A 69,858-nucleotide genomic window follows, 5' to 3' on the forward strand; every position below is an offset into this window, starting at 1 on the left:
AATAATAATAATAATAATAATAATAATAAAATATATAAAATATACAGAGTTGAATATGTGCAAAACAAGTGGCATTTATATACAGTGTGGAGTGCATAATGTTAAAGTTCCAGTAGTGAAGCTGAGGTGTCTATGACGTGTTCAGCAGTCTGATGGCCTGATGGAAGAAGCTGTCTCTCAGTCTGCTGGTACGGGACCGGATGCAGCAGAACCTCCTTCCTGATGGAAGCAGTCTGAACAGTTTATGGCTGGGGTGACTGGAGTCCTTGATGATCCTCCCCGCTTTCCTCAGGCAGCGCTTCCTGTAGATGTCTTGGAGGGAGAGAAGCTCACCTCCAATTATCCGTTCAGAGCACCGCACTACTCGCTGGAGAGCTTTGCAGTTGTAGGCGGTGCTGTTGCCATACCAGGTGGTGATGCATCCAGTGAGGATGCTCTCAATGGCACAGCGATAGAAGGTCCTGAGGATGCGGGGGCTCATGCCGAATCTTTTCAGTCTCCTGAGAAAGAAGAGGCGCTGCTGCGCCTTCTTCACTGTTTTGTTTGTGTGTACTGACCACGTAAGATCCTCAGCCAGGTGTACGCCAAGGAACCGGAAGCTGCTCACTCTCTCCACAGCAGCGCCGTTGATGGTGATGGGGGTGTGTACTTCTCTGCACCTCCGGAAGTCCACTATCAACTCCTTTGTCTTTGCGACGTTGAGGGTGAGATGGTTGTCTTGACACCAGTGGGTCAGGGCGCTGACCTCCTCCCTGTAAGCCGTCTCATCACCGTTGGTGATAAGACCCACCACTGTAGTGTCGTCCGCAAACTTCACAATGATGTTGGAGCTGTTAGTGGCCGTGCAGTCGTAGGTGTAGAGTGAGTACAGGAGAGGGCTCAGTACACACCCCTGTGGAGCACCAGTGTTCAGTGTAATGGGGGATGAGGTGATGCTGCCCAGTCTGACCACCTGGCGTCTGTCAGACAGGAAGCTAAGGATCCAGCTGCAGAGGGAGCTGCTCAGTCCTAGATCCTGCAGTTTCCTGTCCAGCTTCGAGGGAACGATGGTATTGAATGCTGAGCTGTAATCTACAAACAGCATCCTCACATACGTGTCTCTCTTCTCCAGGTGTGACAAACAATCTATCAATCGTTTGTTGTAAGACTCAGATAATTATTTTTTAAAAGCTAGAAATTTTAAATGAGAATAAGAAAGAAAAGTATTTCTTTGTGCCCCCCTCTCCCTGTTAATGTCCTACCTGCCCCCCTGGCAACACTTTGCTAGATCCGTTACCAGCTGTCAGCTACCTAAAAAAAGGATCTTGGTGTTATTTGTCTCTCAGAAACAGTTCATAATTTCAACTCATTCATGTCACCTAAAAGGTAAACCTGTTTCTCCATCACAGCTCTGATGATTCAGTAAGGACATCTCCTGGTTTCATCTTCATGTTTCCCTCTCACCAGACATACAAACCAACATCATAACCAGCAGCTTTTTTGCAGCTGTGGCTCCAGCAAACATCAGCTGATACTAGAAATTAATATTAAATAAATTCTAACAACAGCTGATCAAGCTTAAACGTGCTGCTGTTGTTTAGCGCGACATCCGCTGGTTTCCTCTTTCGGCGCAAAGTGGGCGATAAACAAACGAGAGAAAAGACGATCAGCTGATCATTGATCAGTTTTCATGATTGAAGTAGAAACGGGAGAGGGAGGGGGGAGAATGAAAGAAGAGGCAGCTGTGCAGCAAAGACACAGAATAACTCCAGCTTTGTGCCTTTTTCATTGTAGCTGAAGTCCGGGACAAACTGTTCCTTTTCGCCTCAATAAGAAATGCGTAATATTTTCTCTGAATACCAGACGGGACGGTTGACAACTCTACTAACTTATGAACAAAATAAAGTTCAACATCATTAACTTCATAGCACCCACCCAGCTGTATAGAAACTCCGTCATGCTAGCTAGCATGCAGTACGGAAAAAGTCAGAATAACGAAAATAAACTCCACCTAAACTTGGTTTATATCTGACCCAGAGAGACTGCAGGTCATAACTTCTTACCTGAAGTTCAGTTCACACTTGGACCTGCGGCCGCCTCGGGTCTCTTTTCCTTCTGCGTCCCCTTTCTCCAGCCCGAGAACGTGTTGCTTTCTCTCATCCACCTGCTGGCCTCCACCACTTGCTAATGTTACTGAATCTGTGGAAGCTCCGCGATAGCCACCACACGAAGTAACGAGTAACGACCCTATCTAAATCCCAGTAACGACTAACGCGTTCCTGATTTTGGCATAATAACTAGTTACCGTGCTCGTTACCACAATAATAACGTAGTTACTGTAACGCGTTACTTAATAACGCATTAGTCCCAACACTGACAACCACCAAACAGTTAAAACAGTAAATGAGAGCAGGAACACGGACTCTGCACAAAGACGTAAACACAAAGCGTTTACGGATCACGCATCAGAATCAGCGAGATGTTGCTTTCACCCCCGACAGCACGGACATGGTCGGGGCTGAAAGCCGACAGCTCACTGATTCTGATGTTTCGGCACATCCGTGCTTCGTGTTTACGCCCTGTTTGTGCTGATTCTGAAGCTGCAGGTTTTATCTCTCCAAACATTATTGACTGAACTGCGGTGTAATCTATATTGATGTACATGCATGCACCACTAGGTGGCAGTACTTACCCACGAACAGGAAATGTGTTGGCATGTGAACAGCCATGAGAAAAACTGTATTAAATGTAACCCGGGTTAAAAAGATGCATAAATAGTAAAAGATAAGTGAAGTCTGAGAATATAAATATCAAAGAGTTCATTTATTTAAATTTTCTTGTTTATTAAAAAGGTAAAAGTTCAAGTAAAATGATTAAAAACATGTTTGCATTGTTTAAAATAAGTTATCTTTCTTTTCTTGTGAATTGTTTGTGAAAACTGTAATTTCCTACGGGGATAAGGTCTGTGAAGGTAACACAGGGTGGAGAAGGAAAAGGAAAAAAGAGACGAGAGCGCGAGGAAGAGAGGGCCGGAGAAGTTAGCTTGTTTTTATGTACTAAGAGTAAGTGTGTTTTGACTTTTCGGACAGATAAGTCACAGTGTCGGTAAGCTAGTGACATAACACGTAAAGTTTCAGCGTGAGTCTGCTGGACTGTGTGCTTTGTTTCTTGCAGCCGTGCACGCATTAAGTTAAAGTGAGGCTAACCCAGCCATTCGCTAATAAGGACTACTGTAGGCTGCCGTTTCGCTAAAGTTGTGGAACGTAACAAGCTGCAGAGGATCGTTACCGAACTGGATAACGACGGACACACCCCAGATAGTCACTCTGAGTGCCCGCGTCACTCAGAGTACCTCTGGCAACGTGGGAAACTAAAACAGGTAGCTTGTGGAGCACGTGGAGATCACGGACCTTCCTCATCAGAATCAGAATCAGAATCAGAAAGGGGTTTATTGGCAAATGTTGAGCAGGTTTACAACATTAGGAAATTGCTGCGGTGCTTCAGTGCAAACATAGTGTCATAAATAGCACTTAAATAGACATGGAAAAAAATAAAAGTAGGGATAAGAATTAAAAGTGCTACGTGGGAAGATATGTGCATGAGATATACATGAGATGTATACATGAGAATAAGAATTAAGAGTGCTACGTTGAAAGATATATACATGAGTGCAGGTGGTGATCAGTGCCAAACATGGAATGATGCAGTGAACACAGCGTAGGGTCATGTGTTAGTGGTGGGAACAGTCATATGGTTATTGTTCATGTGTCCAACAGCAGAGGGGAAGAAACTGTTCTTATGGCGAGAGGTTCTGGTGCGAATGGACCGGAGCCTCCTGCCTGAGGGGAGCAGGTCAAACAGACTGTGTCCAGGGTGAGAAGGGTCAGCTGAGATCCGAGCTGCACGCCGCAATGTCCTGGAGGTGTACAGGTCCTGCAGAGATGGGAGTCTGCAGCCAATCACCTTCTCAGCAGAGCGCACAACACGCTGCAGTCTCTGTTTGTCCCTGATAGTGGCTCCAGCGTACCACACGGTGATGGAGGAGGTGAGGATGGACTCGATGATTGCAGTGTAGAACTGCATCATCGTCCGTGTTGGCAGGTTGAATTTCTTCAGCTGCCTCAGGAAGTACATCCTCTGCTGGGCTTTCTTGATGACGGAGGTGATGGTGGGCTCCCACTTCAGGTCCTGGGTGATGGTGGTACCCAGGAAGCGGAATGAGTCCACAGAGGTGATGGGGGTGTCAGTCAGGATGATGGGGGGGAGTGGGGCTGTGTGCTTCCTGAAGTCCACAATAATCTCCACTGTCTTCTGGGCATTCAGCACCAGGTTGTTGTGGCTGCACCAGGACACCAGACGTTCAACCTCCCTCCTGTAGGCAGACTCATCCCCGTCCGAGATGAGTCCAATAACGGTGGTGTCATCTGCAAACTTGATTAGCTTGACAGACTGGTGGGTGGAGGTGCAGCAGTTGGTGTACAGGGAGAGAGCAGAGGAGAAAGAACACAGCCCTGAGGGGAGCCGGTGCTGATGGTCCGGGAGTCCGAGACATTCTTTCCCAGCCTCACATGCTGCTTCCTGTCCGTCAGGAAGTCAGTGATCCACCGGCAGATGGGATCAGGCACATTCATCTGGGAAAGCTTGCCTCGGAGATGGTCTGGAAGGATGGTGTTGAAGGCAGAGCTGAAGTCCACAAACAGGATCCTGGCGTAGGTTCCTGGGGAGTCCAGATGCTGCAGGATGAAGTGTAGGGCCATGTTGATGGCGTCGTCTACAGACCTGTTGGCTCTATATGCAAACTGCAGGGGGTCCAGGAGGGGGGCCGTGAGGGTCCTGAGATGGGAGAGAACTAGGCGCTCAAAAGACTTCATGACCACAGATGTCAGAGCCACGGGTCTGTAGTCATTTAGTCCAGTAATCCTAGGTTTCTTGGGGACAGGGATTATGGTGGAGGACTTGAAGCAGGCAGGCACATGACATGCCTGCAGTGAGGAGTTGAAAATGCCATCTTTGTGCTACTGCATTCAGAGCGGAGTGTTTCTGAAGGAGCTGAAGGCAACTTGTTGCCTGGATTAATCTGGTGGGAATTGCACGTTTCACAAGGTACTGAGTTTATTTATTTATTTTTTGCTCGTTGAGTGAAGAACTTCCGGTTGGGAGATCGTTTTGGATTTATACTGGATCAATACAGGCCTGCAACGTAGGGTTTATCTCTGCCGGCTTTAGGTTTAGTTTGGGACTATAATTGTTTTATCACTGGTGGTTTACACTGTATGTGTGGAGATTCTGTGTACAGTGGGTAAATTGATGTGTGTGTTTTCTTGGTTTGCCTGCATACTGAAATCTGCCATTTTATTATTTTCTTGTTTTCATTGTTTGGTAAATTAAAGGAGGGTTGCAAGGCTCTACTTTACATGGTGTATGACATGATTTACTGCACTGTAGTCACTAGTGTTTATTTTCGCGTGTAGTGCTACTGTTAAGGAATAAGCTTCATTGATCCCAGAAACAAAAGAGAAGTTAGCTTAAAAATATCGTACGAGAGTACACTAGAAAAAGAACCCAAAGCCCATTTATTTAATGGTATTGAGTAAATGAGGGCTACATAAAGATTGTTATTGTTCCACGTTATCGCTTGAGCAGGAGTTTTATTCAAGAGCCCAAAACAACATGAACCAGCAGCAGAAGAAGATCCAAACTACGCTTCACATAAACATTATGGATTCACTCTGACTTTGCAGTGTACCCTTTCACAATAAGAGTCTGAACACATATTTTACCCATTTTACCTGAATTAACATGAAAACACAGTGTTTTTAAAATGGTGAAAGTCCCTCTTTTTACTCCTCCCCTCACCTGTGGATGGACGGTGCTGTTACTGTGGTAACAGCTGTGAGCTTGGATGTGTTTCAGTCCTGCCTGGTTATCACTGAAGGAATCTTTACTTTCACATTTATTACAGGTAATACCTCTGATTTTTCTGACTCGTGTATTATGAACTAAATGTATCCTGATCTACACAGAGATGGATGAGCAGAGGTCACATGATGAAAGAACAAACATGGAGTCTTTTATTTATTTTGATATTTATTGATGAATGCAAACAAACCCTGACACTGAACCATCGTCGAGCTTTCACAGAACAAACCTGATCACATGACCTGCTGACCCAAACAGTGAAAAGCTCCATGGCAACAACAACAAACAGCCTCACATATGTTAACAGAGGCTGTTAGAAGCCCAGAGTCTTTATAGTCTTTCTCCTGTTTGGACACAGATCTCTGCACATCTTCATCACAGTTGCTCACAGACGTGCAGAGTGAGTGGATATCAAAGCTAAGTTTCCACCATGTTTGTAGTCTGTACTGGGATGCATGGAGCATCTCTCTATGAGCACTCAGTGCTTTAAACAGTGAGTCCCAGTTTAACCAGCAGCCTTCCCACCACACATCACACAGACATGGAAACTTCAAACCCTCAGACTGAAGACACCATCAGAAATAAACAGATTGTGATGAAGATGAATAACTGGAACAGTTTGCTGTGGTTTCTTCCGTTCCTGTCAGAAATAAGAGTCTGGGAGCACTTTGCTCTCCTTCCACATGTTTAAGGAGGAAGTGAAGAAGAGTGAGTGAGTCGTCTTCCTCTGTGGGCCCAAGATCAGGCAGCAGCCACGTATTTTTAAAAGCCCAGCACACTGGTTAGAACTACATTCAAAACTATTGAGCCAATATTTTCAGCTTCTATGGCTGAAACATTTTCACATGATGAGCTTCCAACAATGAATGAAACCGTAAGAGCATGTGGAGAGTTTGGAAACATCTGATTAAGAAAGAGAAATCAAACATTTGGATTCATTTTAATGAGCTCAGACTTGTTGAAAATGCAGAGGAGCTGGTTGTGAACTGAGCTTCAGAGAAACACAACATACTACACAACAAACACAACATATTGAGATTCACTGTGACGTTTTGAGTGGAAAAAGACAGAAAACAACACATGGATCCTGGAATAACGGGAGCTTCCATCTTTAAAGGACTGAAGAGGAAGAAGTTTACAAGGAATCATTTAGAACCGTTTCAAACATCAACTGATTGAATCCATGAATCTGAAAACGTTTTTCTGAGTGAAAGAGACAGACATGTACAGACTGAACTATCTGTTCAACAGTCAGAGTGTTTCTCTAACAGGAGACACTCTTTACACTAAACTCAGCACAAGGACACTGAGGAACCAGTATAGAACCAAAACCCAGGATAAAGAGTTTGAGTGAATGTGGTGTTGAAGGTGTGGAGGTGGATCAGAGTGTCAGAGGAGACTCTGTAGAAGGACAGAGTGCCAGCAGGACAGTCCACATACACTGCTACTCTGTTAGAGACAGAGTAGGAGGAGGAGGAGGAGGAGATGGGTGTTTGTCTGTTATTGTGAAGGACAGAACGAGGAGCACCACTATAGCACCACAGACTCCAGGACTGATCATTCCATCCAAACAAACAGTCATCACTGTCTCCTTTCCTTCTGATTCTTCTGTAACTCACTGATATATAAACTCTTCCTCTCCACTCGACCTCCCAGTAACAGCGACCAGTCAGACCATTTCTACACAGCAGCTGATGATAATAATCAAATCTGTCTAGATGATCAGGATATGACTGAACCTCCTCCACACATGTCACCTTCCTGTTGTTGTCAGACAGTTGGAGCTTTGTGTTCACTGTGTTTGTGTCGATTGTGAGTTGACAGGAATCTGATGGAGAGAACAAACACAATCCAGCTGCAGTTATTGATCCATCATCTGTTCATTGATTGACACTTTGATGATGACTCCTGACATGATGAAGATGGTTGAATGTGTGCTGCTTTGTTTTCATGAATCACATTAAAAACACACTTACACTTCCTCAGACCTGGTCTCAACCATCGGACTCCAGCAGGCTCCACCCTGAAAGGAGGAGGGGGGTCAGACCAGCACAGTCAGCATGCACACATGGACATTTACATGGCTCTCATAAACATGAACATTCACAGTGTACATTAAAGTGAAAGCCCGGGGGAATGAATTGTCTGTGGTGTCTGTTTTTTTGTTAACAACACTCTGTATCGTCCACCTGAAGGAAGAAATGTGAACAGTTTATCTCCATGATGTGAAAGGTCTGTAGAGATGTGTTTGTCCCTCATTCTGGACCTTTACAGGTCCTGGATGGAGGAAAGACAGCACAGATGAGCCTCTCTAAAGACCTTATTGTCTGGCCCCATCATGCTTCATGACTGAGGTCAACCAGACCGTGATTGATGGAAACAGGACAGACTGAATGATGGCCATTTCTCCAGACTGCACAGGATTATATCTTTGGATTAGTTCGGACACATTCGTCAAGACCATATCTCCAGTCATTGGACAAAATATCAGAGGAGAAAAAAGTCACATTTTTACTGGAAAAAGGTTTCCGTTATTAACTAATGCAAATTTGATGTGAGTTAGCATTATCTGATAATTATAACGATGTAAGGAGTTAATGCCCAGTAGGTAGGCTGCCGTTACTAGCCAATGCTAATTTGACTTGAATTAGCATCATCTGTTATCGCTAACTCTTTTCCCTTGCATTATAATGATGTGAAGAGTTAATGCTAAGTAGGACGCCATTAGTGGGTAATTCTAATTTTAGGTGAATAAGCATTAGCAGCTAATGCTCATATCATTTTCCTTTGCTTTGTACGAATGACAGCAGCTAATGATACGAAGTCTTCCGTTATTAACTAATGCTAATTTGATGTGAATTAGCATTATCCAATAATGCTAACTCTTTTCCCCTGCATTATAACGATGTGAGGACTTAATGCTAAGTAGGCTGCCATTAGCGGCTAATTCTAATTAGGGGTGAATAATACCAGCTAATGCTAATACCGTTTTCTCTTTCCTTATAACAATGTGAGCAGCTAATGCTAATTTGATGTAAATTAACATTACGCGCTAATGTTTACACTGTTTTCCCTTACTTTGTAACAACGTGAGCGGCTAATGCTAAGTAGGCTGTTGTTAATAGCTAATTGTAATTAAATGTGAGTTGGGCGTAACACGACACCATTTTCCCTTGCATTATAAAAATGTGAGCACGTAATGCTAAGTAGGCCGCCATAAACAGTTATGTCTAATTTTAGGTATATAAGTATTAGCAACTAATGCTCATGTCGTTTTTCTTTCCCTTATAACGATGTGAACAACTAATACTAAGTAGGCTGTCATTATTAACTAATGCTAATTTAACGTGAATTAGCATTAGCCTATATGTAATGTAAACACTGTAACAATGTGAGCGGCTAATGCTAAGTAGGCTGTTGTTAATACCTAATGCTAATTTGATGTGAGTTAGCATTATTGGATAATGCTAGCACTGTTTTCTCTGACTTTTTAACAATGATAGCAGCTAATCATAATACTCTCTTCCCTTGGGTTACAACGATGTGAGGAGTTAATGCTAAGTAGGCTGCCATTAGCGGCTTATTCTAATTAGGGGTGAATAATTACTAGCAGCTAATGCTAATACCATTTTCTCTTTCCTTATAACAATGTGAGCAGCTAAAGTAATTTGAGGTAACTAAGCATTAGTAGCTAACGCTAATACCCTTTTCTCTTGTGTTATAATGATGTGAGAAGTTAATGGTAAATGGTAAATGGCCTGTATTTGTACAGCGCTTTACTAGTCCCTAAGGACCTCAAAGCGCTTTACACATTCAGTCAGCCACCCATTCACACACACATTCACACACTGGTGATGGCAAGCTACATTGTAGCCACAGCCGCCCTGGGGAGCACTGACAGAGGCGAGGCTACCTGGCACTGGCGCCGCCGGACACTGGCGCCACCGGACACTGGGACACTGGCGCCGCCGGACACTGGGACACTGGCACCGCTGGACACTGGCGCCGCCGGGCCCTCTGACCACCACCAGTAGGCAACGGGTGAAGTGTCTTGCCCAAGGACACAACGACCGAGACTGTCGGAGCTGGGGCTCGAACCGGCAACCTTCCGATTACAAGACGAACTGCCAACTCTTGAGCCACGATCGCCCGCGATCGGCCAAGTTAATGCTAAATAATGCTGCCATGAGTGACTCTTTTCCCTTGCGTTATAACGATGTGAAGAGTTTATGCTAAGTAGGCTGCAATTAGCAGCTAATGCTAATACTGTTTTCCCTCCCTTTCTACAACTTGAGCAGCTAATGCTAAGTAGGCCACTTTGCTCTGCTAGGGATTTGTGTGACCATGATGGAAACTTTGATAAGCTAATGCTGCTAAGCTAATGCTGTTTATGGGCCCTGTTAAAATCAATATTTCAATCTCATTCTGTTGTTTGAGAACAATAACAGAAAAATGTGCACTTGAGAATAAATTTATTGTGAATTCAGCTGTGAATATAGAGTTCGTCAGTATTTAAGCTTCCATTTCCAAATGTTAGCTGCTCCTGTCTGCCTCTTTGTCACACACACACACTGAAATGATTCACAGCCTTGTTTAATCCTTCTGTCAGTGTCACTGACTGGGTCTGTGTTTATAATAATGGATTGGATTTATATAGTTCTTTTCAAGGCACCCAAAGCGCTTTACAATGCCACTATTCATTCACTCTCGCATTCACACACTGGTGGAGGCAAGCTACAGTTGTAGCCACAGTTGCCCTGAGGCAGACTGACAGAAGCAAGGCTGCCATATCGCGCCATCGGCCACTCTGGCCAACACTAGTAGGCGGTAGGGTAAAGTGCCTTGCCCAAGGACACAACGACCAGGACAGAAAGCCCGGGGATCGAACTGGCGACCTTCCGGTTACAGATACGCTGTGACCTAGTCTATCTAGGTCACAGATGCAGAGTGTATCTAAAGTTACAAAATGTTGTTTCTGTCCAAATATTTATGGACCTAACTGTAGGTCTATTTTTAATGAAACTCTCAACATGACTTATCAATTATCATTAATGTTCCTGCAAACAGACTGCTTGGAGACCCCCTACATAAATATCCATGTACTATCCCAGTCAGACTAGTGTGTCCGTCCCTGAAAATATTCCTGCATGTGTGATTGTTCATGTGTTATCTGCAGGAAACAAACAGGAAGTGAGTGAAGGACACAGGAAATGTTTCCAGCTCTTCCTCCTCTATCATACATTCTCTCCATACCTGAGAGTGTCCAGTGTCCAGCCTGGATCCTTCAGTCCAGCCGACAGCAGCTTTATTCCTGACCCTCCTAGATGATTGTAGCTCAGGTCCAGCTCTCTCAGATGGGAGGGGTTGGAGCTCAGAGCTGAGGCCAGAGAAGTACAACCTTCCTCTGTGATCAGACAGCCTGACAGACTGCAGACACACAAAACAACAATCCATCTGTCAACAATCATTTTCTCTTTGTCACAATAACATCTATCCATTTACATCCATTCAATGTAACTTTATTTATGAGTGACAATTCCCAACAGACAACAACAGTCATCTCAAGCTGTTTAACAGTGTAATGTAACAGCCTCCAATATTAGAGAGAAAGCCCCAACCATCAGACAATCCACTGTGAGCAGCACTTGGTAAGTCAGAGATGATGAGTATCATCACAGTGATGATCATTTCTCTGTTAACCCAGGCTTTCTGCTTCAGGATCTGTGCATGCTCACAGAACAAGGAGACCTTTAAACATCCTTTCACTAAATGGATGGACTGAGCACGCCCTACAGATGAACTGGTGCTAGAGATCATAAAGACCATCAAACAGTCAAATTCAACACTTTAGATGGAAATATGAGATCCATGCTGCAGACAATCATGAACCTGCTGAATTCATGAACATCAAGAATGCAGCGAGTGGTAAAATAAAGATTTGACCTCAGTGTGCTCAGTGTTCCTGTCTATTCCTAACATGATAGCTGCACTTTAGAGCTCTAAAACTGGAACTGACACATATTTAAACACTAAATGTTACTCAGTACATTCAGTTCTGACACTCGCCCACAGTCCAACAAAGGAAACATGGAGATCACATCAGTTTGTCACCAAAGACAAATTATTAGGGCAAGTTAACCTGCTATTATCATATTAACTCATTAATTGATTAACACCAACAATTATCAATTCAATTCAATTTTATTTATATAGCACCAAATCACAACAGCAGTCGCCTCAAGGCGCTTTATATTGTACAGTAGATTGTACAGTAATAGATACAGAGAAAAACCCAACAATCATATGACCCCCTATGGGCAAGCACTTTGTTGACAGTGGGAAGGAAAAACTCCCTTTTAACAGGAAGAAACCTCCAGCAGAACCAGGCTCAGGGAGGGGCGGGGCCATCTGCTGCGACTGGTTGGGGTGAGAGAAGGAAAACAGGATGAAAGACATGCTGTGGAAGAGAGACAGAGATTAATAACAAGTATGATTCAATGCTGAGAGGTCTTTTAACACATAGTGAGTGTTAAAAGACAAGCTTTCCCAGATGAATGTGCCTGATCCCATCTGCCGGTGGATCACTGACTTCCTGACGGACAGGAAGCAGCACGTGAGGCTGGGAAAGAATGTCTCGGACTCCCGGACCATCAGCACCGGCTCCCCTCAGGGCTGTGTTCTTTCTCCTCTGCTTTTCTCCCTGTACACCAACTGCTGCACCTCCACCCACCAGTCTGTCAAGCTAATCAAGTTCGCAGATGACACCACCGTCATTGGGCTCATCTCGGACGGGGACGAGTCTGCCTACAGGAGAGAGGTTGAACGTCTGGTGTCTTGGTGCAGCCACAACAACCTGGTGCTGAATGCCCAGAAGACAGTGGAGATTATTGTGGACTTCAGGAAGCACACAGCCCCACTCCCCCCCATCATCCTGACTGACACCCCCATCACCTCTGTGGACTCATTCCGCTTCCTGGGTACCACCATCACCCAGGACCTGAAGTGGGAGCCCACCATCACCTCCGTCATCAAGAAAGCCCAGCAGAGGATGTACTTCCTGAGGCAGCTGAAGAAATTCAACCTGCCAACACGGACGATGATGCAATTCTACACTGCAATCATCGAGTCCATCCTCACCTCCTCCATCACCGTGTGGTACGCTGGAGCCACTATCAGGGACAAACAGAGACTGCAGCGTGTTGTGCGCTCTGCTGAGAAGGTGATTGGCTGCAGACTCCCATCTCTGCAGGACCTGTACACCTCCAGGACACTGCGGCGTGCAGCCCGGATCTCAGCTGACCCTTCTCACCCTGGACACAGTCTGTTTGACCTGCTCCCCTCAGGCAGGAGGCTCCGGTCCATTCGCACCAGAACCTCTCGCCACAAGAACAGTTTCTTCCCCTCTGCTGTTGGACACATGAACAATAACCACATGATTGTCCCCGCCACTAACATATGACCCTACGCTGTGTAACTGCATCATTTCATGTTTGGCACTGATCACCACCTGCACTCATGTATATATCTTTCTACGTAGCACTCATAATTCTTATTCTCATGTATATATCTCATGTATATCTCATGCACATATCTTTCTTTCTACATAGCACTTTAATTCTTATTGTCTGCACTGAAGCACCGCAGCAATTTCCTAATGTTGTAAACCTCAACATCTGGCAATAAACCCATTCTGATTTCTGATTTCTGATTTCTGATTTCTGAAAGGTGACTGGAAAGGAAAAACTCAAACTGGAAGGTGGTTCCACAGAAGAGGGGCTGGAAAACTGAAGGCTCTCCCTCCCATTCTAGTTTTAAATACTCTAGGAACAACAAGTAAGCCTGCAGAGCGAGAGCGAAGTGCTCTAATAGGGTGATATGGTACTACAAGGTCATTAAGATAAGATGGGGCCTGATTATTTAAGACCTTGTATGTGAGGAGCAGGATTTTGAATTCAATTCTGGATTTAACAGGAAGCCAATGAAGTGAAGCCAAAACAGGAGAAATCTGCTCTCTCTTTCTAGTCCCTGTCAGGAATCTTGCTGCAGCATTTTGGATTAGCTGAAGGCTTTTCAGCGAGTTTTTAGGACATCCTGATAATAATGAATTACAGTAGTCCAGCCTGGAAGTAATAAATGCGTGAACTAGTTTTTCAGCGTCACTCTGAGAAAGGATATTTCCAATTTTAGTGATGTTGCACAAATGGAAGAAAGCAGTCTTACATATTTGTTTAATATGAGCATTGAAGGACATATCCCGGTCAAAAATGACTCCAAGGTTCCTCACAGTGTTACTGGAGGCCAAGGTAATGCCATCCAGAGTAAGAATCTGCTTAGATACCTTATTTCTAAGATTTTCAGGGCTGAGTACAATAACCTCAGTTTTATCTGAATTAAGAAGCAGAAAGTTAGCGGCCATTCAGGTCTTTATGTCTTTAAGACATTCCTGTAGTTTAACTAATTGGTGTGTGTTATCTGGCTTCATGGAAAGATAGGGTTGGGTGTCATCAGCATAGCAGTGAAAATGTATCATCATCATCATCATCATCGTTTATTTGTATAGCACTTTAAGAACACACCAGGCAGACCAAAGTGCTGAACAACTCAGATCAAAACAAAAACCAAATTAAAATAATAAAATGAAATGTATACTATGTCTTCTAATGATACTGCTTAAGGGAAGCATGTATAATGTAAATAGAATTCGTCCTAGCACTGAACCTTGCGGAACACCATAATTAACCTTAGTGGGTGGAGAGGACTCTCCATTTACATGCACAAATTGGAGTCTATTAGATAGATATGATATAAACCACTGCAGCGCAGTACCTGAAATACCTACAGCATGTTCTAATTGCTCTAAAAGGATATTATGGTCGACAGTATCGAACGCTGCTCTGAGGTCTAGAAGGACAAGCACAGAGATGAGTCCACTGTCACAGGCCATAAGAAGATCATTTGTAACCTTCACTAAAGCTTTTTCTGTGCTGTGATGACCTCTGAAACCTGACTGAAACTCTTCAAATAAACCATTTCTCTGCAGATGATCTGTTAGCTGTTTGACAACTACTCTTTCAAGGATTTTTGATTTGAAAGGAAGGTTGGAGATTGGCCTATAATTAGCTAAGACTGCTGGGTCTAGAGATGGCTTTTTGAGTAAAGGTTTAACTACAGCCAGCTTGAAGGCCTGTGGTACATAGCCAATTATTAGAGATAGGTTGATCATATTTAAGATCGAAGAATTGATTAATGGCAGGACTTCTTTGAGCAGTTTTGTAGGAATGGGGTCTAAAAGACACGTTGATGGTTTGGAGGACGTAATTATTGAAGTTAACTTAGAAAGATCAATTGGAGAAAAAGAGTCCAACTTAACATCAATGGTACTAAAAGTAGCTGTATGTGTTGCTCTGTGTTGGTACAGGGCATTGAGTATGATAACAGTGGGTGGATTATATTCTTAAACTTAGTTACAGCACTTTCAGAAAGACATCTACTGTGATAAAGTCTACTCTCCACTGCTGTGTAATCAATTATTGTAAATGTAAATGTTATCAGGAAATGATCAGACAGGAGAGGGTTTTCAGGAAACACTGTTAAATGTTCAGTTTCTATGCCATATGTTAAAACAAGATCTAGAGTGTGATTAAAGTGGTGGATGGGTTCTTTTACATTTTGAGAGAAGCCAATTGAGTCTAATAACAGATTAAATGCCATGTTGAGGCTGTCAGTTTTAGCATCTACGTGGATGTTAAAATCACCTACAATAATTATTTTATCTGAGCTGAGAACTAAATTAGATATAAAGTCTGAGAAATCAGACAGAAACTCAATGTAAGGCCCAGGTGGACGATAGATGATAACAAGTAAGACTGAGTTTTACAGCTGGGGTGGACAAGGTTAGGCATCAGGCTTTCAAATGAATTAAAAGTCTGTCTTGGTCTTTGGTTTATTAATAGGCTGGTGTGAAAAATTGCTGCCACACCGCCCCCTCGACCTGTGGTTCGAGATTTCTGGTAGTTAGAATGACTCGGGGGTGTTGATTCATTTAAACTAACATAATCATCCTGCTGCAACTAGGTTTCTGTAAGGCAGAGTAAATCGATTTGCTGATCAATTATTAAGTCATGTACTAACAGAGACTTGGAGGAGAGAGACCTAATATTTAATAATCCACATTTCACTGTTTTACTCTTTGGTTCAGATGTGGATACCGTGTTGTTCACTCTTTGTGATTTTTTATGTTTACGTTGTTTATTGCTGGTTTTTAGTTTGTTTCTTGTCTGTTTGGGAGCTGACACAGTCTCTATGGAGAAGAGTTTCTTCTTTTTATTTGTGGGAGGGGGGGGGGGGGGTTGTAGCAGGAGGAGAGAAGCTGCAGAGAGGTGTGTAAAACTGCAACTCTGCTTCCTGGTCCCAACTCTGGATAGTCATATTTTGGGGGGTTTAATAAATTTGTCCATATTTCTAAAAATAAGAGCTGCTCCATCCAAAGTGGGATGGATGCTGTCTCTCCTAACAAGACCAGGTTTCCTCCAGAAGGTTTGCCAATTATCTATGAAGCCCACATTGTTTCTGGGACACCACTCAGACAGCCAGCAATTTAAGGAGAACATGCGGCTAAACATGTCACTCCTGGTCTGATTGGAGAGGGGACCAAAGAAAACTACAGAGTCTGACATTGTTTTGGCAAAGTTGCACACCGATTCAATATTGATTTTAGTGACCTCCGATTGGCGTAACCGGGTGTCATTACTGCAGACGTGAATTATGATCTTACTGTATTTACGTTTACCCTTAGCCAGCAGTTTTAAATTTCGTTCAATGTCGCCTGCTCTGGCCCCTGGAAGACAATTGACTATGGTTGCCGGATTCTCTAGCTTCACATGTCTGAGAACAGAATCACCAATTACCAGAGTTTGACCCCCGGCGGGTGTGTCACCAAGTGGGGAAAGACAGTTAGACACATGAACAGGTTGGTGGTGTACCTGGGGCTTCTGTTTAAGACTATGCTTCCTCCTCACCGTCACCCAGCCGCCCTCTTTCCCCAGCTGCTTGGGGTCTGCCGAGGATCAGCTAGCGGGGCCTACGCTGTCTTCGGCTGCACCATCTACAGGGGCCTGGCTAGCTACGGGTAAATGAAGCCGAGTCTCCAATTCAGTAATCCTGGCCTCCAGAGCTGCACATATGCTACATTTGTTACAAGTATCATTACTGCTAAAGGTGGCCGAAAAGTAACTAAACATCTGACACAATGAGCAGGAAAGTGCAGGAGGGACAGGTGAAGTAGCCATGATGCTGGTGAGTCGGCTACAAGCTAAGCTAAGCTAGTGCAACAGTATAGACACAGTGAGTGAATACTTTGGTTATAAATTACGTAGTGAGTACACAAAAAGTGTGCTTCGGATGAAGCACGTGCAGATTATACTATGAAAAAAGAATGTATCTAACCGTTTTTAGTTAAATTGCTAAGCAGATAAGCTACTCAAAATCACCACTGTGTTTGAGCAGGAAGTGATACTTTACTAGTGATGCGTGAATCATGAACGAATCGTTCAATACTCGAGAATCACTTTGCTGACTCATGAATCATGATTCACAAGCCCAACTGACTCACTGACTCATCCCCGTTGCTGTTAGCAGCAATGTATCTAGCTTATAATTAAAATTGTGGAGAAAAACACAACATCCAGTATCTTAACAAGCCATAGTAGAGCCAGTGTTGCCAACTCCTCAGCAAGGAAAATCGCTATTGGTTGTCCTAAAAGTCCCTAGAAGTCGCTAAATGACATCATCACCTAATTTGTATAATTGGTCATGCTAATGTAATTGTAACCTAGGTTGTTGGAGAGAGAAATAACATCGTGGAAGAGACAAAGTGAGTAAAATACGTCCTCAATGCTTTTAGAATTTATTTAGAACTACAAATTAAATTTGTTTTAGCAATTATTGTTTTTTAATGTCACAATTGCAACCCTTTATCCAGGCTTGGACCGGCAAAAGTGACACGAAATAGGCACTCTGGTGGAGTTACTTTGTGTGTGTGTGTGTTTATAAGTAGTTTTAAACCTTGTGATCTGCAAAACAGCATAACAGTAAAAGAAGAACTGACTGCGTTACAGTCAGTGCGGGAATAGCGGCTTTGCTCATGCGCGATTTTTTTGCAGTTTGGATGCACAGGTGTGAGCATCTGCAGCGGGGGGAGGACTATCCTCCGCCTGTGAGCAGCTGTTGGTCTCTCTGGAGACTACTGGCCGTGGCTGGGTAACCATGGTTACCTGGGAGTTACAGTACACGATATTAATGAAGAGTGGGAGCTGTGTTCTATAGCAAGCAATTTGTTATGAGGTAATGAGCTGATCTTAGTTTAACCGGAAGCCCATCACAATAATTGCAAAGCCTTTATTTTGTCCAACTACCATCAGTTCGTCTGTACTGACGGTAACTTCAAGTCACACTAATGTTGTTTAGTTTGTATAGTGTAAGTAGTAGAAGTATACTACAGTACTCTAATCACTGATAGGATAGATTTATGTAGATATACACCTTTGTGTTTAACATTACTGCATTATAGCACTGTGACCTTTGTCCTTATATATGGTTATGTTAGCTATACTGACGTATGCATATAACTGGATATGTAACTTATCTATTCTTCTTATTTGTCATGTATTTGTATTGTGTACTTCCTTTTTGTAAGAAACCACACATGTGATCACAGTCAGTGAAAGAATAAAGTGCCTCAAACCAAACCTTAAGCTCCTTATTCCACATGCTGGGATAATTTGGTCTTCAGTGGTGTTCTGGCTGACACACCGGAGTGACCGGAATGCTAAAGAGTGAATCAGACACACCAGTGTCATCCCTGATATCTCCACTACATTTAATCGTCCTTCAGCTTGTGGCTGCAGTTAGCTGGTTTGCTAGTTATCCAGTTTGCTAGTTAGCTGGTCTGCTCATTAGCCAGTGTGCTAGTTAGCCAGTATGCTAGTTAGCAAGTTCGCTAGTCAGCTGGTGTGCTAGTTAGCCAGTTTGCTAGTCAGCTGGTGTGCTAATGTTACAATCCCTGGCTAGTCTAGGGGGTTTGAAGGGACGAACATAAAGGTAAATAGTGAAGGAGGAGCCAAGATGGTAATTTTAAAAGGTTTATTTCATGCCAGAGTTGAAATTCTGGTTCAGACTGAGGGTTAACTTCAGGGAGAGCCAAGGCCAACATACCGTATTTTCACAACCATAAGGCGCACTTAAAAGTCTTAGATTTTCTTCAAAAAGTACGGCGCGCCCTATAGCGCAGTGCGCCCTGTCCCAGCCAACATTTATATGTGGGGCCCATATGGTTTGGAAATGGGCTGAAAAATGGGCCCCATATAGGATTGTCCGCGGGTTCCGTAATGGCCCCATATTAAATGCCCATATAGGTGTTATGTTAGGAAAATCTGGGAACTAAATGGGCCCCAACTGGGAAAAGTACACAGAAACCCACCTGGGCCCCATCTTTCAAGTTTTTGTGGGTACCATGTAGGCACCACATAGGCTAAAAAGTGGGTTTTAAGTGGGATTGTCCGCAGGTTCCACAATGGCCCCATTTTATAAGCCCATCTCGGTGTTATATTGGTAAAATCTGGGAACTAAATGTGCCCCAACTGGGCAAAGTACACAGAAACCCACCTGGGCCCCATCTTTCAAGTTTTTTGTGGGTACCATGTGGGCACCACATAGGCTAAAAAGTGGGTTTTAAGTGGGATTGTCCGCGGGTTCCATAATGGCCCCATTTAATAAGCCCATCTCGGTATTATATTGGTAAAATCTGGGAACTAGATGGACCCCAACTGGGCAAAGTACACAGAAACCCACCCGGGCCCCATCTTTCAAGTTTTTGTGGGTACCATGTGGGCACCACATAGGCTAAAAAGTGGGTTTTAAGTGGGATTGTCCGCGGGTTCCATAATGGCCCCATTTAATAAGCCCATCTCGGTATTATATTGGTAAAATCTGGGAACTAGATGGACCCCAACTGGGCAAAGTACACAGAAACCCACCCGGGCCCCATCTTTCAAGTTTTTGTGGGTACCATGTGGGCACCACATAGGCTAAAAAGTGGGTTTTAAGTGGGATTGTCCGCGGGTTCCACAATGGCCCCATTTTATAAGCCCATCTCGGTGTTATATTGGTAAAATCTGGGAACTAAATGTGCCCCAACTGGGCAAAGTACACAGAAACCCACCTGGGCCCCATCTTTCAAGTTTTTTGTGGGTACCATGTGGGCACCACATAGGCTAAAAAGTGGGTTTTAAGTGGGATTGTCCGCGGGTTCCATAATGGCCCCATTTTGTAAGCCCATCTCGGTGTTATATTGGTATAATCTGGGAACTAAATGGACCCCAACTGGGCAAAGTACAAAGAAACCCACCCAGGCCCCACCTTTCAAGTTGTTTTGTGGGTACCATGTGAGTACCACATAGGCTAAAAAGTGGGTTTTAAGTGGGATTGTCCGCGGGTTCCATAATGGCCCCATTTTATAAGCCCATCTCGGTGTTATATAGGTAAAATCTGGGAACTAAATGGACCCCAACTGGGCAAAGTACACTGAAACCCACCTAGGCCCCATTTTTCAAGTTCTTAGTGGGTACAACATGAGGAAAACATGAGCTAAAAAGTTGGAATGGCATTAGCAGTGGGTTCTGTATTTGCATCTTATTTCTAGTTTGAATTGACTAAGTTCTGGCACTGAGTGGGCCCCATGTAGTAAAACAGTCACAAAATAAATTTTTCAGACGGCTAATACGGGTTCTGTGACACAAAGACACCAAATATATTAAAGCTGACCGCAAACAAAATCTAGTTTGTAAATAAAACCATTTCAAAAATCACGAGGGTACACAAAACAACATTTTTCACATTTATTTTGTCCAACAACTGTGATTTTACGTAACTGTATTCCAAAGTGCGTAAACGTTTAAAAACTAGAAATGTCAAACTACAGCAAAATTCCTTAGATATTTGGAACTGTAGCAACATGGGGAAAAAGTCAGATGGAAAACTCAAAAGCTTATCTTGAATCAGCAGGGTTTGTTTTTTTACAGAGCCGTAAGTCTATTTTGTACCCTTGCAGCCCTCGGTCCTCCTCTGTCTTTAGCTCCACTGAACCACTTGGACAGAGCCTTCTCTGCTTCTTGCAAGTTGACTTTTGATGTTAAATAATTCTTCAGTGCCTCTGCAAATGAAGAAGAAGAAAAACGGGCAAGCCAAAGTAAAGTTAATCTTAGCTTACTTCATTTGGTGATGATTTTCAAAGAACAATGTTTATTTCACTTTATTGCCTCAAAAAATATATACAAATTGCATGATAACCAATCTCAGTTACACTTTCAAACACTTTATTAAAAAAGTTTAGTTTTCTAAAGTTCAAATGTCTCAAGTGAAACTAACTTACCATACACAACATTAAAAAGACGCAAATCTCTGAACTTTTTTTCCCCATGTCGGCCAAGCATGTTGTACTCCACAGCCAGCTCAGGTGATATGAGGAATTTCATCATCCTTCTTGTGGCATCGTCTACACTTGTTTCCCCTGTATCTGCTACCATGGCAACCTGAGGGGAACATACAAAAAGGACAGATTAGATACTGGCATCTGGTTAGGATGCCTCCCTGGTGAGGTGTTTTGGGCACGTCCCACCAGGAAGAGACCCAGAACACCCAGGACATGCTGGAGGGACTATGTTTTTCGGCTGGCCTGGGAATGCCTTGGGATTCCCCCGGAAGAGCTGGGCCAAGTGCCTGGAGAGAGCGAAGTCTGGGCCTCTCTACTTAGTACCGGATTGGGTCGAGGGGCAGCAGCCTAAGCTTAAGATAATGGACCGGAATGGAGGATAAATGGACACTTTACATATTACTTAATGTTTACTGTGTGGTGATAAAAAAAAAAATGGTAGTAAACACAAGCTAAACTAAAAAAATTAATTGCGCTTCCTTAACCCTTTATCCCCAATAATGTTACGCAGGATAACTGGTAGGTCTGGTAGGTTTTTTCCTCTACTGTATACTATATGAATGTAATCAAGGATTAATAACAGAAAGAAAAAAGAAATTGAAATTTTGCCATTTTTACTAAAGGCAATCAAAATGTACATGAATAAAATATTTAAATTAGTCAATTCAAATTAATAACTCTAAAACACTGAACAAAATTAAGTATTTGACCCTGTGGTTTATTTTCGGACATCTCTTTTCTTCTAAAAGTCCAGGCGTGTTGGGCCCCTGGCAGAGCTCAGGTTTGACGAGACAGGTTTGGAAAAACCTGTCGCTGGCGACTTTTTGGGGGCTAAAGGGTTAAAATAAATAGGAATTGGCCAAAATTTGTATAAACTATGAAATAGCAGAACAAAAGTAAAAAAAAAAATCTTTATCTGTTATCAGAATCAAATATTTGATTAGAATAAAAAATTTAACTTTCTGGAAGATTTCTCGTTACATCTGTCATAAAAGTAACAACATCTCAGAAAAGAAACATGATAGCAACAGAAAAATATGATAGCAGTGTGATGTGATGGTCCCTGGCCAGATTTTTACACATATTATAAGCCCTGTGACACAAAAACCACAGAACTCTGACACGCACAGACTGTTTTCCTTCGTGCTAATGAAGAAAAATGCTGGTCTGGTATGTAAAAGGGAATTTATTCTTCCAGGACCTGAAGCTCCGTAATGCAGCCCTCCAACAGCCAAACCTATCTGTTCTCTGATTGTCTTGATGCATGCTCAATCATCCAGGTAAGTAAATCTCCAAAAGTTGATTCTGTTCATCTGGACGTAGCGCTTGCAGCATTTTCTCCCACTGAAAATGCTACGTCCAGATGAACAGAATCAACTTCTGGAGATGTTCTCTGATTGGATTGTTTAATTGGTGATTGACATGAAATTGACCAATCAGCTGAAAGGAAGAAAAATAGGGTCAAAATTTGGATGTGTAAGTATAAATCCACACACAGCCAGGAAAGCCGAGCGCAGAGTTGTTTGTAGCACCAATTCAGCCAGAGTGGAGCCAGATGGATTTTCCATCCATCCACACTGTAAAGTCTATAGACCAGCAAGTGATAAATTAACAGTGTTGTTGGTATTTTCTAAAACAGTTGTATGCAATAGGAATTGCTGTTTATAGTCCTCCTGTATATCTGCATGTTCCCTCCCAATTAAAACCTGTGATAATGGAGATTCAAATTCATGTCATACCTATGCCAACAGTTATCAAGTATCCAGATCGACCTTTACTGATGTGCTCTGTCAGTGCGCCCCAGGGCAGCTGTGGCTACAATGTAGCTTGCCATTGCCAGTGTGTGATTGTGTGTGTGAATGGGTGAATGACTGAATGTAGTGTGAAGCGCTTTGGGGTCCTTAGGGACTAGAAAAGCGCTATAAAAATGCAGGCCATTTACCATTTAAAGGAAAATTGTTATTTCCATGTATTTTCCTGTTCTGCCTTCAACTTTGAGAACTTCCCCCCACATTTCTAGTTGTGACAGTGCACCTACAACAAAAAAAATCTGCTGTGATTTACATTTGTTGAAAGAGCAATTTTGTAAAATAGTCTATTTTTGTATGCACAGTTTACAAATCTGTCCTGTACAGCATGGACTGATTGCATGCTAAAAAGTTGTTGCTTAAAACTAAAACAATACATTTTAAATTAATAACATCAGCAGAAAGCCTTGTTATTAATTAGATGTACAATTTCTATAGAATACGAAACAACTCAGTTCATTTTTGATCATATCAATACCAGCATATTACACAACTAGTGATGGGATTTTCGTCTCTTTTTAGAAAGCCGGCTCTTTCGGCTCCCAACCGGCTCTTCAGGTTGTTTTGTTGCTTTAATTAATTTATTATTAACAACAATATAAAATTATGAACAAAAGGAATTACTAATGTAAAAAAAGAAACGTGGTTTTATTTATATATGTTTATATATAAATATATATGGTGGCCCCTAGAGACAAAGCATGTACAAACTCCAAAACCCATTTCTAGCGTCAACTGAACTTCCAAAACAGAGCTATCTAGATCACTTAATTTACACAATTGAAATCATATGTGTATTTTTTGTGTATTTATACACAAGCACTCATATATATTCATAAAAAATTCCAAAAGCTGTTCATTTACCTGTTACTACCACACACCAAATCCGGTCGTTGGTACTTCCTGGCTTGTGTAGCCACTAGGTAACTTTTAACTATTTAAATTTTCAGCTTTTTCCTTTTAAACAAATTTAAAGTGAAACAACACAAAACACTGCAAACCACAACACAATTAAATATAAATTATAATATGAAAACAAACAGAAGATGCACATTCTCTGTCATATGGGCCTGCATGAATAAACTTTCTGAATCCTTTATCATCCGCAATTGAAAATAGTTGTGGATGATTACTATACCTTTGTAATGTGACGTTGTTGTCCCTGGCTCTCTTTCTCTCTCTCTCCCTCCTGCTCTGTTACTGTGCTACTGCATGTGTAACAACCGCCCCTCCCCCCTCTTCCCAGCGCAAAGCACAAGGCTCGCGTGCAGAGTGAAGCGGAAAAAAAGTGCGAGAGAGAGGGTGAGAGAGAGAGAAAAAACACGCTTGTGTCGTTCACTTCAAAGAGCCGTTTCGTTTTGACCAACACATCACTAACAACCATGATGAAAAACGCTCATCTGCTTCCATCACCATCAGCTGATTAACATTGAGCTGCTGCAGTCAACACCATCAAACTAATTTAGTGTTTAATGTTATGTTATGTTATTGAATGCTTTTATTTTTAAATCTTTACCAGCGCTTAAAGACTGTAGATGTTCACACCTGGTGTTAGAAAACCGAGCTCACAGCAGTATTTTTTTTTATAACAGGAAATTTTAATTTTTATTGGTTACCGTGTTTATTACCACTTTTATCAGTAATGTACTTCCTATAAAATATGGATTTGATAAGTTACCGGTTTATTGAAATCAGCTAGTGAACACATCGATCACTTTATTGAACTACACGCCTTACACTCTTGTGAGCTCTGGTTACTAACAGCAGGTGTGAATGTTTGGAGTCCAAAACGCAGATAAAGATTAGAATAACAAGGCAATGTAAAATCAGTTTAATGCAGTTGACAGTAGCAGCTCAGATGGAAATCAGCCAATTGTGAGGAGAGCAGAGGACCAAAACTGTCAGAGTTGTGGGTCAAGTGAAGAGAACACTGTTGGCATTATTGTTAGCATAAAAGATGAAAATTAAATAAATGTTAAATTTTAAAATAGATCATTGCCTCCTGTGCCTAAATAAATATATATACTTAATACCAATTAAAAAAAAAAGGATGCCCCAAAGACCATCACTTTTCAAAAATAATAATAATAATAATAATAATAATAAGTAATACAAATAATATGAAAGTTACTTACATGTCAAAGATGGTGCTTGTGATCTTGAAGAATCTAAACGTGATAAGGAAATGAAAGAAAGTGCATGAGAAAATACAAACATTTTTGTTTTTTCCCAGGATAATTCAATATAAAAGATTCTCTTACTAATGCACAAAATGAACAGTGTAATTAAAAGTTTGAAAGGCACTGCATGTGTTTATATGATAAACTGACTAATTCAAGCAGCAAACACTAGCAGTGCAAAAATGTATCTAACTAGCTGACAGACTTTAAAGTCACAGGAAGATATATCAAAATGGTGACTTATGCCAGAACAAATGACTTGACAGACATAAATCCTAAATTCCTTTAAGTAAAAAAGGAATTACTTTTTTATAAGTGGTCCCTAGTGGTTTTCAAATTATTACATGGCTTGTTAATTTTTTATTAAATTATTAAGAAGCCAGATGAGTTCAAAACATTTACAAATGACTATAAAGCACTATCCAAACTTCAAATCAAGTGGCAAAATCTCCAAATTAAAAGTACTCGCAAACTATAAAAATTTGATTATACTTAAAAATATGCAAAAACTAATTTAGTGGAATTTTTACCTGCTCAAGAATACATTGAACATGCAATATTTAATTGAAAAGAACAAAATTTGTGTACTTTTAGAAAGGATTATTAAATATTTGGGGATACTAGACATAAAGAGGGTCTCGTACATTTACAGGCATCTAATTTCCTGGATTTAATGGTTTAAAAGTTTAATAGGTCTTTGAAGTTGATAATAAAATTGAGTCCATTATTAGCAAAAAGAATAAAAAAAAAAAAAAGAGCAAAAAAATGCTTAATATATAATAATTGTTTTAAACTTAAGCTTTGTAATTGTAGCAGATTTCATTATGTCTGTAATTTTTTATTTAGCCCCACAGTAGTAAAAGCCATAAATGGGAGTTAGATTTATTACTAGTATTTTACACAGCATTCAGCTATAATAACATGTTCTGCATTTTCCTACTTCACCATCTGATCTGAACAGCTGCACTCTCTTAATTAATTAATGACCTAACATTTCTCAGTAACCAATAACTAGATGGAACAGCACAGTATCTAAGAGAGTGATCAGACAGTGTTTGAGCTAAAGACGCTGTGTGTTTCTTTTGGGGGCTTTTTACACACTGATCCACCACCGTTTTCCCATAGTACAATGCATATCTGGTAACATTACCGTATTCAGATCAGAAAACCGTTTCAGCTGCAGGCATCTACTCCTGTAATTTAAACAATCACCTTGCTACACTGCACATGAATATTACGTAACATGGTATGACTAGCTCATGTTCAGACATTTAAGATACTGTTCAGCCATTTTGTTTACTGGGTAGTGCATAATGGCCGAGTTAGCTGAGCAGGAATCCACTAAAGCCAAAAAAATAATATAAATTTTTTAAATTAATTACAAAAACCTTATAGGAAAACCCAAGAAACAGTTGCAGAAGCACAGAAAAAAACTGCCGTGTACGTTATAGTGTGTAAATTCAAAAACTGTATAGAGAGAATGGTGCAATGAAAACAGAATAAGATAAGATGAACTTTATTGAGTAGAATATAGGCAGTAAGAGTTTTTTAATTAACTTTAAATTATGTTTGCCAAAGACAATGCAGCAAATTAACCCAGTTCTACCTGCTAGCTAAAGATGTTATGCTTCTCCCCCTTATACCGTTTAGGACGACTATAGAAAGTTACTAAAATAACCATTGATGAAAACGTATCAAACTTTAAGTATTTACCTTTGTCATAGTTTTCGATTCTTTGGTATCCTTTTGTCCTCCACGTTCTTAAACACCAGGGAGAGAAAAGGCGCAACAGACGAAAGACCGCGAAGACTAGACGCTAGGCGGTGCAATCTGCTCCTCCCTCTTTTTAAACGAGCCAATAGGAGCTGCTCACATTAAAAACAACTTTATTTAAAAAGTCGTTTTACACCTGATACAAAAATTTTAAAAGTCAAACAATGCACAAGTTTAAAAGAACAATTTTATTTTAAAAAGTTTTTTAAGCATAGGGATGGTTAATATGTTTTAAAAAGTAATATATAATATTTATCAAAAAGTGTCACCCAAATCAACATCATAATAAAAATATAATTAATAAAAATATAATAATGATAAGAAGAAGAATAACAGTTTACCTAAAAGCTCTTCTAACATTAGACTGGTTTTGAAAAGTTTCAATAGTGTCAATACACCATAAGGACAAGGGAGTTTCACAGTTGAAGTGTGACTGCTTGAAAGACCCCATTCCCTCTCCTTTCCACTAGTTCAAAGAAAATATAAATTATTTCTGGTTATATAATTTGAGGGCACAAGTTTGAAGAGTAACATTTTAACAGATCGGTAATATACTTCAGGAGCTTTACTGGATCTGATTAACCAAAACTTCCATCTTCCATGTAACTAACTGTCTTTTCTCTAATACAGTAGAGTGTGTCTGATCTACTAAAAATCCTCAACTGCATGTTTGCTCAAGTAAATAGTCTTAATTGTTTGAACAACCAGTAATCCTTAATTTGCAAATGCCAAATCTGGATTTTGTCTGTGTAATTCACTTTTATCTTAGGTTTTTTATTCGTATTTTTTGCTTTTCTTTTTTTCTACTCTTGTGTCCGTTTTAATCACTTATTATTGCTGCTGTGACAAGTGAATTTACCTAAGAAGAATCATGAAGTCCTTATTTTATCTTATCTGAGCCTCACCATGCAGCCTACCATGCAGAGTTCACATTAAGTACATAAAATGAAATCTAAAATTAAAAAGTAACCAGTTTCAAACCAGTTATTTGGAATAGTGTGCAGAGTGTTTTGAGTAACATTGAATGTTCAAAAACACCAAAGTTCCTATAGTCTCACTTGACAGCTGGGTTGTAGTGTCTGATAACACATAACATCTTGAGGTCTCAATGTGGACTTTGAGTACATTTGCTAGCCAAGGCTAAATACTGAGAGGGTCAAAAATGAAGGGTCAAGAACATCTGACTGTACGTAAGGGTAGCAAAAGTGATAGACTGAGGTTGTGCCAAATATGTTAAAGTTAGGGTGATTTCTTAGAGAATGGTACCACATGGGTGCTGTCTGCAGGTTATAAAAGAGAGTTATGTTCATACTTTCTTTTGAGATTATTTTTACAATTTGACTTTCAGAACTCCCTGGGTTGTGCGCAATCTGTGATGGGCTTGTTTGGAATAAATCCTCCTTTATTCAAATAACACTTTCTCAGGCTCTTCACAGAAGAAGAATCCTCACATAAGCATGTGCTACCATTTTGAACCAATGTACACATTTACCATCACTAACCCAACTAGGACCTACATTGGATGCCCACCCATATGGATTTGATGTTAGAAACGCAAGTGGGTCCCATATATACTAAACAATCTTGAGCCCATGTAAAATATATGCCCATATTAATTTAACATAACCCATTTGGGGCCCACATAGACATGTTTTCAGGGTCTGACTTGCATTTGCCCATGTGTGACACATATAGTTTGACCAGGTGGGCCCCACCTATGTCATCAGTACCAAAAAATATATACCGATTACCTCACTTTGCCCCACCTGGGGCACACAGCAAATGCTTTTCTTTAAATGACTGTGTTTGCCCATGTCTAACCCAGGTGAAAAACCCAAGTGGGTCCTACGTGTGTTTCCCATTTTGAAACAAGTGAAGTGTTTCCCATGTTTGACCCAGCCAGGACCTACTATATGTTTCCACTCGGTTTTGCCCATATGGCTTTAATGTGAGAAACCTAAGTGGGTCCCATATATACTAAACAATCTTGAGCCCACATAAAATATATGCCCATATTAACTTAACATAACCCATATGGGGCCCACATAGACATGTTTTCAGGGTCTGACTTGCATTTGCCCATGTGTGACACATATAGTTTGACCAGGTGGGCCCCACCTATGTCATCAGTACCAAAAAATATATACCGATTACCTCACTTTGCCCCACCTGGGGCACACAGCAAATGCTTTTCTTTAAATGACTGTGTTTGCCCATGTCTAACCCAGGTGAAAAACCCAAGTGGGTCCTACGTGTGTTTCCCATTTTGAAACAAGTGAAGTGTTTCCCATGTTTGACCCAGCCAGGACCTACTATATGTTCCCACTTGGTTTTGCCCATATGGCTTTAATGTGAGAAACCTAAGTGGGTCCCATATATACTAAACAATCTTGAGCCCACATAAAATATATGCCCATATTAACTTAACATAACCCATATGGGGCCCACATAGACATGTTTTCAGGGTCTGACTTGCATTTGCCCATGTGTGACCCATATAGTTTGGCCAGGTAGGCCCCACCTGTGTCATCAGTACTAAAAAATATATACTGATTACCTAACTTTGCCCTACTTGGGGCACACAGCAAACGCTTTTCTTTAAATGACTGTGTTTGCCCATGTCTAACCCAGGTGAAAAACCCAAGTGGGTCCTACGTGTGTTTCCCATTTTGAAACAAGTGAAGTGTTTCCCATGTTTGACCCAGCCAGGACCTACTATATGTTTCCACTCGGTTTTGCCCATATGGCTTTAATGTGAGAAACCTAAGTGGGTCCCATATATACTAAACAATCTTGAGCCCACATAAAATATATGCCCATATTAACTTAACATAACCCATATGGGGCCCACATAGACATGTTTTCAGGGTCTGACTTGCATTTGCCCATGTGTGACACATATAGTTTGACCAGGTGGGCCCCACCTATGTCATCAGTACCAAAAAATATATACCGATTACCTCACTTTGCCCCACCTGGGGCACACAGCAAATGCTTTTCTTTAAATGACTGTGTTTGCCCATGTCTAACCCAGGTGAAAAACCCAAGTGGGTCCTACGTGTGTTTCCCATTTTGAAACAAGTGAAGTGTTTCCCATGTTTGACCCAGCCAGGACCTACTATATGTTCCCACTTGGTTTTGCCCATATGGCTTTAATGTGAGAAACCTAAGTGGGTCCCATATATACTAAACAATCTTGAGCCCACATAAAATATATGCCCATATTAACTTAACATAACCCATATGGGGCCCACATAGACATGTTTTCAGGGTCTGACTTGCATTTGCCCATGTGTAACCCATATAGTTTGGCCAGGTAGGCCCCACCTGTGTCATCAGTACTAAAAAATATATACTGATTACCTAACTTTGCCCTACTTGGGGCACACAGCAAACGCTTTTCTTTAAATGACTGTGTTTGCCCATGTCTAACCCAGGTGAAAAACCCAAGTGGGTCCTACGTGTGTTTCCCATTTTGAAACAAGTGAAGTGTTTCCCATGTTTGACCCAGCCAGGACCTACTATATGTTCCCACTTGGTTTTGCCCATATGGCTTTCATGTGAGAAACCCAAGTGGGTCCCATATATACTAAACAATCTTGAGCCCACATAAAATATATGCCCATATTAACTTAACATAACCCATATGGGGCCTACATAGACATGTTTTCAGGGTCTAACTTGCATTTGCCCATGTGTGACCCATATAGTTTGACCAGGTGGGCCCCACCTATGTCATCAGTGCTAAAAAAATATATTGATTACCTAACTTTGCCCCACCTGGGGCCCACATAGACATGTTTCAGGGTCTGACTTGCATTTGCCCATGTGCGACCCATATAGTTTGACCAGGTGGGCCCCACCTATGTCATCAGTGCTAAAAAAATATATTGATTACCTCACTTTGCCCCACCTGGGGCCCACATAGACATGTTTTCAGGGTCTGACTTGCATTTGCCCATGTGCGACCCATTTAGTTTGACCAGGTGGGGCCCACCTGTGTCATCGATACTAAAACATATATTGATTACCTAACTTTGCCCCACCTGGGGCACACAACAACAGCCTATCCTTAAATGACTGTGTTTGCCCATGTCTATCCCAGGTGGAAAACCCAAGTGGGTCCTACATGTGTTTCCCATTTTGGACCAAGTTAAGTGTTTCCCATGTTTGACCCAGCTAGGACCTACTAAAAGTGCTCACTTGGGATGGCCCATATGGGTTTAATGTGAAGAACCCAAGTAGGCCCCATACAAAAAGCCCAGTTTGAGCCCATGCCCACATGGTACCCATCCAGCCCGAGCAAAAACCAGGTGGGGCCCATATATACATGTTGGCTGGGGTGTGTTGTAATGAGGACGTAGTAGAGAACACAATGAGAACGCTAAAGGGAGAAGCGTTTCGACGGTCACCATTCGGCTAAAAGCAGTTTCACTTTCACTTTTTATGAAACGGTGCCATTTTTCCATCCGGACCAGGACTACGGTAGCGCAGCAACTTCCAGCGGATTATAAGGAAAAGCTGGCCATCTTCCGCTCCTACTGCAGCAAACACATCAGCGACAAACACATCCAGCGATGGATGACCGATGGAGACCACAGTTTCACCAAGAGTGGAAGGCAGCGCCCGGCGAGTTACGCCACAATTTGCCAATGGATTGTAGATGCTTGGGCTAACATGTCTGCTGGCACTGTTGTTCGAGCTTTCGCAAAAGCGGCACGGAAAGTGACTCTGACAGTGAAGAAAGTGAACCTGGAATGTTTGATGGAGATTTAGCGCAGCTGTTCAATTCAGACACAGAGGATGAGGACTTCGATGGGTTTGATTGATGATAAAAACGTGAGTACCAAACTTTGTTTTGCTCCTGCTTTATTTTTAAATACGCACACTTGTATGCTTGTGTGTTGTTGATGATGACGATTACTGGTAATAAAAATGTGAGTAAGGTACCGAACTCAGGTTTGCTCCCGCTTTATTTTTAAATACGCATACGGTACTTGTATGCGCCCTATGATCCAGTGCGCCTTATGTGTGTGTTAAATACAGTAATGGCACACATAACTGAGACTGCGCCTTTTAGCCCAGTGCGTCTTATGGTCGTGAAAATACGGTAATAAACAAAACATCCCTGATATGAAAATAAAAGAAACTTACCTAACTCCAAAGTAAACAAAATATACAACATATAGCCATAACCTACCTAACAGCACATAAACAGGAGAAAACAGGGTGTCAAAACATAAGGCAGCTCTCCCCTACAGGCAGTCTGAACATGAAAACACAAAAATGCACATACAAGTCAAAGGCATGCAAGGCTGCACAGGTATGACAATGAAAATGGCCAAAGGGCCCAGAAACATAGCTCCACAGGCCTTAAGTAGTGCTCTGCTGATTAACAATTAGCTGGAATCTGAGCAGTATCCAATCAGAACAGAGGTGGTGGAGCCTAGACAAAACAAAGAGTTAGTAGGAAAAAGAAACATCCACCTGGGGGATGTAACAGCTAGTTAACTGCTGTGCTAGTTAGCTGGGCTGCTAGTTAGTGGTATGCTAGTTAGCTGATGTGCTAGTTAGCCGGTTTGCTAGTTAGCTGGTGTGCTAGTTAGCTGGGAGCTAACTCACTAGAACATTTGATGGCAGCTTTCAATTGAAATTTGAGTATTTTCATTTATCCAGGGATAGAAATTTGAAGAATGGACAACACTTTGCTTCAGAGGTGCCACTGTATCTAAATAAAATGGAGAAAGTGTTGTCTCCAGGAGTTTAGTTGATTTAGAGTGGCCAGGTACGGTGGGTGTGTTCCAGTTAAAGAACACGGAGGCAGACTTCCAAGTTCAGGTAATTTATTCGGTCTGTTGTGATGATACTTGTGTAATCGTGGATCTATGTTTGGGTGCATTGAAGGTTTGACGCATGCTATACTGATGGTTCACTTTATGAAAACTGTACTCAACACTTACAGGTACCAACACCTCAACAATCACTGCACACAAGGTTACAACTAGCATCAATTAGCTTAGTAGCACATTAGCATAAGATAGCATTAGCATCCTCACAAGTGAACAAACATAATCAATAACATTTGACCTACACAACATCATACAATCAGAACACACCTTCTGGCATTCACACACGGCAATAAACAAAGGAAACACAGGTTGGCGGTGAGAGGAGAAAAAATACTGAGAGTGTTGCCAACTGCTCAGTAAGGAAAATTGCTATTGGCTGTCCTAAAAGTCGCTAGAAGTCGCTAAATGACGTCATCGCCTAAGTTGCATAATTGGTTATGCTAATCTAATTGTAACCTATGTTGTTGGAGAGAGAAATAACATCGTTGAAGAGACATAAAGTGAGTAAAAAACGTCCTAAATGCATTTAGAGTTTATTTAGAATTACAAATTAAATTTCTTTTAGCAATTATTGTTTTTTTTAATGTCACAATTCCAACCCTGCTCCTTTACCCGGCTTAAACCGGCAAAAGTGACCCGAAATAGGCACTCTGGTGGAGTTACTTTTTGTGTGTGTTTATAAGTAGTTTTAAACCTTGTGATCCACAAAACAGCATAACAGTAAAAGAGTAAAAGAAGAACTGACTGCTTTACAGCACCCGCTGCTTGTTGAGAGAAAAACCGATACGCACTTTCACGTCTTTTCGCGACTTTTTTTTTAGAAAAAAAGTCGCTAAGTTGGCAACACTGGCCACCACATGGCCTCGAGTACCTATGTGGTGCATTCAAGGAGCATCAGCATAGACACGGTGGGTTCAATAATGTAGGACACAACAATTTCTACGGCGAAAATACTATCAATGAATGAGCCATAACATTTTAGCCATGTAAACAACATGTTATCAGTTTTCTAACAATTTACATTGACCATTAAAAGACAAAATACGTAAGTCGAGGTCACTACAAGCCATGTGAGGGTCAAACATGGCAGAGAACCTTCCAGCAGCATCTTAGTTTATAATCCGCCTTTTGATCATCAGTTTAGCAGATGAAGGATCCAAGTAAAATAACAAATTAAAAAATATGCAGCTATGGTCACTCACATGGACATCCTCCACACATACATTGTGTATATTTAAACCCAGGGAGAAAACGAGATCCAATGTGTGACCCTTTGTATGTGTGGAGCCAGAAACATGCTGCCTAAAGTTAAAAGACTCAGTGATAGTGATGAGCTCAGCAGTAGTGTTACAGGATGCTTCATCAATATGAAGGCTTAAATCTCCCAACCTTCTCCAATGTAATGATGGATGTCAGAAGGTCGTTAAATTCAGTTAGAAAGACCCCATCAGGTAGAATAAAATACAATAAATGGTTTTTAGGGAACTGACCATCATCTGTGACTCAAATGAAGAAAAGGAGTCCGAGGTCATCAGACTGCATGTGAATCTGTCCTGGTAAACAACAGCGAGTCCTCCACCACATCCTAAAAGACGCGGAGTTCAGATGATAGAGCAGCCAGTCGGACAGACTTCATTCAAGTGGACATAATCAATGTTCCCTCTAAGCTGCGTGCATGCACAATCGCGCACCGCCGACACGGTCTCTGCGTACAGAAAATCTGCATTGCGCACAGAAGAATAAATCTAACCTGAATTGAAATTACAATAAATACGTTTTGGCAGTGTTAGTCAGTAAGTTACTGGCTGCTCCAGTTTGGAATTAGAACGATGCCACCTTATCTCATAGTCCAGCCAATGATGCGATTCAGATTTGTATATACGCAGCTAATCAACGTCGCTGACAGGCTATGACAGCGTCCTCATGTGCCGACACCGGTGTTTTAGCAAGCAAAGCGGCGTGGCTGATGTGGAGTGAAAAAAATTATTGCACTAGCTTATGTGGTTGCAGATCTACAGGCATTTAAAAATAGTTACGCAAAACGGAGCGTTCAGCTCTGAACGGCCGTAAAAGGGTTAACAGTATCTCCCAATCATAATTTAAAGCAGCAGAAATTAAGTCAGAACACAAAAGAGCAAAAATGACATAACAAAAAATGATTGACAACAAGGAAAACTACATTGTTGCTTCCAGCGAGCTGCAGCAGCGGCAAAGCCAAACACAGGCACCATTTTCCTTGACAGAAGAACTTAGCACACAGCAGCTACAAGCATAGAGTGCACCGCTATTGTTCAAATGGAAGACATAGGAAACACTCAATAAAAACTTCGACAGCTGAAACTAATGTAGACAATGTCAGGGGAGGAAGTCAAACTAAACTTATGACACCAAGCACGATAACTACCAAAATAAAGCGGGAAAAGTAAACTAAGAATCCCTAAAGCAGCTAAACAGAGGAGCTAACAATAAACAAGAAGTTGAAAATACAAAAACACAGAAGCTAACATGGCTAACACTAGCATCACTGTATGTAGCCCGACTCTTCCCACAGCAACATACAACTGTCATGGCTAGACATCTCATTGACTGGCTCATGTTAGCTTGTGAAAATATAAAGTCCCAGCAGTACTAGCTTTTTTATATACTGTTTAAAATAAGCTAAATGTGCTTATAATGTGTAAATAAAGGCTTAAGCAGCTAGCACGGTTAGCATCAGCACCAAGCCCTATTATATTTATACACTGTTAGAGCAATGGCTCCAATCTACAGCCTTTAAAATAATGATTGAAATGCTGTGATTGCAGCCATTCCCCAACTCTCTGTGAATGGTTCTCATGGCCATTGATCAGTGGGCTTTGATCAGTGGGTTTTGATGAGTGGTTGTAGATCAATGGTCATGAGAATTTGTATAATTTTGATTAAAGAACTGACCTCCCAGCCCATTGTTCCTTCGGTGGGCTGGTTTCTGTCATTATGCAAATGTACTGTTCATAGCGTTGGAAACCTGCAGTCAGCTGAGATTGAAGAAGTCACTTGGATGAGTGATGAAACGTTTCTCCCACTGAAAACGCTACGTCCAGATGAACAGAATCAACTTTTGGAGATTTACTTACCTGGATGACTGAGCATCAATCATCCAGTAAATAAAGGGTGGCTGTAGCTCAGGGGTAGATGTTTCTTTGCAAGGAAAACTCAAACACTGAAACAATACCACCAGTAACCTCCTAAATATGGAAATGTGGGGTCATTAAAGACATAATAATTTCATTAATACCCAATATCCAGCAAAATATGTAATTTGGACATTTTATGCCAAACGAAATCAAATGTATATATTGTGGAAGATTAGCCAAATTTATGTAAATTGGCCATTACATGATTTTTAAAAAAATAAACAAACATATGACATATTTTACACAGTAATTCAGAGTCTAATAATCCACTCAAATGTAAATATAAGTTCAGCTAAAAGCTCTATTGATAAGTCAATCAATAATATAATTCACATTTTAAATCATCATATGTGTTAATGTTTGAATCCTGACCTGAGAGTTTCCACTGCACACTGTGATCTCTTTAGTCCAGCAGACAGAAGCGTCACTCCTGAATCCTGCAGGTCACAGTTACTCAGGTCCAGCACTCTCAGACTAGAGGACTGGGAGCTAAGGACTGAGGACAGAGCTTCACAACTTCTCTCTGAGAGGTTACAGCCACTCAGTCTGAAAAATAAAAGATAAATCTATAATACTTATGTAAAGTTTGTTATTCTATTATTATATTACATGCCATCTTTTTATTTTTGAAGGAAACCTTAACATACTAAGATACAACATCATATGGATGAACTTGAATAAAATGTTTCATTGATTCATTTAAAAAAAATGTCAATTGATCTGACCTCAGAGTATTTAGTTTACAATTTAAACTTTGTAGTCCAGCAGACAGAAGCTTCACTCCTGAATCCTGCACATTTTTGATACTCAGGTCCAGCTCTGTCAGAGTAGAGGACTGAGAGCTGAGCATTGAGGACACAGCTTCACAGTTTTCCTCTAAAAGTTCACAGACGTTGAGTCTGAAAATGAAAACATGAACAAAGACTGTCGTTAAAGTGTAATCAGGGTGCAATAACTAATCTTATATTTTAAATTAAGATTATTAAGATCATTAAGATGGCGGCGCGCACGGGTGCAGCGGCTCTTAGCTCTCCAGTTTGGTGCTCGTTTTTACTTTTAATGTGGATATTTTTGAATGTTTGCAACGCCGCCATCTCTTACAGTCGCCAGAACCTAATTGACCTAGGTTTTAAATATAGTTTGTTTGTTTATGGCGACTATCAGTGAACACAGAACATCCTGGTGGAGATAGCGAGACCGCCAGGGTCACCGTGGATGGTCTGCCCGCCCAGCAAGCGTAGAAGGCGACGGAGGGAAAGAAAGCAGAAGAGGGGATGCCGGTCGGGCTCAGACGCTAGGCTACGCAAACATCCACACCGGCCAGCACTTCCGAGCCTTTTCCTATCGAACGCCAGATCCATCACCCACAAACTAGAAAAATTGGAGCTACAGATAGCCAACACAAGCTTTGTACGTAACTGCAGCATTATTCTTATTACGGAGACGTGGCTTCACCCGCTGATTCCCGACGCTGCAGTCGAGTTAGCAGGCCGCAAGCTACACTGGCATGACAGAAACAGCAACTCAGGTAAAAGCAGAGGAGGGGGTCTATGTGTTTACGTGCATAACGAGTGGTGTTGTAACAGCAGGATCATTCACACACACTGTTCTCCTGATTTGGAGGTTCTGGCAGTCTCGTGCAGACCTTTTTACATCCCGAGGGAGTTTACAGTAGTTATTGTGATAGCTGTTTATATACCGCCGGATGCTAACATTAGCACGGCTCTCAGCCTCTTGCTCAACACCATAAACAAACAACAGCTTGCCCACCCCGATGGGGTTTTTATTGTCGCCGGCGACTTTAACAAAGCGTGCCTAAAGACTGTGCTTCCTAAATTTGTCCAGTTTGTGGACTTTGCTACGAGAGGAGAACACACTTTGGACCATGTCTATTCAAACATCAGGCATGCTTTCAGAGCGACACCCTGGCTGGATCTGACCACCTCTGCATGTCCCTCACCCCCACCTACACCCCCCTGCTGAGAAAAACAAAGCCCCAGACAAAGACAATAAAAACCTGGCCTGAAGGAGCCCTTTCTCAACTGCAGGACTGCTTCTCAACAACTGTATGGGATTTATTCTCCAGCCACAACCTCCAGGAGTACACGGACACTGTACTCTCGTACATCAGGAACTGTGTTGACAATGTCACCGTCAACAAAAGGGTCAGGGTGTTTACAAATCAAAACCCCTGGATGAATAGCGAAGTGCAATCCCTCCTAAAAAGCCGCAACACTGCCTTCAAGTCAGGGGACAGACTTAGCAGACCTGAGTAGAGGCATCAGGAAAGCTAAGGCTGCCTATAGGAGGAGGATTGAAGATCACTTTGCTGACAACGACCCCAGAAAAATGTGGCAGGGGATCAATCACATTACCAACTACAGAAGCAATAATCAAGCAACATCTAGGACTGATGCCTCACTGGCTGAGGATCTAAACCGTTTCTTCGCCCGCTTTGAGATGACCAGGCCCTCAGCTGCCACACCACTTCCACCCGCCCCCAGCACTGGCACACTAGCACTCAGGGAGCATCAAGTGAGGTGTGTTCTAAGGTCAGTGAATCCCAGGAAGGCGGCAGGTCCTGATGGAATACATGGAAAGGTTCTCAGAGCATGTGCTGACGAACTGACCGGAGTCTTCACTAAAATCTTCAACCTTTCCTTGTCATCAAACACCGTCCCGCCCTGCCTCAAAACCTCCACCATCATCCCCATCGCCAAGAAGACAGCTGTGGTCAGCCCAAATGACTACAGGCCTGTTGCATTTACGCCTGTAGTGATGAAGTGCTTTGAGAGACTGGTCTGTCAGCACATCAGGGCCGGTCTGCCTCCCACTCTGGACCCCCACCAATTTGCCTACAGGACAAATCGTTCCACCAAGGACGCTATCACCATAGCGCTCCACACTGCGCTGAGTCACCTGGAGCACCAAGGAAGCTATGTGAGAATGCTCTTTCTGGACTTCAGCTCAGCATTCAATCATATCATCCCGGAGATCCTGGTCCAGAAACTGTCTCACCTGGGACTCTCCACCCCCATCTGCCTCTGGATCAAGGACTTCCTGACAAATAGACCACAGTCTGTCAGACTCGGCCCCCACTGGTCCAGCACCATCACACTCAGCACCGGGTCTCCACAAGGATGTGTTTTGAGTCCCCTCCTGTTTACGCTCTACACATCCGACTGCTCCCCTACCCATCTCTCAAACACCATCATAAAGTTCGCGGATGACACCACAGTGGTTGGACTCATCTCAAGGGGGGATGAGTCAGACTACAGAGATGAGGTCAACAGACTGACTGAGTGGTGTTCAGTTAACAACCTCCAAATGAACACCACGAAAACTAAAGAACTTATCTTCGACTTCAGGAAGGGCAGAGCAGACCCGGCCCCACTTTACATTCACGGGAACTGTGTGGAGAGGGTACACTCCATGAGGTTTCTGGGCGTGCACATCTCTGATGACCTCTCCTGGACTGCAAATACTACGGCGATGGTTAAAAAGGCCCAGCAGCGTCTCCACTTTCTGAGAGTGCTCAGGAGGAACAACCTGGAGGAGAGGCTGCTGGTGACATTTTACAGAGCCACCATAGAGCACATCCTAACGTACGGCATAAAAACATGGTATGCAGGGTGCTCAGCTGCGGACAGGAAAGTACTGCAGAGGGTCATCAACACAGCCCAGAAGATCACTGGCTGCTCTCTGCCCAGCCTGGAGGTCACTGCAAACTCTCGGTACCTCAGCAGAGCTGGCAATATCATCAAGGACCACTCTCACCCCAGCAATCAACTGTTTGAACTATTACCATCAGGCCGACGGTACAGGTCACATAAAACCAGGACAAACAGATTCAGGGATAGCTTCTTTCCCAGAGCTATCACCGTAGTAAATAAGCACAAAAACAATTGAACCTATTCCATACCGTCACAGTCATTATATTATGCTGCTATTCATACTGTCATTATATTAATGCTGCTATCCTTTTTTTTTTTTTTTTTTTTTTTTTTGTGTCCCGTTTGGATCTATAGCCATCAGAATTGTTGTCTTGAGGCCAAGAAAGATGCCAAGCAGATTTATTTTACCAAGTGGATCATCATGGCCTTGACATATTGGTCCATTTGGTTGACCTTTATTATAATTATGAATTTATTTTATTTACAGTTGCAAACGGGACAGACATGACTGTGGGATAGGACAGGGGGAAAGAATGAAAGAAAGAGGGGGAGAGAAAGAAAGAAAACCAAAGGGGAGAAGAGATGGTGAGGAGGGGGGGAAGAGAGAGAAAAAAAAACAAGAAAAAAAACCCAAAAAAAACCCAAACAAACAAAAAAAACTCCTGGGTCACCTGTATGGAGAGAAAAAACAAACAAACAGAGGAGACAGCAAACAACAAAGAGCAACATAATAATAGAAAAAAAAAAAAAAGCACCATCACAATAAACTAGCTAGCCGTAGATATCAATAGTTACTAAATAATAAACGATATTGTGCAGCACGCAAGATAGACAGCGCACAGTGTGCTTTGAGGTAGCAGCCAAGAAAGCTGTGGTCCGCGTCTGTGAATACCCATGTGTACACCTGTGTGCATACCTGTGTGGATCAGCATGCTTGCATTCCAAAGGTTTCTCCATGTAATGATCTGCTAGGGAGTGTGGGGAGCCACAGCCCTGTCCTTTATGGTATCAAGCAGGTATGGAGGAGATCAAAACTCCAGACATCCAGAGGCCCCCAGAACACAAGAGACCAAGGAAGACCCACAGAGGGGCAGCTGCGCCACTGTCCCAGTTAGAGCTAAGGAGAGTCCCAGATGAGGGCTCACTCAGCAGCCGCGGAGCAGAAGCCAGGGGGAGTTGCAGTGACGCGCCCGTGAGCTCCGCTGGCAGCCAGCTGTGCCTGAGTGACCGAGCCCCAGGCCGAGAGGCCGGGGACACCCCACCTCCGAAATGGCCCGAGCGAGCCCCAATAAGCGGCCGCCAAGGAGTGAGCCGGTGTGTACCCGGACGCCCACCCCCAGATACAAAGAACCACCAACGCACCGACACCTGAGGGAGTCCACCACCGGCAGGGGAAGTGGTGGTGGGTGGAGATAGGCCTCCAAACCTTGGAAGGCCCGAGATGTCCCCAGAGAGGTGGCGTCTGATATCCAACCTGACATATAGACACAGACATACAGGCACACACAGATACAAACATCCATTCCCACCCTCATGCTCTCATATGCACTTACTCCACACTCAACCAACGTGGAGACAGACATAAAGAGACGCTGTATACCCGATCACACTCCCCGAGCGTACTCTACGAACCGGGTCTAGGTACCCTCGCCCCTGGAGGGGGGAACTGCACCCAGACCCAGGTGGTGTTACCCTTTTCCCTGCGGTGGGGAGAGGCAGACCGCCCCGACTCCGCAGCAGCAGGGAGGCCCCACACCCCAGACCGCAGCCGGATGGCCAACTCCTCCTCCTAGCCCCCCCGCTCCAGCAGGCCGCAGAGAACGGGGGTGAGAGAAGACTCCAAACCTCCCTCCACCCGCTCATAGTAGTGTTGATGCATGTGTGTTCTAAGGTGCATTTAAAACCCAGGAGGGCATGGAGCTACCTGCCAGAGAGCAGCAGGTAAGCGCATAGTCCCTCCTGTTAGCCCTCAATGTCTACATGTATTTAAAATTGAGAGGTGGGCAACGATGCCAGGGGTGAGGTGTACACCCTGATGGTAACTTGGACTCCGTGTATTGTGCCCACCCCCAAGATCCTATATGTATGTGTAATGAGGGTGTGAGTAATGTGAATGTCTAAGTTGTGGGATAAAATTGAGGCAGAGGCAGCCAGAAGGGGACAGAGGGGGGGGGGGGGGGGGGGGGGGGTAACCTCCTCTGCACCCTGGTGACATACCCCTACTCCAAGGCCCTGCATGTGTGGGTGGTTGTGGTGGAGCGGGAGGAGGGAGGCATTAATGCTGCTATCCTGTATATATTGTACATACTAATGTTTGAGTACTTACGATTGTTTTTTTGTACTTTTTATATTTTACATTTATATTTATTATTGAAACTTGCACCAAGGGAGTGGCACTCCAATTTCGTTGTACTTTGTACAATGACAATAAAGGCTATTCTATTCTTATCTATTCTATTCTAAATATAATGTGGTGTCATGTGTGATCAATGTGGTCCTCAAAAAGACCCAGCAGAGGATGTACTTCCTGAGACAACTGGGGAAGTACAGTCTTCCACAGGAGCTGCTGATCCAGTTCTACACTGCGGTCATTGAGTCTGTCCTGTGCTCCTCCATCACAGTCTGGTATGGTGCAGCCACTAAACAGGACAGGAGCAGACTGCAGCGGACTGTACGGGCAGCAGAAAGGATCATCGGCACCCCCCCTGCCCTCCATCCAGGATCTGTACCTCTCAAGAACCAGCAAACGGGCAGGGAAACTCATCACAGACCCCTCACACCCTGGACACAGACTTTTTGATCTGCTGCCCTCTCGCAGACGGTACAGAAGCCTGCAGACCAGGACCACCCGACATAGGAACAGTTTCTTTCCCCTCGCCATCTCCCTTCTAAACAGTTGACTTGTCACACTGCTCCCACTGCCAGAATGCAACTGCACCTTATGTACATTCTGTAGTATTTATTCCACCTCATTTCATTTCTGTATTTTATGTATATAAGTTTATATTGGTTATTTATAGTTGGTTTACACAGCTTTGTGTATGTATGTGTATGCATGTCTGATGTACAGTGGGGCAAAAAAGTATTTAGTCAGCCACCGATTGTGCAAGTTCCCCCACTTAAAATGATGACAGAGGTCAGTAATTTGCACCAGAGGTACACTTCAACTGTGAGAGACAGAATGTGAAAAAAAAATCCATGAATCCACATGGTAGGATTTGTAAAGCATTTATTCGTAAATTAGGGTGGAAAATAAGTATTTGGTCACCTCAAACAAGGAAAATCTCTGGCTCTCACAGACCTGTAACGTCTTCTGTAAGAAGCTTTTATGTCCCCCACTCGTTACCTGTATGAATGGCACCTGTTTGAACTCATCATCTGTATAAAAGACACCTGTCCACAGCCTCAAACAGTCAGACTCCAAACTCCGCCATGGCCAAGACCAAAGAGCTTTCGAAGGACACCAGGAAAAGTATTGTAGACCTGCACCAGACTGGGAAGAGTGAATCTACAATAGGCAAGCAGCTTGGTGTGAAAAAATCAACTGTGGGAGCAATCATCAGAAAATGGAAGACATACAAGACCACTGATAATCTCCCACGATCTGGGGCTCCACGCAAGATCTCATCCTGTGGGGTCAAAATGATCATGAGAACGGTGAGCAAAGATCCCAGAACCACACGGGGGGACCTGGTGAATGACCTGCAGAGAGCTGGGACCAAAGTAACAAAGGTCACCATCAGTAACACACTACAACGGCAGGGAATCAAATCCCGCAGTGCCAGACGTGTTCCGCTGCTGAAGCCAGTGCATGTCCAGGCCCGTCTGAAGTTTGCCAGAGAGCACATGGATGATACAGCAGAGGATTGGGAGAATGTCATGTGGTCAGATGAAACCAAAGTAGAACTTTTTGGTATAAACTCAACTCGTCGTGTTTGGAGGAAGAAGAATACTGAGTTGCATCCCAAGAACACCATACCTACTGTGAAGCATGGGGGTGGAAACATCATGCTATGGGGCTGTTTTTCTGCCAAGGGGACAGGACGACTGATCCGTGTTAAGGACAGAATGAATGGGGCCATGTATCGTGAGATCTTGAGCCAAAACCTCCTTCCATCAGTGAGAACTTTGAAGATGAAACGAGGCTGGGTCTTCCAACATGACAATGATCCAAAACACACCGCCCGGGCAACAAAGGAGTGGCTCCGTAAGAAGCATTTGAAAGTCCTGGAGTGGCCTAGCCAGTCTCCAGACCTCAACCCCATAGAAAATCTGTGGCGGGAGTTGAAAGTCCGTGTTGCTTGGCGACAGCCCCAAAACATCACTGCTCTCGAGAAGATCTGCATGGAGGAATGGGCCAAAATACCAGCTACTGTGTGTGCAAACCTGGTAAAGACCTATAGTAAACGTTTGACCTCTGTTATTGCCAACAAAGGTTATGTTACAAAGTATTGAGTTGTATTTTTGTTATTGACCAAATACTTATTTTCCACCCTGATTTACGAATAAATTCTTTACAAATCCTACCATGTGGATTCATGGATTTTTTTTTCACATTCTGTCTCTCACAGTTGAAGTGTACCTCTGGTGCAAATTACTGACCTCTGTCATCATTTTAGGTGGGGGAACTTGCACAATCGGTGGCTGACTAAATACTTTTTTGCCCCACTGTATATATAGACACGTGTGTGTGTGTGTGTGTGTGTGTGTGTGTGTGTGTGTGTGTGTGTGTGTGTGTGTGTGTGTGTGTGGGACACCGGCCTTGCACATCTCCCCTTCTAGAAGATGCATGCCGGTGCCGTCTCTGGATGCCCGAGGAATAAAAAGAACCGGGGTGAAACTGATTTCGCGACAATAGCTAGCAAAATAATAATTGGAATGAAAAAAATATCAGGTGTAATGTACATGTACTGGAAAATTATTTACTAGCAAACTCTGCCACTGTCGTTTTCCATCAAACACTCATTAAAACAGCAACCTACATGTATGTTAGCGCATTCATCCCGACTGCCCGGGGGAAGAGTGGGGTCACACATTAAAACAGACAGCGGTGCAAGGCAGCCCAGGCTGAGAAATTTTTCTTTTACATTTTGCGTCTCATTTTATTTCTCTATCTGAAAAGAAAACTATTCAGTCAGATAGTTATTTGTGGTGAATGAAATACAGCTACACTTTCAAGGACTTTTAAGCACCACATCTGAAATTAAAGCACTTTTCAAACCTTGAAAACACAATATTAAAATTCAAGCATTTTCAAGGATTTCAAGTACTCGTACCAACCCTGTCTACCGTAACCAAATTCCTTGTATGTGTCTGCACATATACTGGGCCAATAAACATGATTCTGATTCAGAATCCTTGTTGTTTTATGCTGAGAAGATTAGTAAAACTTCACTTTAACTTAAAAATTACTAAAAATGGTACGAAACACAGTAAATTGATAAAGTTTACCTTTACTGGTTAAATTGCTTGATTTATTTTCACAGTTAAAAAATAAAACAAAACAAACAAACAAAAGAAAAAAGAATACAAATTGATCTGACCTCAGAATATTCAGTTTGGCGCGTGGACTCTGCACTACAGCAGACAGAAGCTTTACTGCTGAATCATTCAGGCTGTTGGTACTCAGGTCCAGCTCTCTCAGACTACAGGACTGGGAGCTGATGACTGACAACAAATCTTTACAGCCTTCCTCTGACAGGTTACAGCTGCTCAGCCTGAAAAAAACAACAAGAACAACAAAACAATAATATTTATTATCAAATAAAATCTCTTTATATGTTGAGCCTAAGTAATCAAATGCGTACAAAGTACAAGTACGCTACAATGCACAATTAAATAAAAAATGTTAAAGAATGTAAGTGTAACAGAAGAAAAATATTTCAAATTAAACACAATTATTCCAATGTATGTAAATGGAAACCAGTGAAGTACAGGTTAATTTAATGACACTAGTTTAGTGTCTGCTGACACAGGCCTGTGAGTTATACAGTATTACAGTTACTACAGTACTGCTGGTCACTTTATTAATTCTAATATGTGTGAATGTAGTTGTAAATAATGTATCACATCCTAGACTTGGTGCAGACTCTCATTTCATTTTCTGTCTAAAAGCTGCTTTTCTAAAAGCTCCCCTTTAAAGCCCCGCTCTCCCTAAAGGCCAACTTAATTTTGATTGGATGATTTCATAAAGCATGCTGAAGGGCAGCAGCCAGTCATCATGAGCTCCATCTCCTCCACCTTCTGGTTTAGAAATTATAAGAAACTGTTAATCTCATAAATACTTGTCTTGATGCATGCTCAGTCATCCAGGTTAGTAAATCTCAAAAGTTGAATCTGTTCATCTGGATGTAGCGTTTTGTGGGAGAAACGTTTCGTCACTCATCCAAGTGACTTCTTCAGTCTCAGCTGACAACAGGTTTCCAACCCTATAAACAGTACATTTGCGTAATGACTGAAACCAGCCCACTGAAGGAACAATGGGCTGGGAGGTCAGTTCCTTGACCATTAATAATAATAATAATAATAATGGATTGGATTTATATAGTGCTTTTCAAGGCGCTTTACAATTCCACTATTCATTCACTCTCACATTCACACACTGGTGGAGGCAGCTACAGTTGTAGCCACAGCTGCCCTGGGGCAGACTGACAGAAGCGAGGCTGCCATATCGCGCCATCGGCCCCTCTGGCCAACACCAGTAGGCGGTAGGGTAAAGTGTTTAGGTTTCAGTCATTATGCAAATTTACTTTTTATAAGATTGGGGAAAGCTGCAGTCAGCTGAGCCTAAAGAAGTCACTTGGATGAGTGACGAAACATTTCTCCCACTGAAAACGCTACGTCCAGATGAACAGAATCAAACTGTGGGGGCTCATAAAAACATGATTAGAAATAAATCTTCTCAGATGTATTTTTACATTTTAGATCCACAGCAACAAAGTTCACAGCACGACGTCTCTGTTCAGTAATTATTATTCCCGTAAACACTAGCTGTCTGAAACTTGTCTAGAAACCTTGGACACTGGCGGGTTTCTCTTGCTTACCTATCTGCTCATCCTTTTTCTTTCGGCTCGCATGATGATTTCCTGGTTGAGTTTATAAAGACTTTTGCTCATCCCATTTCTGAGGGTAGTTTGGGGAGAAAGTTACTGACTCTCCGGCAGGGCCATTACAGTGTGGTCAATTATGATTTCCCAACAGCCACTGCCGAGGCAGGCTGGCCGGATCAAGCTCTGCAGGGTCTATTTTCCATCCATCCGCCTCCACTTTTCCTTTTTAGGGTTGTGGGGGGCGCTGGAGCCTATCCCAGCTGTCATAGGGCGAGAGGCGGGATACACCCTGGACAGGTCGCCAGTCTGTCACAGGGCAAACACATAGAGACACAGACAACCATTCGCTCTCACATTCATTCATACATTTACACCTACAGTGGGGCAAAAAAGTATTTAGTCAGCCACCGATTGTGCAAGTTCCCCCGCTTAAAATGATGACAGAGGTCAGTAATTTGCACCAGAGGTACACTTCAACTGTGAGAGACAGAATGTGAAAAAAAAATCCATGAATTCACATGGTAGGATTTGTAAAGAATTTATTCGTAAATCAGGGTGGAAAATAAGTATTTGGTCACCTCAAACAAGGAAAATCTCTGGCTCTCACAGACCTGTAACGTCTTCTGTAAGACGCTTTTCTGTCCCCCACTCGTTACCTGTATGAATGGCACCTGTTTGAACTCATCATCTGTATAAAAGACACCTGTCCACAGCCTCAAACAGTCAGACTCCAAACTCCGCCATGGCCAAGACCAAGGAGCTTTCGAAGGACACCAGGAAAAGTATTGTAGACCTGCACCAGACTGGGAAGAGTGAATCTACAATAGGCAAGCAGCTTGGTGTGAAAAAATCAACTGTGGGAGCAATCATCAGAAAATGGAAGACATACAAGACCACTGATAATCTCCCACGATCTGGGGCTCCACGCAAGATCTCATCCCGTGGGGTCAAAATGATCATGAGAACGGTGAGCAAAGATCCCAGAACCACACGGGGGGACCTGGTGAATGACCTGCAGAGAGCTGGGACCAAAGTAACAAAGGTCACCATCAGTAACACACTACAACGGCAGGGAATCAAATCCCGCAGTGCCAGACGTGTTCCGCTGCTGAAGCCAGTGCATGTCCAGGCCCGTCTGAAGTTTGCCAGAGAGCACATGGATGATACAGCAGAGGATTGGGAGAATGTCATGTGGTCAGATGAAACCAAAGTAGAACTTTTTGGTATAAACTCAACTCGTCGTGTTTGGAGGAAGAAGAATACTGAGTTGCATCCCAAGAACACCATACCTACTGTGAAGCATGGGGGTGGAAACATCATGCTATGGGGCTGTTTTTCTGCCAAGGGGACAGGACGACTGATCCGTGTTAAGGACAGAATGAATGGGGCCATGTATCGTGAGATTTTGAGCCAAAACCTCCTTCCATCAGTGAGAACTTTGAAGATGAAACGAGGCTGGGTCTTCCAACATGACAATGATCCAAAACACACCGCCCGGGCAACAAAGGAGTCACAAGTCTCTCAGAAGTGAAAACTCACTCTCTTTCTTTCTTACACTCGCTCTTACCTGTGTCACTCCTAAAACCTCCCCTTCTTCCTAAACAACCAAATGTCACGTTTCCATATATATGTTTGATTGTTTGACACAAACAGGGAAGGGAAGGCTGTTTTTTTTTTCCTTTTTTTGCTTACAGGCAGAGAGTTTTTGCTAGCGCCATTTTTACTGTCTCTCCCTGTAGTAAATGCTTTGATAGTGTGAGTACAAGAAAATAATATGATGTGTTAAATGTGTTTAGATCAGAGGAATAGGGAAGGATTTGTTTGTCTGTGTTTTAGTTTGGCTTAGCTGTAGGCCTGAGAGTGTGTAATTGTTTAGAGAGAAAGGAATTTATGGACACTGGGGGTCTGCCTGCCATAAAAGGAGACAGGAAGCTACAGTTGGGGGTTGCTGATGCTGATGCTTGTACCTTTAATAAAACTCATAATTGTTATAAACTTAGAAGTAGGTTTGCAGGAGACTCTCCACATGATCTGTAAATGTAGGACAAGAAGAGGCCACTGGCCCAGTGGATGCAGAGTGGGAGTCTATTTTTTTTAAATATGTTAACTCTGTTTTGTATGTTGTCTAAAGGAATTTGGTGTAGCTTAGGTGAGGAGATTACTGTTATGACCGTCAAGAAGTCACCTACACAGAGACACACACACACACACACACAGTGCTTAAACTGTTACACTCACACTCACTGGCGTGCACTCACATAGATATATGGGTACGCACACACACAGGCACTCACGTGCTCGTGCATACACACACAGACACAGAGTTTTCAGCATGGGGGTTTTATGATGGGGTCACTTCTATTAAGCTGGTTGTAACAGACAAAGGAGTGAAGATCTGCAGAGGGACCCCGGCTTTGCATATCTCCCCTTCTAGAAGATGCATGCTTAAATAAAATTGAATAAAGGTTTTTGTGAAAATGACTACTGAGTTCCGGTACGTCCCTGGATGCCCGAGGAATAAAAACAACCGGGGTGAAACTGATTTCGCAACAATAGCTAGCAAAATAATAATTAGAATGAAAAAAAAATAGCATGTGTAATGTACATGTACTGGAAAATTATTTACTAGGACTCACCTAATGCGACCTGAGAAAGCAAACTCTGCCACTGCCGTTTTCCATCAAACACTCATTAAAACAGAAACCTACATGTATGTTAGCGCACTCATCCCGACTGCCCGGGGCAGGGGCGGGGTCACACATTAAAACAGACAGCGGTGCAAGGCAGCCCAGGCTGAGAAATTTCACTTATACATTTTGCGACACATTTTATTTCTCTATCTGAAAAGAAAACTATTCAGTCAGATAGTTATTTGTGGTGAATGAAATACAGCTACACTTTCAAGGACTTTTAAGCACCACATCTGAAATTAAAGCACTTTTCAAACCTTGAAAACACAATATTAAAATTCAAGTATTTTCAAGGATTTCAAGCACCCGTACGAACCCTGAAAAAATGTTTGTAATCATGTATGATTTTTGTTCCACTTCTCACGTGTACACCACTTTGTACTGGTCTTACACGTGGAATTCCAATAAAACTGATTCATGTTTGTGGCTGTAATGTGACAAAATGTGGAAAGGTTCAAGGGGGCCGAATACTTTTGCAAGCCTTCTGTACTTACAGAGCTTTGTTGGAGGCTTTGATCACTGGCAGCAACCTCAGAAGAGCCTTCTGTGAAGCAAAGTATTTCTTCAGGTCAAACACATCCAGATCTTTTTCTGATGACAGCAAGATGAAGACCAGAGCTGACCACTGAGCAGGAGACAGTTTATCTGTGGAGAGACGTCCTGATCTCAGGGACTGTTGGATCTCCTCCAGCAGAGAACGATCATTCAGTTCATTCAGACAGTGGAACAGATTGATGCTTTTCTCTGCAGACAGATTGGTTCTGAGCTTCTCCTTGATGTACTGGACTGTTTCCTGATTGGTCTGTGAGCTACTTCCTGTCTGTGTAAGCAGACCTCGTAGGAGATTCTGACTGGTCTGCAGTGAAAGACCCAGGAGGAAGCGGAGGAACAAGTCCAGGTGTCCATTTGGACTCTGTAAGGCCTTGTTCACAGCACTCTGGTAGAAGTGTTTCTCTGCAGATTCTCCTGTTTCAGACTTCTGGGAGGTTATTTGGTCTTCCAGCAGATTGAGTCCAGAGTTGATGAAGGTCAGATGGGCATGAAGAGCAGCCAGAAACTCCTGAACACTCAGATGGATGAAGCAGAACACCTTGTCCTGGTACAGTCCTCTCTCCTCTTTAAAGATCTGTGTGAACACTCCTGAGTACACTGAGGCTGCTCTGATATTGATGCCACACTCTGTCAGGTCTGATTCATAGAAGATCAGGTTTCCTTTCTGCAACTGATCAAAAGCCAGTTTCCCCAGTGACTCAATCATCTTCCTGCTCTCTGGACTCCAGTGTGGATCTGTCTCAGCTCCTCCATCATACTTGACCTTCTTCACTTTGGCCTGAACTACCAGGAAGTGGATGTACATCTCAGTCAGGGTGTTGGGCAGCTGTCCTCCCTCTCTGGTTTCCAGCACATCCTCCAGAACTGTAGCAGTGATCCAGCAGAAGACTGGGATGTGGCACATGATGTGGAGGCTTCGTGATGTCTTGATGTGGGAGATGATCCTGCTGGCCTGCTCCTGATCTCTGAACCTCTTCCTGAAGTACTGCTCCTTCTGTGGGTCAGTGAACCCTCTGATCTCTGTCACCATGCCTACACAGTCAGGAGGGATCTGATTGGCTGCTGCAGGTCGTGTGGTTATCCAGAGGCGAGCAGAGGGAAGCAGTTTCCCCCTGACGAGGTTTATCAGCAGCACATCCACTGAGGTGGACTTTCTAGGGTCAGTCAGGATTGTAGTTTTGTGGAAGTCCAGAGGAAGTCGACACTCATCCAGACCATCAAAGATGAACACAACCTGGAAGTCTTCAAAGCTGCAGATTCCTGCTTCTTTGGTTTCAGTAAAGAAGTGATGAACAAGTTCCACCAAGCTGAACTTTTCCTCTTTCAGCACATTCAGCTCTCTGAAAGTGAATGGAAATATGAACTGGATGTCCTGGTTGGCTTTGTCTTCAGCCCAGTCCAAGCTGTATTTCTGTGTTAAGACTGTTTTCCCAATGCCAGCCACTCCCTTTGTCAGCACTGTTCTGATTGGTTCGTCTCTTCCAGGTGAGGCTTTAAAGATGTCTTCTTGTCTGATTGTTGTTTCTGGTCTGTCTGGTTTCCTGGATGCTGTTTCAATCTGTCTGACCTCATGTTCATCATTGACCTCTGCAGTCCCTCCCTCTGTGATGTAGAGCTCTGTGTAAATCTGATTCAGGAGGGTTGGGCTTCCTGCTTTAGCGATGCCCTCAAACACACACTGGAACTTCTTCTTCAGGGCAGATTTAAGGTTACGATGACAAACTGCACCTGGAAGTTCTGAATAATAATAATAATAATAATAATACAACTTCAACAATTGTATTTTACAAAAGGCTGATGACAATTTCTGACCCACTGAGAAATGACTGAACACACTGGTATCATGAGTGTCTCATTTATCCAGCAGCTTAAATCTTTATAGAAATCCTCTTACTGCTCTGCAGACGGTCAGCCAGCTCCTCCTGCTTCATTCTCCTCAGGAAGTCGACTGTGATCTTCACAAATGCCTCTCTGCTCCTCTGCTCATCATCCTCCCTCTGAAACTCCAAGCACTGGGGCTTATTTGGATGCAGAGCCTTCTGGATCTTTTTCAGCTCGTTCTTCACAAAAGTAATGATGTTGTCCTCCAGCAGCTGGAACAGAATACTTTATGAATGACCCACCACTCTGAACTTCAGTCTACACAACATCCACTTCTTTACGATCAAGGGGCACATCATCAACGATCCCTCCACCAATTATAAGTTTGTCTTTATCTGATTAACTGAGACTTTGTCCACAACTCCATGATCCCAAAACATTGATTCTGTTGATATGGATGCAGTGATTTCAGTGGGAGAAAAATTTCATTGGTGTTCAGAGCTGAACGACCAACAGGTTGAGAATCAAAGCCAGAAACTTGTAGATGTTATAGGTGACTGAGTTGATCATACAGACAGCTGGTCTTAAAGGTTCACTCTGTTTATCTGTCATCAGGATGCTACAACACAGAACAAACACCATCCCCACAGACACAGCAGCCAGGGAGGCAGAAGAACATCACATCAAGAAGGCCCTGAGTAAATGTGAACGCTGGTTTAAGGGCGGAGTCAAGGAGGCCATTTATGTGAAAAGGGAAAGACCATCTCTGAATGGAGGAGGGGCCTAAGGGTACATCTGACACCATCTTACAATGCTGTGATTGATCAGTGGTTGTTGATCAATGGTCCTGACAATATGCGTACCAATGATCAATGAACTGACCTACCAGCCCATTGTTCCTTCAGTGCTGCTGGTTTCAGTCATTATACAAATGTGCTGTTTATAAGGTTGGAAACCTGCAGTCAGCTGAGACTGAAGAAGTCACCTGATGATGATGAAACGTTTGTTGCACTGAAAACGTCCAGGTGAACAGAATCAACCTTTCTGGGATTTACGTACCTGGATGACTGAGCATCAAGACACAACTCTGTGACTTTTCTCAGTTGAATCCTCTCCTCCAGGTTTGTTAACATCTACCAGACCTGTGGTGCTGCCCAGGGACAATAATCTATTTGAGAGGTGGAAAGTCATACAGGTGTCTGCTCCTGCCTTTAGTTATTTTTATTCTACTATGTGTCAACTGGCTGAACCTACTCCAACTGTCTACCATCCCCCTAAACTCAACAATGACTTAGTGATCTATCCATTCTCTGACCAAACAAATCCTGCCTCAGGATGTTAACATAGCGGCACACCGATGATCCCACTCACTGTGAACAACACATTTTGACCTGATTTGCTGCTCTGGTTTACACGTGAAGTTTGATTGCTGTCACCAACTTGAGAGGCTCTACAGAAAAACTGGACTTGTCCACAAAAAGATGCATAAAAATCCTAAACTACATTACAAGGACAGCATTGCTCAATCAACTCTAATTACTATTGCCATGCTATCTCTTCTAATTAAGGTACAGACACTCAAACTTGCTACTGCATGCACCTGTAGAGGGCCACCAACAGATGGAGATTTCTTAAACAAATCCACTTGGATATTTAGCTGTAGATGATTTTCTCAATGTGATTGTAGGATTTTGAGTTATTCTTTAGATTTATTTAAACTCTTATATTGTGCACAAGTGTTGATTGACCCATAATCTCTCTGTACTTTTTATAAGAGGAGTCAGACTTTCAGTTAGTTTTTCTTTTTTAAGTGCTCTGCAGGCTTTATGAAGGTGTGTGAAAGTTGTTCTTTGGACATTGGCTGTTTTTTAAATCATTTTCAGTCCTCGTACAGGAACATTCTTCAAGCTAAATCTAAGTGTGTTAGACCAGAGTTAACTTGATAGATATGCGTGGGTGTGTAACTCTTAGAAGAGTCCTTGGTGTTCTGAAAGGGACCTATAAATAAATGTATTATTATTAATATTAATAATAAAAGTAGTTGTTGTACATGTACAGACCATAAATATGGAGTCCAGCTGTGTTTGATGCTGCTGGGCAGACTGACCACTGGGAACCTCTGAGCTCTGCTGATCCACTCTGTGGAGGAACCATGGACACACACACACACATACACAAATGAAGCCAGTTTCATTATTAAAATGTGAATTTAGCCCCTAAAAGCTGTGTTCAATCAGTGTTGCTGCTTCCCTGTGTATGACCTCACGTATGTGCTTCTGAAAGAACCGTTAAAAATTCCTGTAAACATTTAAACCTGTGAAAAAACCTTTTTAGAACAGTTTAAGCTGTTATATGTTGAACTCTTGGCTGACATCATATTAAATGCCGTGGACTCAGAATATGATGTCACTCAAGTTTACATGTGTGTGAAGGCAGACGAGTCAGTACTTCTGGTAAAGTTGCTCTGAATTTATTGATTGATTTCCATAAACACCACTGTTGTTCAGTGTTGTCCTGATGGAGTCTCATTAACAGCAGCCAGTATGATTCAGGCTTTAGCTGCTGGGTCTCTGTGTGACCTCTCAGACTGTTTAACAGATCAGACACAAAGAGAATCAGAGCAGCTCTGTTCTTTAAAGACAAACATGAACCCACTCAGGTCACACTTTCCCCACAGATATGAGCATCACTGTCCTGAAACAGCAAATGACCAAGTCTAACATTTTGATCTTTTCTCTTTCATTGTTTTCTTTTTAATGAATCTTTGTAACAATCTGAGGATGTTTGAGGTCATATTTATCCAGGAAAACACAAACATGCAAAGGAGTCATCACAGCTCTCTGACCTCATTGGTCCAGGTTCGCCACTGAAGGCTGGAGGTTTATCTTTGGACCGGTCACTCCTCACAGAGGGACAGCTGGATCCTGCAGACTGTGACCTCTGAACTCTGCAGACACAAACATGATAAAGTGATTGAAGCAGCTGTGATCACACAGACTGCAGATTAATACAGCTGTTTCCTGACAGTAACAGTCCTCTTAGATTAGAGTTCAGCTTTTTACAGGAAAACTGGACAAAACAAATTTTTGTTACAAATTCATTTTCATTTCCTCTCAGCTCACAAACACAGTCAGACAATCAACCAGAATCAACACTAATTATAATGTCAGTGCAGAATTATTTATGTTAACTCAGTGAGTTCAGCTCTCTGACCTCATTGGTCCAGGTTCAGCACTGAAGTCTGGATTTTGACCTCTGGACCGGTCACTCCTCACAGATGGACAGCTGGACCCTGCAGACTCTGCTCTGTCCTCCTCTTCTTCCATCATCATCTTCAGTCAGTCTGAGAGGTAAACCACAAACACTCAGTGAGTTCACATTAACAGGAGGAACTGAGTTACAGTCGCTGACCTCTGACCTGTCATGTAACCTAGAAACCAGGTCAATATGTCTGTAGGCTCTCAGCCATCCAGGTCATATGATCTAAGGAGCTTGGAGAGAAAAGAGAGGCTTCTTTAAGTTTCTTGAAGACGTTTCATCCGAGAAGCTTCTTAAGTCCTAAAACCAAACGGAGGAGAGTCCCAGATATTTAAACCTGAGGGAAAGAAAGAGGGTCGCTGACCCACTATTGATCATGTGATGAGTCACATGATCAATAGTGGGTCAGCAATATAACAACAATATAAACATTTATTTAAAGGAGGAAACTGAGAGCCTTTTCACCAGGAGCACAAACATGTGGAGCACAAACATCTGGAGCACCATGTCGACGCTGTTGGTTGAGATCCTGAAGACTGAAGTCCAGGCAGCTCCAGCAATGATCCACTGATGTGATTTTATTCCATGTATGAATGTTTTTATTGACAGAGATGAAGTTTGTGTGTCAGTGATGCAGTGACTGTTGTTGTTAACTGTACAGGCTGGTTAGACTCTATGAAACAGATCATACAATGATAATGACCATGTAACAATATAAAGCTGAGGCTACAGCCCCACAAACCAACACACATCCTATATAACACACGTTATATCTTTCTCTGAGTGTTTACGAACACAAATGAAAGATGAAAACAGCACAAAGAAACTTCAAAGTGATTCTACTGTAGAAACATGAACAGGTAGTATTAAACCCGATTCTTTGATCCCCATGATAGAACAGAGAAAACTCGACTCAGGAGTGGTCAAAACATTTATAATTCTTCATTCAATCATCTTCCGGAAGAGAGAGCCCTGCACAGCCCAAAGCCAGTTGCAGAAGCTCTAACATTAGAATCTAAAAATGTGTCTCATATAGGTGTTATTATCTTACGTCACACATAGTTTCGATACAAACAACTCCTTATATGTTACTAGTTCCTCTTTTTTGTGTCTGGTTTCCTGTATTTATTTATATGCTTGTACAGCTCTACACTAACTTCCTGTTTTTCAGTCTGGCTGAGCAATTAGTTTGTGAGTCAAAAGTGGCCTATCTTTACAAGCCTTTATTATTAAAATACATAAACAATATAATCAAAAAATAAGGACTAAGAATATATGTTTATTCCATAAACCTGCAGCCTGACTGCTCAACACTTTGTTACCTGTTCAAGTTCAGCAGCAGCGAATTTTATCACGGTGCTGGTCTGGGGTCAGCATTTACTCAGCTTTAACATCACTCTGGGCTCTTGGCTAGCTTAGCTTTAGCTTAGTGTTACACACATGTGGTGTGTAAATATTAATCACAGTGACAGTAAAGGACTGTGACGTCATCACGTACTGCGTCCTCTGTGGACTGAGTGAACTCAAAGTACAAACAGAACACAAACACGAAAGTAGCTCAGAGTGGCGGACACACCTCGTTGGTCCAGCTGTGAGTCTGTTACCGTGAACTATGGAGCGGCAGATTTGTGCTGGAACTAAGCTGCACACAGCTGATGTTAGCCAGGAAACATTACAGACTGACTTTGATGGAGAGACCGGAAATACAAACACACACAGTTTGTTGTGTGAAGAAATCAAACATGAGCTAAACAAACAGTAAAGTTCCTGAAGACGAACTGTTAAAGGAGGAAACAAAGCAAACTTACAGTTTCTTCACACACACCAACAAGCTCCACTCCACACCTGGACACTAAACACAGAAACACAGGTGAGCTACTTCCTGGAAGGAGGCGGGACTTCACCTGAAACTAAACACAGGTGGGAGGAGCTCGGCTGTGTGTGTTGATGTGTTAAAAATAGACTGCTCAGACTGAGTCAGAGTAAAGTTCACATGCTGACGTGTGAAGACATGAAACCTTGTTGTAGCTGCAGGTGTGAACACACTGATCCCAGATCAGCTCTGCTGTATTTGCAACATGAACATTTCTGCTGCAAAGCTTCAAATGTTCAGCATGTTACTCTGTTTCCAGTCTATAGATCCAGTCACACTTTCTACCTTCACCTGTGCAGCAAATACTGAGAGCGGAGCTGAAACCAACAGTCCAATCAGTGAGCAGCATCAACACCTGGGGCCCGTTCTTCGTACCTCGCTAAGTAAGTTAGCTGGATTTGATTGTTGACGATTTCGCGTGATCTTGGATCGTTCGGTTCCCCGAAGCTCATCCGGGACTTGCTGCCATAGCAACAGATCCGTAAGCGGAAACCTGCTCGGGAGCAGGCTTACTTTATGTAAACAGGATTAGATCGCGGCCACGCAGGTATGTCCGCTTCATTTATACGAAAGCAACAGCGATATTCCACCACTGTTTCACCATAAATAAATAACATCAGTGTAACTAAAGATAATGCAGCACTTGATCCTTTTATTGATGTCACACAGATACATACAGGTCATTTCCTTTTTTTTTCTTTTTTTTTTTTTTTTTGTGTCCCGTTTGGATCTTTAGCCATCAGAATTGCTGTCTTGAGGCCAAGAAAGATGCCAAGCGGATTTATTTTACCAAGTGGATCATCATGGCCTTGCCATATTGGTCCATTTGGTTGACCTTTATTATAATTATGAATTTATTTTATTTTCAGTTACAAACGGGACAGACATAACTGTGGGATAGGACAGGGGGAAAGAATGAAAGAAAGAGGGGGAGAGAAAGAAAGAAAACCAAAGGGGAGAAGAGACGGTGAGAAGGGGGGGAAGAGAGAAAACAAACAACAACAAAAAACTCCTGGGTCACCTGTATGGAGAAAAAACAAAAAAACAAAAAAAAAAACAGAGGAGACAGCAAACAACAAAGAGCAACATAATAATAGAAAAAAAAAAAAGCACCATCACAATAAACTAGCTAGTCATAGATATCAATAGTTACTAAATAATAAACGATATTGTTCAGCACGCAAGATAGACAGCGCACAGTGTGCTTTGAGGCAGCAGCCAAGAAAGCTGTAGTCCGCGTCTGTGAATACCCATGTGTGCATACCTGTGTGGATCAGCATGCTTGCATTCCAAAGGTTTCTCCATGTAATGATCTGCTAGGGAGTGTGGGGAGCCACAGCCCTGTCCTTTATGGTATCAAGCAGGTATGGAGGAGATCAAAACTCCAGACATCCAGAGGCCCCCAGAACACAAGAGACCAAGGAAGACCCACAGAGGGGCAGCTGCGCCACTGTCCCAGTAAGAGCTGAGGAGAGTCCCAGATGAGGGCTCATTCAGGCATACAGGTCATTTCCTTAAAAAGGGAAATGTACTATTAATATTCTATTACATGTATGTGATTATTACAGATATAATTCATATTTCAGAGTAGTAATTGTAAATTTTTTCGTGTAATCAAGATGAGAGACCGCGGCTATAAAAGCGAAGGTGGATTTGGGAAGTCTGTCGCTGCCATGTCCTGTCCGTATACGCGAGCCACCCATTGTGGAAGGTGCAAGATTGATAAGGAGAGTTTTCAGAATTCAGCGTATATTGCGGGATAGACAAGATCCTTTAGCTCAGCGCGACAGTGTGCTCATTGAGAGATATCGATATTCCCGTGAGGGTATTATTCACTTAACCAACTTGTTGACGAGGGGGTGCAGGACCACCACCTGTCTTTTTTTTCCTCTGCCCTTTTCTTGGTTGCTGTTATGAACAAACAAACAGATTATTTCAGGGTCTCTTTTCAAGAGACGAAAAGCAATATAAGTGATAAATATTACCATTCTGTAGAATATTCTTATATTTCACTTTTACTTGTTCCCATGTTCTAGTGGGTCCTGTTGTGGCTCTAATGTGAAAGGGGATATAATATAACATAATATAATATAATGTAATATAATATTGGATAATATAGTGTAATATAATAAATCTACCCTACCGCCTACTGGTGTTGGCCAGAGGGGCCGATGGCGCGATATGGCAGCCTGGCTTCTGTCAGTCTGCCCCAGGGCAGCTGTGGCTACAACTGTAGCTGCCTCCACCAGTGTGTGAATGTGAGAGTGACTGAATAGTGGCATTGTAAAGTGCTTTGGGTGCCTTGGAAAGCGCTATATAAATCCACTCCATTATTGTTGTTATTATTAAATTACTTACGAGTTTAATTTGTCAGCAACTTTCTGCCAGCCCTCTCTCCTTGCTTTTGCAGCCTTTGCAGTGTTCCCTTGCGTTTTAATTAAACTCTGAAACTCCTGAAATCCCGCACTCAAGAGTTCTTGCTCTGCTGCCGAAAAATACCGAGCGCGCTCCTTCGACATTTTCGCCGACCAATCAGAGGGTTGCCGATCAATGTTTCTACTATCGATGCGTAGCCCCTTTTACGACACCCAGTGATGTCACATTACTGCGACCAGCTGTACTAATCGTCAACAGCAGGTGTGTTCGGAGAACCGGATTAGCGAGCTCACGGTTAGCGCGATGATTTGATCTTGGATGTGTCATTTGATCTTGGATGTAGTAAGCGACGTACAAAGAACGGGCCCCTGAGCTTCATTCAGACTCTGTTATTGAAGATGTTGTTGGTACAAAGTTCATCTGCTGCTCACATGAATCCTGTGATGAAAGATTTATTTCACTGAATGTTTCTTCAAAGCTCATTTCAACATGTTGAAGTCATAAATGAAGGTGAAACAGAAGAAAGAAGAGAAATAAAAATTAAACCAGTGACACACTCCAGGGCCTGATCAACCCTGGCAGGGCCTCCTTGGATGAGGGTGTCTAGTGATAATGGCCGAAACACCTGATGAACCCAAGGTCCACTACTGAGGATGTGTCACAAATTTAAAGTGGTAATCTAGATCGATCTCTAAGTGATTTTTTTTCATTAGCAGAAAACTCTGGATAGACAGAATCCCTAAAAGAAAATGGTCTTGTTTTACACACACCAAGGAGGAGTCAACAACACCTCTAATCAATATTAGTATTTCTTATTGCATATAACCTACAGTGCGCCCACCTCGTACGTGTAAAGTATCCCTTAGTGGAAAAAAAGCGCCGCGCCCCTATTTGGAAATCGGCGCTAAATAATTTTATTAAAACACCCCCGGATGAGGTACTGTGGTTTTTGTCATTAGCAGAAAACTCTCAACAGACAGAAACTCTAAAAGAAAAGTGTCTTGTACTACGCACATCAAGGAGGAGTCAACAACCCCTCTAATCGTTATTAGTATTTCTTAATGCCTCCAGCCAAGCAAAGAATTTCATAAAGGCCTCCACTCCTTGTATGTACAAAATAACCCAGAGTAAAAAAAAAAAGCACATATTCAGAACTCTATCCCAAATAATTTTATTAAATCACCCCGATGCGGTATTTTGGTTTTGTGCAGCCATTCCTTCTCAGACCAAGTTTTTCTTCATGTTTGAGCCACTTGTACTTTCTAGAAACAAGGCCGTTTTCTTTTAGGGTTTCTCAATAGACAGAAACCCTAAAAGAAAATGGCCTTGTTTTACGCACATCAAGGAGTCAGACGACCGTCGGTTCATCCCGGTCAATTACCTCAAAGAGCTCGAGATACTTCCTCCGTCTGAGCGTGTGAGAAAACCCCCCAGAGAAAATTATTATTTTTTTAAGAGAGAGAGAGAGAGCGAATCGATCAAACTTTTCTACAACGCGTTATACCACTTCGGGGCAGGAGGGGCAATATAGCACGGACCGGCTGGATGGAAGCATAACCAGAAGTGTGGTAGGGACTTTCCCCTTGACCTTCATTCAGCTCCATGATCAACCGTTCAATCTCTCCTCAATATTGCTGTAATGTAACAACAAAGTTAGTTTTTTAAGATCAGACAGGTCCCCAAAACATTCCTTCCACATTCCCACAGTCACTGAATAAGCATCTGTGGCACAAATAAGCTTCAGGGACTGACTTGTTTTTTTAGAACCGACCTTTGACACTTGGATGTTGGCTTAATTTTACCCTAATAAAAAAACACGATACTGTGGTGAATACTTACCTCAACTTTGATGGGTTTTTTCACAGCTATTTATTTTGAAAAAAAAAAAAAAGAAGTAAACATGTTACAAGGACACAATGCACATTGCAGAGTACATGAATGGGAAGTAGGAATTCCTCCTTAACAAATGCCAAGTCATCATCTCCATATTGTGTGTCCCACTTTTTGAGTTTCATTGAAGTGTATCCAAGTGCACAAGATGTAAAACAATCTATTAGTTTTTTAAGCCATTCACTGACTCTAGCTACGTCAAGATGCCATTCATTTAAGAGACTAATCATTCTTTGAACTTAAATTGCGCTAACTTCAACGCAGTAATATTAAAAAATAAAACATATTAGAATTCAGTTTTTGTTGGACACAAGAACAACTCGAGCATCTTTCTTTCAGGAGCCGAACTAGGGCTTACACGTTTGCCGTGCCCCTGGGGACCAGTGCGAGGTTGTGCGGCGTGGAGGGTCCAGGCACTCCCACAGCGCAGACTTTGGTATCCACACAGAGCGTTTCTGGTGTGGCTTATGCAAAAAGAGACAATACAGCTCCCGGTAAGCATGTCTGCTGAAGCATGCCCTTTGTAAATGTCTCTTTGATTATTCAAACAGTGTTTACAATGTGACTCATTTGTTATCCAAAAACATTGTATCTATGTTACTGATTTAAAATATAAATATATTCAAGTTTTTAGCTAAAAAGACTCTTGAGCATATTCATATAGCAAAATCCACACAACCAGTGTGCACCCTAATGTAGATCTTTGAACTGTATGTTAATCAGTACATGAAGTGTACCTCTGAAAAGAGTCCATCATTTGTGAATATTTACTGATTTGTTTTTTAACTGCAGTTTTCACTAACTGCGGATGATGAAATCCTCTGTATTGTAGAAAATGTCTTTAAACTATCACTGTTCCTATTTACTGAGTTCCCGAGCTACTTCTTTACTATGTGAATAAACAATTTGAACAAGAAGTGATTTAAAGACACATTGAAGCAAAGGCAAAAAATTTGTAATGAAATTCATGTGACCGTTCTTCCGGAATCCGAGAGAGTGAAAATCCAAGAGCTGCTGCAATCCGCTGCATTAATGATCTTTCTGTAAAAGTAAAATTACAACCGCTATTGAAAGAAATGGCTCTCTACAGGCAATAGGAAGTCACTCTTTTTTCATTACAAGCACTGGTGCAGCTTAAGAAAGTAAAATACATCCGCTATTGTAAAAAAGAAATAGTTCTTTGCTGAGAAAAAGAAAATATTTAACCCTTGTATGGTGTTCGGGTCTGTGAGACCCGTGTTCAGTTTTTTTCAAAAGAAAAATTAAACAATTAATTATTTTTTCACGTGTAAATGTGTTGTGTCTTTCCACTCACTCCACTTGATTATAACTGATTTATTTATAACATTTTATATAAAAGAAAAACGAGAAGCACATTAATTCATAAATGTGATCTAACAAAGGTAAAGGGAAAAAATTAACCATGTTTGCTGTTCATATGTCTTGTAATTGGGATGAAATAAACATCTGTTGAGTAATTTAACATAAAATTGTTTGATAGTGTTAATTTGGAAAGCCAAAACTCTAGCGGGTCCACCAGACCCATGAACACTGGCTGAGTAACAAAAATACGAACACCACACAAGGGTTAAACAGAATTCAAACTATGAGTTTGTCTGCGAAAAACGAACTGGCGCGATCATTCTGTCTCTATATATAATTTAATTTCAAATGTTTGTGTGAAGAGTGAAAAAAGGGGGAACTTTTCTAATGTATTGTAAAGAGCAGCATAACTGGAAGTTGAGCTGCTCAGTCAAAGCCTTTTTTCCCTTTGAGCTTCATTTCAGGTGGAGTCATTCTGGATCCTGAGTGTGTCCCAAAGGCCACAAGGATCATCCAGGATAGAGGTACAGACTGCACTCTGGGACAGAGGACCAAGGAAACATGTTGCTCTTCATAACTTGATGTCAGTGCTTTGAACTAGTTTGGGATTAAGCTCCATCCTGTATCTCTGTGAAACCTGACCGTTTGGCTTTTGTCCCCTCTGTGAGAAACATGCACATTATAAAGCCGACACATTCATTCAGTTTACTCTTTCATTCTAAAGTGAAAGTGACTGTGTGAGCTTTCTATACAAAGATGTGTAGTAGTGTTTACTTGACTTCAGTTTCAGTCAGAATTAAAGAGAATAACTGTGTTTAAGAGAGGAGGCAGAGACACCATCGATGTCACAGTTCCAAAGAAGAAAGAAGTTCCTCCAGTGATTCTCTGCAGTTACCTTGAGTGGGTCCAGTCCAGCTCCAGTTACATCATGACCATTGTACAACATCTGTTGCAGCTGCATGCATGAACCAATAATAGCTAATACATTGTTGAAAACGTGTCTCTGTGCTTGGAGCAGATGTCTGTTCATGCAGGGTTTTACTGCTGGTTTCTTATTCCACCATATAAAAGAGCTGGAAAAGCTTCAACGTTGTGAATTGACTGGCAGAGCTTACAGGCTCATAAAGGTTCACCTGTGATTTACAGGAAGCACTTCTTTGATCTTTTTAAGTCTTTAAATCAAAGTCGTGGAAACTTCCTCCTCCAGTGACAAACATCAAAGTTTTTCTGACCGCTCACAACACTTTTACACTTTTGTAGCCTTTTAGGCACGTTGCAAAACTTTGGACATTTCCATAAATGTGAGAAGACATTAAACCCCTCGGGGAGTGATGCTCCCTTTATTGGATTTTGGCTCATGTCCTTGCAGTTTCTCACATTACAAATATCTTTGTTGTCTTCTGTGTTACACTTCAATGATGTTCTCTCGAGGGCAGCAATATGTCTGCCATGTTTCTGCAAACAGACCAAAAGAACAGTAATAATTAGGATTGTTGGCCAATCGCTGCCTCTTCCTGTTGAGCACAATGTTACCGTTATTTAGAAAATAGCTGTTGGTGAACAGACGAGACCAAACTTTCCTCTAATCAGCGATGTTTGATAGTGCTCTATGTTGAGGCTCATAATGACACTGGCAGAGTGACTCGTACCGTTTAATAAGCTGTCAACAATCTAAAGTGTGCATGTGAAAAATGTCTTATCTCTGTATGTGGCACACCAAGGGCTTTATTTACATATCAGGCTTCTTGACTAAACTGAGAGCATCATGTTTCCCATTTCTGTGGTATTTTAACATTTCAACCACCAAACAGGCTCAGGGGACAGCAAATCACATCTGATCCCTTTGAAATGTCCTCAAATGTCACAGGATGCCATTGAAAGAGCTATAAAAGGACTAAATGAGATCAAATATAAAATAAAGTCACAATAAAAACTGAATTTTCACATCGAATCTCCTAAAAAGAGCAATAACAAGAGGAACACATCTAAAAGTCTCCTTAACCTGAACTTTTCACCTAATGGCATTTGGTTTCCTTTTTTCCTTTCATTTGTTTCCTTCCTTATTGAAACTGTGTCCTGAACTGTTGTTTGCATTTTTAAATAGTCATGAAATTATACATTATTTTAGTGTTTTTATCTTATAAAAGAAACACATTCACTTGTTTTTTTTCATGTACTTGCTAATACAGTGTGCAATGTGTTGCTGTTGCCAGAAGGTTGCAATAAGACACCTACAACCTGTTTGCTAACTAGAGTTATTAAATGAAAAGAACTGGTCAGGGTCACGTTACTGTACTGGTCCTATACAAGACTTCTCAGAGCTGCTGTCATCATATGTAGGAAAATATGTAGAAGAGCTTCTAAAGGAGGTGAAGCTTTTTCAAGCTGCTGCTTTTTGTTTGTCCTTAACTTCTTCCCTGCCAGGAAAACACAGAAATCATAACAGACAAAGAGCTTTTTGAAGTAAACAAATTCACTTTGTTCTTCTTATTCAAGCTGACGTTTCAACCAGCTGCCATTCAGCAGCAAAGAGTCAATGATTGTAAAGGTTGTTTTATTTAGTTTTGACAAAAACAAAATTAAAGTTTGCATATCACAAGTTTACCATGATTTTTTCAATTGAGAGGAGGTGGGAGAAGAGTTGGAGTTGAAGTCCTTGAGGAAATGTTCACTAGTTCCCTGAATGTTGAATAGTAGCAAACAATGTTTCTATGTTTAGCTCCACTGACATCGAATAATATTCTAAGAAAAACTATTAGAGAGCTGGAAACCATTCACAACTCCAAGTATTACTAATAAAACACTCAGAAAATCGTTCGCTGCAAACAATAGCCATTACTTTCTGATTGCCATCTTCTTTCACCTCAGTGTTTGTCATTCAGGCAGCAACGCTCTCAACTGTTGCCGCCCTTCCAAACAGAAGACTGTGATTTATGTTTGCTGTTCAGCTGGAACGCTTAGAGTGCTCACAGCTTTGTGTTTCTTAGTACGTTGCTGTTTCTCTAGATTAGTGTAATGTTGAACTGCACAGCACACAGCTGGGACTAATCACACATGACAACACAGAGAGGAAGCAAAACGGGATGCACTAACACAGGACACGGGATTGTCAAAGTAAAACAGGAAATACACAAACATAATGTAACACAAGGGACAGAAGAGAGGCACAACTAAAGACTAGAAAACACCAAAATAAACCAGAAACTACCTGAAACGAAGCATACTTATAAAAACGCACAAACACGGAGTCATCCTGCTCTGGACCATGACAAAGTGGCCCTTCTTGTGTGAGTTGTATTTTCATACCTTTTATGAGTTATAATGGACTTTTCTCAGCGTCCTGCTCTAGTGTTTCTGTTTTATATGAGCTTGTTTGGAATCTGGACTTTCAGCATGGCATGTCTAAAATACAGTGTTGTGAAACACTACTTTTAAAAGAAAGTCCTGTGTTTCCCACGGTCTCTGAATGCAGCAGCAGTGTTCCAGGTTGTGTCCTGTGTGATGTCCCACACATTTAAATAAGTCTTCACTGAAACTGCTGAAGCTGCTGAATGTCTTTATGTGAGCACTGATGTCCACCAGCAGAGGGCGCCCTCGCCCTGCTACAGGGATGCATTAAGGCCGTCCACAAAGGTTTGTTGGACTGGGAGAAACGTGCTGAGAACCAAAGAGCTCCAGTAACAGACTCTCAGTGTCGGACTGAAGCTGATCAGACCATCACAGAGAGCCTGTGGGGGACCGCTGACCTCTCAGCTTTGTGAAACACAGACGTTTTCTTCAAACACTCACAGCAGTCAGAGTCAGTTTAGTATTTTAATGTGTTTCAGTTACACTTTGGTCAGGTTCAGGCAGCAGAACTACTTTCTACATTCTTTGTTCCTGTCAGAGCGTCACGTGAGTCATTAAACATCAGTGATCAGTATCAAATATGGAACATGTACAGGAGACACGTCAGTCTGTGTGGACCTTCTGATGTCATCACTGTGTTTACTTTATTGTTTGTTGTCTTATGGTTGGGATTCAGAAATGTTCACTGCCATCACGTGTGTGTGTGTGTGTGTGTGTGTGTGTGTGTGTGTGTGTGTGTGTGTGTGTGTGTGTGTGTGTGTGTGTGTGTGTGTGTGTGTGTTTAGTTTGTGGGCGACGACTGTAACACTGTCAGGTTCACTCACTGAGAGAAGAGCAGTGACTGGAACAATCTGAGCTCATATTGTGAACAGAAGAAGAGAGAGCTGTGCCAACTGGAGCTCAGAAACATTAAGATTCATTAAACATTATGAAGAGAAGTAAACCAGTTAAACTAACTTAAAAGTCTGAATGATTAAGTTAAGTGTTTGCTCGTAGGGGGTCATCGACCTCATGTTTGTCACTGTGGGAACTTTGTGTCGACTAAATGCAACTTAAAGCTCGACGGCTGCCCAAATGTTTTAAAGAAGTTGATACATTCAAAAAGCTGTGACACTTGTTGCTCAACATTTTTTAATTTTTGTTTTCAAAGCTTCTTCTGGTACGAGACTGACACGCCAGTGGGAGGAGTCAGCAAAGACGACCCGCTCTACCTGCTGAGCCACAGGTGGAGTCATCAGGGTGGAGTCGTTTCAGTAAGGACAGATCAATAGAAAGAATGAAGACAAGTTATTGATGAGCAGAATATAGACAGATGTTTGGTGGTTGGACTCCGATGGCCCGTCTCAGCAGAACTGAACCCAGCTGTGACGAGGATTAGAGCAGGACCCCAAAGAGAGAAAGTGATGTCACCACAGCAGAGTTCTGGTCTACAGGGAAAAGAACATGAGCGTTAAAGCTGATGCATGGCACAGGTAAGGCATAGCAAGCATGAGCACAGAGAAGGGTGAGAAACTGAAGAAGGGTCTGGAAGATCCTGACCAGGTCCAGAGGCCAGCCTGCTGGCCTGAGGAACAGACGCCCAAAGCATCAGTGTCGGGCAGCCCTGTGATGGCAGGACAGGTTTGGTATTCAATCAGAAAGTAAAAGGAAGAAAGGGCAGAGGGATGCAGAGGCCAGGAGAGAGTTTGATCCATCTGATGATGACAGCAGAGAGTGAAAGTCCTTCAGCTTGGTTTAGGTTCAGGGCCACAGATGGTCGTCAGAAAGCAGATGGTTGAGGGAGATTTGGAAAGGAGATAAGGAGATAAGGCCAGGAGAGAGGAAGCTGCTCTGAACTCGAGCCTGTGCTGGACTGTTTTTAAATCCCACTCCTGCTGTTTTTGGGTGTGACCCCGCCCACACCTGCAGTATGATGAAATATGTTTCTATGCACTTACATATGCACTGAATGTGTTATTTCAGTAGAACAAGAAGAGAGTGAATAAAAACACAAAAGTCTCTGAGCTCTGGATCACAAATACACAGCAACAATAATCAGATGTGCAAATGTCATATTATTGTGAACAAGAGCAGCTTAAAAACCAAAGAAAACCCTGAGACACATTTCAAAGAAACACATTCAAACTTGCTGAACATCACAGTGAACACGATGGCTCTCAGGACCCGCTGTCTATTTTTAGCTGCCCGTTCCCGCCAGCAGCTCCTGCAAGATTGCGTTGGGTCCCAGTCCCAATGCAGGGCTCTACTCTGAACATCCAAAGTGTTTGTAGTGACCAACAGAGCCATCATAGTCTCTGCTGTTACGCAGCATCTGTATGTGGAGTTATCAGAAAGCAGCACAAAGCAGAGCTTCAGTCTGTGGCTGGTGTCCCCACCAAGTGTTGTTCCTGCTGTTTGAGGTGGATGAAGCTCCTGAGACGGAGCTGTGGAGGAGCACAAACACCTTCAGACTCTTTCTCACATAAATGGAACCAGAGTGCAGATGTGTTCCTGATGTTCACTCATTTGATGTTTGGAGGATCAGTGAGTTCAAGTCCACACTGAACCTCTTTAAACAAAGTCCCAAAGCAGCATCCAAAGCTCACTTATTCTACTTTGTATTTTCTACTGACTTTTATTTGGATTTCATTTGGACTTTTTCTTTGGCTTCACTTCAGTTTCAGTGAGTTTCCTCAGAGGATTTTCTTCTTTCACTTTAGTTTGGATTCTTTCAAATGTTTCCTTTTGATTGGTTTCAGTCTCACTTTGAGTCTTTGTCCTTGTTTTTGTGTGGAAGGCAGATTGATGAAAATCCGTGCAGGGATTAGAATAAAAGAGAACTTTCTGAAAGCAGTGACTCAGTCTTGTAGACGTCCAGAGTCTCAGTAAACATGAGCATAAAAGCCTCATCAGCCGAGCTGGAATCACATTTTGACCAAACTAACAAACACTCAGACTCAGGAGATTTCCTCTACATTTGATTGGATTTCATTCAAATGTTTTCCACACTTTCAGTGCTGAGAGTTGAGTTGAAGGTAACCATGGTAACCGTGAATCTGTTGCTTTGATCCTGTTTGATTTCTTTGGAGCTGCTGCAGCCTCATTTTTCTGATGACTTTGAGAACTTAGTGCTGGAAATGACTCACTGCTGCTGGACATCCAACACTCACTGAAGGTGGATCATGTGACCCAGTCATGTGGTACTGACTGATGTTCTCCAGTGTACTCCATTACTGACAGCAGATCCTAATGAAAAGGTCCTGATGTGTTCATTAAACAGCTTCAAAGTGATTGATGGAAACAGTCCAACGTAAAGCAGGAGAGTGTGAAGCATCATAGTGGAGCATCACAACAAATTTCACACAAATCAAAGTGTAGAAAAACACAAAGTCAAATATATGAAGCCAGAATCCAAAGTCAAACAGCTTCTGACTCAATATCATCCTCATTCATCACAAATTCATTTTGTCCATGAAAGAAAAAACATGTGAAGAGTTGAACTAAGAAAGGAGGTCCTGTTCAAACAGCACAAACACACATGAAGACAAAGCTTTGTGTTTGTCACACTGAACACATGTGACACTTTCTCACAGCTGATTTTGTTTCAGTAAAGTGTGAGCAGCACAAACACAATCAGAGTTTGTCTCTGTCAGCTTTCAGCCAAACATGATGGCAGACTGCCACAGATCACTTCTGAGGAAAGAGGAGGCGTTCAGCTTCCTCATAGTTTCACACCTGCATGAAGCAGCCTCACCCTGACAGCTTCAAATCACTGTGTCAGCTGATCACTTCCTGTCCTGTGATTGGCTGAGCTTCAGGCCTTCTCTCAGTCAAACTGGAAACAGGGATTGAGACAG

At 42.3% G+C, this 69,858-nt stretch overlaps 1 protein-coding gene and 1 long non-coding RNA gene across 4 annotated transcripts; both read right to left on the bottom strand.

Moving 5' to 3' along the window:
* Nucleotides 1-7,190: 7,190 nt before the first annotated feature.
* LOC146634880 (protein NLRC3-like) lies at nucleotides 7,191-55,286 on the bottom strand. Of its 3 annotated transcripts, XM_085378684.1 has the most exons (11): nucleotides 55,168-55,283; nucleotides 54,800-54,901; nucleotides 54,015-54,093; nucleotides 52,028-52,226; nucleotides 50,076-51,870; nucleotides 45,386-45,559; nucleotides 36,894-37,067; nucleotides 36,541-36,714; nucleotides 11,152-11,325; nucleotides 7,875-7,921; nucleotides 7,191-7,726 (listed from the first exon to the last, which is right to left on the bottom strand). In XM_085378684.1, exons 1-11 carry the CDS (start codon nucleotides 55,281-55,283, stop codon nucleotides 7,191-7,193), a joined length of 3,570 nt encoding a protein of 1,189 aa, XP_085234810.1. The 3 variants fall into 3 exon arrangements, with proteins under 3 accessions (XP_085234810.1, XP_085234819.1, XP_085234826.1); XM_085378693.1 differs by lacking the exons at nucleotides 7,191-7,726; nucleotides 7,875-7,921; nucleotides 36,894-37,067; nucleotides 45,386-45,559 and having other exon boundaries at nucleotides 11,133-11,325; nucleotides 55,168-55,286; XM_085378700.1 differs by lacking the exons at nucleotides 7,191-7,726; nucleotides 7,875-7,921; nucleotides 11,152-11,325; ... (2 more) ...; nucleotides 45,386-45,559; nucleotides 54,800-54,901 and having other exon boundaries at nucleotides 50,072-51,870; nucleotides 55,168-55,286.
* On the bottom strand, nucleotides 20,240-27,329 carry LOC146634881 (uncharacterized). Its single transcript, XR_014904989.1, has 4 exons — nucleotides 27,087-27,329; nucleotides 25,329-25,361; nucleotides 21,326-21,485; nucleotides 20,240-21,106 (listed from the first exon to the last, which is right to left on the bottom strand). It is a non-coding gene; the product is annotated as an uncharacterized LOC146634881 (long non-coding RNA).
* Nucleotides 55,287-69,858: the final 14,572 nt, after the last annotated feature.

Source organism: Diplotaxodon limnothrissa, linkage group LG3, assembly GCF_057381915.1.
Source record: "Diplotaxodon limnothrissa isolate DT_005_m linkage group LG3, D_limnothrissa_male_GT1.1, whole genome shotgun sequence".
Lineage (NCBI taxonomy): Eukaryota > Metazoa > Chordata > Actinopteri > Cichliformes > Cichlidae > Diplotaxodon > Diplotaxodon limnothrissa.

What these genes read in the sequence shown, in the direction of transcription:
- LOC146634880 (XM_085378684.1), bottom strand. Translation starts at nt 55,283, where the DNA reads ATGATGGAAGAAGAGGAGGACAGAGCAGAGTCTGCAGGGTCCAGCTGT. An exon ending in TGTAAACTAAATACTCTGAG is followed by an intron (nt 36,715 to 36,893) that starts GTCAGATCAATT and finishes TTTATTTTTCAG; the next exon opens with ACTGAGTGGCTGTAACCTCT. An exon ending in TGTGCAGTGGAAACTCTCAG is followed by an intron (nt 11,326 to 36,540) that starts GTCAGGATTCAA and finishes GTGTGTCTGCAG; the next exon opens with TCTGTCAGGCTGTCTGATCA.